The sequence below is a fragment of the Capsella rubella genome, unplaced genomic scaffold (assembly GCF_000375325.1).
Source record: "Capsella rubella cultivar Monte Gargano unplaced genomic scaffold, Caprub1_0 scaffold_3, whole genome shotgun sequence".
Lineage (NCBI taxonomy): Eukaryota > Viridiplantae > Streptophyta > Magnoliopsida > Brassicales > Brassicaceae > Capsella > Capsella rubella.
Window position 1 is genome coordinate 11,416,493 of NW_006238921.1, and position 71,762 is coordinate 11,488,254.

Below are 71,762 nucleotides of genomic sequence, written 5' to 3' on the forward strand. Positions count from 1 at the left end.
ACAAGACATTACATAAGTAGGCAGTGCTGCTGCTACCGATTTAATCATCACTTCCTTACCACCTTTTGACAAGAACTTTGCTGTCCAGCCATTTATCCTCGTTTGAAGTCTATCCTGAACAAACGCAAAAACTTTCGTTTTTGACCCTCCCAAGCTTTCTGGTAATCCCAAGTAGGATCCCATGCCACCCAAATTTGTGATCCCTAGAACTGCCATCAGTTCCGTTTTTAAACCATTATCAACCGTGTGCCCGAACTGAATTGAAGATTTTTGAAAATTGATTTGTTGGCCCGAAACCTTCTCATACAGCTTTAATATCCGTAGAATCACCTCACATTGGTCCTGTTTCGCCTGACAGAAAAACAAACTATCATCCGCAAATAACAGATGTGAAATAACAGATGTTGAAATCTTTTTTCTTATATAAAATAATTTTAAGCATTTTAGTCAAATTTATAATTAAGATAGATAATATATTTAATTAGTCAAAGCTCATATTAAATTCTAGTCAATCATAGAATATTGATATGTAATAATGAAAAAATGAGTTGTTGAAATTTGAGATTTTACTTAAGGACAAAAAACATATAAATAGAGCTTCTAATGAAAATCTATAAACTATTAAAAAGGATTCTTTTCCCTTAAAATTATTAATAGTGATAATAGTACAATGGATATCCTGAAAACATTTGTCACTATTTTCCTTGTAGTAATATTGACAATTTCGTTTTCTCACAACAACATTTTGGCAAAATCTGGTTAGTTTTTTCTTTTTGTCTATTTGTCTTTGTTCAATCGACCGAGAATTGTTGAAATATTTTTTCTGAAATAAAAAGAATATAAGTATTTTAGTTGTTAGTTTTTTTTATCTTACTTATATATATAAAACTTGGGTTTGTCTATTTTCAGTGGACCAGCAAATTTATCGTTGCATTGATCACTGTCCGCAATTTTATGGAAATAGGAAATGTTACATGGACTGTAGAAAACAATATTACGATGGAGGACAATGCGATTATATCATAAAAGGTCCAACAACACCACTATGTTGTTGCTACAATTATACCATTGCTTTATCCCCAAATTGAGTAATATACTATGCTTTGTTACCTACCTGTTTATGTCTTGACTTGTAGTCATCTATACCCTAATCATTATTGTTTCAAAATTGTAAACAAACTTTACTCAACCAGATTCAATTAGAAATAATAAATTAAAATCAATTTAAGAATTTTTTTTTTAAAATGTATGTTTCCTAAAGCTTGGTTCTACGATTGGATGTGTTTCTTAACTCATCTTGTTGCTCAGAAATGAGATAAACTCTTGTTTTATGATTCTAAATTTCCTAATAACTTGAATATCATAATCTCATAACAAAAAAAAACATAAGAGACAAGTTTGAGATGAAAATAGGAAAATTCATAGTAAAGGGTATTTAAGTGCAAATGATATGGGTTGAAGGGTGTTTCTAAATAATATAATTGATAGATTTGACCTAACATTCATTTAATATTGGGATAGACTTAACATTAGCATAAGCCCAAAATGGACAATTTAACAAATCAAACATTCATATAATTTTCAAACACAAATTTCTATTAAAAATCCCATATTAGCTCAAAACATTTAACACATCAACTCTAGTGTTTTTGCTATCTTCTTGACACTTTACCATCGATGATTACACTTTTATCATCCTTGTTTCTTCTATCTCAATTGCAAACGAGATCTTCATGGATTATGGTGATGATAAGAAGAGAACCAGAAAACCGTTCGGTTATTGGTTGCCGAACCGAATCGATCTAAAGACCAAAATCCCAAAATATTTTCACCGGTCAGTTCCCTTCATCCTACATTTCCGCACCAATATAAAAAAAAACTCGAGTTTTCCGCTTTGTTTTTTGCCAAATTGTCTAGGCCAAAACTTAAGCATCAGTTCTAACAACATTATTTCAAGAACTAAAAATCCTAACACATGCCATGACAAAAAAATATGAACACCAAATGAATGCCTAGATTATCCTCCTTCTCATCGTCATGATCCCACTGTCATACTTTGTCTTTAGTGAGGCAATCCTCTTATCAATTGAGTTATACACACAAGCGATAAGACAAACAAAAGCAAACCTTGCATCAAACAAACACATCAGTTGCCTGCTGAGGACTAGTGTCTGTTGACACTCGCACTCAACAACTCCAGCACACCTGTCAGTGTCGATTGGTACCCTCCCTTGGTGTTGATTATCACCCCCAACCATCCTCACGACAAAGGTCATTAAACACCCAGTCGCTCCAATCAATTCTCCTCGATGGATCTACTTTTCCAGCCTCCCCATACACGATTAAGACTCTCATAAGATCCAAACAAAGCCATTGTATCACAGAAACAACCACACAAGCAAATGAATCAAACCACACAATCATAGAAACACACAAACAAGGATCAAACCGCTAAGATAAGCCATCATCATGCACTCACCTATGAAATAATAGGATTATGACCAACCACGTCTGATAATCATACCACAACAACTTTTACCCATGAATCTAGCCTTATAATTCCACTTATAGGCTCAGATCTCTCAAGAACAACCACCAAACTCTTATGAGAACGACAAAGTGGCTGCTAAAACACACTAGGGCGTCGAGTTTTTCCTTTTAAACGAGCCATTGGGTTTAGCCAAATCAAGCCAAGCCAACTGCAGAATCAGAAATCAAACCGAACAACCCGAAAACTTTTCGTATCGAGCGACACCTACCATTTGTGATATGATAATGGACCAGCAACTTGAACCTTAAGAGAATGGAGTTAAGGAGCAGCTTAAACCCAAGGAGAATGGAGCTACATAAGAAGCAACATTGCACATTCCGATTGGCCCGATGATGAGGTCTAAGACAAAGCGACTAAACCAAGCTATCATCATGCTTCTACACAAGATTGAGGGAAATATTAATCATGAAGCTTATCCAACTAATTTGGTTGTGATTTAAATTGATTAAGCAACATCAATGGAGGTGTGGGACTTTCACTCTTTTTCCCTCCTCTTGGTTTTGTCCCAATGGGTTTTCCAATAGAGGTTTTTAATGAGACAAGTGCACACACTCTTTCACAAGCCCATTGTTGTGTCTTTGCCAATGAGCGACGTTTTTATGAAGGGGAAGAGTCATTTTTATTCAAACTCTAGCTAGTTTTAATTCTCTTGTCATTTTGAGTGTTTTTAATGTTGTTTCAAAACTTGGTGTCTTTGTTTCCAAAATAGCTTCTTTTCTTCTTTATATACTATTTGTAATCTCTTATGATAACTCATAAAAAAATTTTAAATCAAAATCTCTTTCCAAAATGTTTGATCTGAAGGGTGTGTAATATCTCTTCGTCTTGTGAGCGTTTGGTGTGTCATATCCAAGCCTAAGGAAGTTCGTTAGTTCAGTGGTCTTGCCGAAACCATTAAAAGTTACAATCGATCCACAAGACATTGACAGTCCGTTTTTATCATCATCATTCTCCTACGGATTCCTTCTATCACCATATCACCCTCATTTGTCTTGTTATTCACGAATCTTCTTTCGTTCATTCACAATCCATACAAAGGATCACCCTCATTTGTCTTGTTATTCACGGATCTTCCTTCGTTCATTCACAATCCATACAAAGGGATTGGATCTTTTAAACGAGGATCATATTACTTGGTGTAGATTGACACCCACACCAAACTTTTGATTAAGATTAATAAACTTAAAATAAAAATCAGTTTCTCAAAATAATTCATAGTGAAAGAAATAGTACAATGGATATCCCAAAAACGCTTATGATTATTTTTCTTGTAGTAATATTCCCAATTTTGTTTTCAAACAACAACATTTTGGCAAAAACTGGTTTTTTTTTTTTGTCTGTTCTATTTGTCTTTGTTCAGTTGAAGAGAATTTTTGAAATCTTTGTTCTTAAATAAAATAATTTAAAGTATTTTAGTTAAATTTATAATTAAGATACTAAAATATTTAGTCAAACCTCATATTCAATTCTAGTCAATCATAGTATATTGATTTATAATCATCAATAAAAGAGTTGATTAAATTTTGAGGTTTTACTTAGGGGGGTGTATTCAATCTTGTATTTTGTGTGATTTGAGTTTCATTAAGTTTTTATATGATTTTGATGGTTTTGGGTGACTTTAAGGGGGGTGTATTCAATCTAACATTTTAAGTGATTTGTGGAAAACCAACAAATACAATGTTATTGAATCATTAATTTTAAAAAATCTTATGAAATCCATTGTTATTGAAGTAGTGATTTGAAAATCTAATTTAAAATCTTCTGAAATCCAATGTTATTGAAATAGTGATTTGAAAATCTAGTTTAAAATCCACTGTTATTGGAAATGTTTTGAGGATTTGGTTTTTAAATTTTTAAAGGATTCTACAGGATTTTGGAGGATTCTTTTAGTTATAAATTCAGAAATCCAAATCTCATGGTTTTAGATGATATTTGAAAGGATTTTTAAAATAAATCATATCAATTTACTTAGGGGGGGTGTATTCAATCTTGTATTTTGTGTGATTTGAGTTTCATTTAGTTTTTATATGATTTTGATGGTTTTGGGTGACTTTAAGTAAGTTGATATGATTTATTTTAAAATCCTTTCAAATATCATCTAAAACCATGAGATTTGGATTTCTGAATTTATAACTAAAAGAATCCTCCAAAATCCTGTAGAATCCTTTAAAATTTTAAAAACCAAATCCTCAAAAACATTTCCAATAACAGTGGATTTTAAACTAGATTTTCAAATCACTAGTTCAATAACATTGGATTTCAGAAGATTTTAAATTAGATTTTCAAATCACTACTTCAATAACAATGGATTTCAGAAGATTTTTTGAAATTCATGATTCAATGATTTGTTGGTTTTCCACAAATCACTTAAAATGTTAGATTGAATACCCCCCCCCCCCCCTTAATGACCAAAAAACATATAAATAGACCTTTTGATGAGGATCTAGAAACTATTACAAAAAAAAAAAAAAAATTCTTTCTCAAAAGAAGCAATAGTGAAAATAGTACAATGAATATCTTTAAAAAATTTGTGGCTGTTGTCCTTTTAGTAATATTGACAATTTCGTTTTCTAACAACAACATTTTGGCAGAAACTGGTTAGTTTTATTTTCTATTAATTTTACCTGTCTTTATTCAATTGACCGAGAATTATTGAAATATGTTTTTCTGAAATAAAAGAAGTTAAGTATTCTAGTTGTTTTATCTTACATATATTTAAACTTTGGTCTGTCTACTTTCAGTGAACCAGAAACTTATCCTTGCATTGGGCATTGTCTAAAAGTTTACGGAAATATGAAATGTGATACGGACTGTAAAAAACAACATTATATTGGAGGTGGTTGTGATTATCTCAAAAGAGGTCCAAAAACGCCATTATGTTGTTGCTTCAAAGCTACATAACCGTTATCCCCAAATTGAGTATTGTATTATGCTATTTAACAGCAGTAATATATATACTACTTATTATTGTGTCAAAATTGTAAGCTCTTTAATAATAAACTAAAATCAATATAAATTTTTTAAAATAAATGTATGTTTCCTAAAGCTTGGTTCTACATTTGGATGAGTGTTTATTAACTCATCTTGTTGCTCAGAAATGTGATAAACTCTTGTTTTATGATTCTCATAAATTTCCTAATAACTTGAATATCAGAATCTCATAACAAAAAACAAAAAACAAAAGAAACAGGTTTGAGATGGAAATAGGAAGATTCATTGTAAAGGGTATTGAAGTGCGGAGGATATGGCTTGAAGAAACAGAGGATGCACATCTTCACCAGAGAACACCTCCGACTCCAACTTCTCCATGTGAGGCCATATCTGCGCGACATTGAGAAACAAAGTCAGATTCAATCTAAAAGATCTTACAACAACATCCAACTCTCTTAGCTATTTGTTTACCTCGTTTGCATATTGCCTTGTAAACGCCGTGAGATAGCCAAGTGTTGATAAGCACCACTGTTCTCTCTCACCGATTTCGCAACTCTTCTTTGGGTTTCCATTCTCAGTGTCCACCTCCATCGCAGATGAGTTGTCATCTTCCGCACCTATAGATTTTAGATCCTGCACTGATCTCACTTTTGTTGAATCTGGTAGCCGTTCCTTCAACACACCTAAGAAACTTTGGAACAGCAGGAGCAGTAGAACCTATGCACAATCCAAGTCATTTAACTTCTAGCAACAAAAGGAATAAGATCCTCTCATGCATTACAAATGACTCAAACTAATATAATACCTCGGTTTCAGAGAGAGCTCTGTTAAGAAGGGCTTCTTTTGCCTCGAGAGACTCTCGAAGAGATAACTCAGCCTCCCCTGTCTTTTCCACTGTTGATTTCAAACGCTTCATTTTCGCTGGATTGTCACCAAGAACGGGCTCACCCTCCACTAGGGAAAGTTTGCTTTCAGCAGCCTCCAACTCTACTCGTGCGTTTGCTGAAGCTTTCTCAGCTACCAAAACATTTTTCGTAATGTTTGTTATTTCTTTCCTTAAATCAGAGATACGATTATAAGTCTTGTTAAGAGCATTGCCAAGTATCTGCACGGAAAAAAAAAAACAAAAAATCAGAATATAACCAAACATGCTCTGCAGAAAGTACATTAAATATTTCTGTGGAGGGTCATAACAAATAAGTTAGAACTCAACTGACCTCCCACTGCTGATCAGACACATGAAATTGATCAACATTTTCAGGAGAGAACACCCATCTAACAATTGCCTGATTAGATACTAGTCTATAACCCATCATCCTATCAATTGCCACCGCCGTCATTTGTACATTGTCTTTCCAGTATGTACTCACTTGAGATAATAGCATCACCTGTTTATCACTATCAGGACAAAGTTTTGCAAATACTTGGCCATATCGCTCCAGGACAGTGACCAGATGAGTGAAACTTTTTGATCCGATGTCAAGTAAAGTTTGTACAACTACTGAAAGAGTGACTTCAAAACCATGAACTGGATGTATCATTTCGTCAATCCACACCATCATATCACGTGCAGTTTGTTTTTCTTTGACCTTCTTACTCAATTCGGCTGACAATTTCTGTTCTTCTGTTTTCTCTTTACCCTCTTCCAGGGAATACATAAAATTCTGACCAGCCTTTGCAGGAAGCAATTCTTCTAGGGCACTTGCATTCTCAATGCTCTGTTAGACACACATAGAGGAAACAAAATAGCCTGAGAAAGGATATCTGATACGTAAGTTTAGAATGATATTTCCATGTGGAATACGAACTAGAATAAAATAAACACCCCAAGGCTAAGCGAAAGGACAGGTGATGCTTAAGTTTAGCAGCGACTAATAGCCGGATAATATATTTTTTTCGAATTTACAAAATAATTAATATATCTTTTTCAAATGGTGAAAAGCGAAAGGATAGGTGATGCTGAAATACTAATACAGTACTAACTCCCTAGCCACCAAATATTCTGCCACAATAAGACCTTACTACATCCAGTTCGGCCAAACCATTGTAAATGTGGAACAGGGACCATCTTAACATGTTCTATATTGCATCACCACCAGATCCCGTAAAAAGGTCAAGGACAAAATTAACAGCATATATATAATCAATTAGTCATGACCAAAATAAAATTCATATTCGGCAGGTGATCTGTTACCTGCTTAATTTTATCCCAGTAAGACAATCGTACTTCTCTTTGCAAAACCTCCTGAACGAATACACGCTTAGGGGCCCATTTGGGAAGATCCAAAACATAAGCCCACTCTTCCCAAGGCCAGATGAATTGGAAGTTGGATCTGTTAAGTATGAAAGTATATAGACATGAGAGTAAACAAAATTCGTAATCAACTTCATGTGATGAAGAAGTGATTTCTCAAATTGATCAACAAATCAAGACTCAAAGACGAGCATATTGTGTTACGTAAATGGATCATCATTATTTAAATTAATGCCCACAGAGAATTCATATTTTATTTTTCTATAATTCAATCATGAACTTGACTAACAAAAGCTGATAAGCTAGGTAATCTCCTATCATATATGGAATATCCACAAATATGCGACCATACAGCACCTTTCCCAGCTCACAAAAGTCCAGAGGTAAGAAAACTGAAAGTATATACTTACAAGTGGTGTGAAAACCATAGGATAAGCCGCGTCCTGGATTCCATGTCTATGTCGGAGATTTTCTCAAATAGTGCACGAACAGCACCAGCAACAACAGCAGGAAAGGCACCCGGAAGAGCCTAAAATAATTAAATATTTGGAATCAGGTAGAAAAGATTATCACACAAGGGAGTTAAAACCATCAAATGATTAGAGTAATCCTTCAGTGCTACCTTACAAAGATCCATAACCACGAGTGTATAATAAAGAGTCTTGAATGGTGGCTGTGGTAGCAGCAGTATCTGAAAAACAGCAGACCTAATTGTCATATCTGAAAACCACAGCTCTACGAATAAATTTTCTGGAATTAAATGGCATAATCTGCCAGAAAAGGTATGCTTTCATATACAATGTGAATACTCGTTAGAGAGATAAATCCCAGAATTTCTACAAGAGAACATACCTGAGAAAATAGTGTCTCTGCCATAAGATACTCATACCGAAAAGGAACAGGAAGATTAGCCATGTAGGACGCACACTCCTTCCGACTAGCTTTGCAAAAAATTAAAATCTATTAGTGTATAGAATTTAAGAAGGCAAACAAAATTTTGTAACCAGACAAAAAAAAAAAAAAAAAGAAACTCATCCCTAGCTAAGATGTAGATTATACAAGTATGTGCTAGGTAACCCGCATCAGCGATCATATCATTCGAAGAGTAAGTCTTGAGCTTAGCTTTATACACCAAAGCTAAGGTTTGAAATTCAGAAAGCACATGACTAATTTGCAATGATTGGAGGGAAAGAAAAAACCAAGTTCTACACCAAAACCAGCATGCATGGAGGTCCAATGTGCAGAAAAATATAGAAGAAACATAAGAGACATCAAAAGTACTCAAGTTTTGTGAAAATACAAACCATCCATTTAAAAAGAAGAGCACATCCAGCAAATACTCCTCCACGACAAAGCGATCAATAGGTTGCACATCCTGCGAGTTTAATAGTTACAGGATTAGAAGAAACGATAAACAAAGAAAAGGAATACAAACCGACATCATATATCCCATATATCAATCTACAAATATAATAGGGTAGAGAAAAAATTTGGCTGACTACTGAAATCGAAGCAAGTCTAATAAACTTCTATCAGCATGATAAATGTCCTACTCAAATGAACATTGACATCACAAACCAGAATATTACCTCCATTTTATTAGCTGGGAATATATTTAACCTACGAATTCTCTGGGGATATCTTGTCAATGCATCATGCTTTTGCTTGCCACTGTATGCTCTCGAATGATCAGAAGGTGGACTCGGTTGTTCCATACATTTAATAGGCCGTAGCTCATGAAACTTTCCAGCAACAAGCTGAGCTTCGAATGAGAGATGAGGCCTAGGTACTAGCACATTGAAAATGCATGAAATTTTCATCAATAGTAATATACAACTTACATCACATGTCACATAACTAATCAATTTGTTAGGCGAAACAATATAGATATAAACAGTTTGTAGACGATTGCAGTTTTCTTGATACAAAAAGAACGGAAAAGTTGACAAAATATGCATACCACTATCAAGTTTCCATCCATTGGAAGCAAGAGACTGTATTCGATCCAATAGGTCCTCCACGAAATCCTAAAGAGACCACAATCGAGAAAATCAAATCGAGGCAAACTAAAAGTAAAACCCATGCATCTTATTTATACATCTGCCAAGACATCTACTGAGATAAAATCAAGGCTAACACAAAATGAAGGCAACAACATCCAGACGTAAATACTATAAACAAACCTTCTCTGCTAGGCTGCTTTCAAATTCTCCATTGTGGAAAACGTTTAGCCCAGAGGTGGAAGAATTCTTTCGGATGCTCAAATAAGCTTGTATACCAACTAACACTCTTTCAATCTCATCAGGAACTTGCTGAAAGCCAAAGGGAAATTCAGAGGCCATATATTAAAATAATAGTTTACAGCAATACATACAGAAGCCTACCAATGGTTGCACATCCAACAAGGATGAGATCATTTATAAAAATGGAAGCACATGTCCAGTATTCTAATAACCTTCATTGTGAATAACATATTTTCCTAAAACACAGTTACCAAGATATTTTCTGGAAGGTCTTTAATCCAAGAACAGTACCTCAGCGAGTTCTGATCCTCCCCACGGGAGGCTGGACAAGATACATATGACGTAAAAGTCAGCTTGTGGCTGCCATGATGGATTTCCTTTCTCTTCATCCACAGTGGTGGCAGCTGATGATAACAATGTTTCGAACACGACAATCAAAGAAGCGGGTTGAATAACCTTACTACACAACTGAAGAACCCAAGTAAATATGTTAGAAAAATTGACAAAACATCGCAAAATTTGCACATATACTGTTCTATATACTTCACAGTTTTATTTTTCAGACTCTTTTGTGTATTTAAAACATGAACTAACGTAGCAACGATGAAAAAGGATTAGTAACCATACCAGGGAAGTCATAAATCGAAGCAATATACGGATACTGTTGCAGTTGCCAGAATTTAAAGCATCCTGGCATGTTCAACCCAGAAAAAGCAGTCACATTAGAGGCAAAAGTAACTGAGAAAACTTATTTTATCAATTTATCCTTGCCCTTGATGTACAGATTAGATTATTCACCTGGAAATTAGCTTGAACACTTTCTACTATCCTCCGAACAAAATCTTCATTCTCCAAGTTCAACAAACCAATCTTAAACATGTACAAAGACATCCATCAAAGTTTGAAGTATGTAAATTGAACTAACATATAACAGGGAACAGGATATCTCAGTTCAGCTCAAATGCTGAACGCAAAACCCAAATGCCAAAGTATGTCTTCATGAATACTTACACAGAGACAAGAATTATTTAGCCATCTCAACAAAATCCAAGAGATACACAAAATATTCCAACACTATCCTAATTATTCAGAAGTTAGAAATGTTACCCTGTGTGTTCTCTTAGATATAATAGACACAAAATGATCCACCTTAAGGTCATTTTCATTATAACTTGTGTTTTTTCTAAAGTTAAAACCTTTGGTAATTGCTTCTGAGCTAATTATTCTTTGAAAAGGATCAGTTCACAGATATCATATAAGACTCAAATCAAAACCTCTACCTAAAACAACATCTAAATGCATTCCCAACATCCCCAAACATACCCAGAAAAGAAAAAGGAATGCTTTTTTTCAAACAAGGTTCATAAAAGACTTACCAAAGTCCCATACAGAGGAATCTTATGAGGCAATTGTTCAGCACATTGCAGTAGAAACTGTTAAAGAAGAAAACATATAAACATAAATGCAAAACCCAAGTTCTGAAATACCACAAAATCGAGCAAGGAAGTCAAACTTACAGGCAAAACTTGATCTCCAGAACGCTCGATTTCTCTTCTAATAACACCAAAACAAGTCTCCTGTGTAATTACCCAGAAAAAAAGAAGGAGAAGTTGAGTAAACAACAAAATTAGGGTTTAAGAGGCGAAGGTGAGAATGGAGAAGAGTACTGACGATATGGTCTTTGTAGTCGGAGGAAGTGCCGTACTCAGGACCCTTTTCGCCGATGCGAAGGAGAAGGGTTTTCCAATTGCTCATCTTTGGTACTTGTTTCTTCGTCTTCTTCTTCAGTTCCCCCTTTGTTTCTTTTGTGTATCACTCAGCTTTTGGTCACTGCCCTAGTTTCTTATGTCTCTCTCTGTCTCGTCAAACAAGCTGCTAGTTTTTTTTTTTTCTTTTTTTTTTTTTCCAACCAAGAGTTTACATTACAAAAAGAGAAAAATATTATGGTGTAGTTAAAAAATAATAATAATAATAAAGATACTAATTACAAAAAGTAACTATAAATTGGTAAAACAAACTAAATAATTCAAGTGTTAAAAAATAGTAATCAAGCTATTATTTTTTAAAATTAATTTAAGTAAAAAAAAGAAGAGAAACAATAAATATATCATGCAATTCACGGTATTTGTCTAAATTTAGAAAAATATAATAATTTTTGGAACTTGTAAATTTTTACCCTCTTTTTAAAAAAATGTTAGATTTTAATCGGCAGTTACCTATGCTAATGTACAAGATAATTTGAAAAATTGTTTAGAATTTGGTATATCACTGCACCACAAACGCAATCACGATTGAAGCGACTTTGTAAATATTTCAAGCCTTCTCTTCTCTTTCTATGTGAAACTCTCAATAATTGTAATGTATTGCAAGACTTATCTATTGTATTAGGATTCAATAACTTACTTACTGAATCACCACAAGGCAGAAGTGGTGGTTTAGCTATTATGTGGTGTGATAATATTTCTGTAACTAAGATGTATCAAGACAATCGTTTGGTTGATGTACATATGCAATATTAACCCGTAATGCTCCTTGGATGTTAATGGGTGATTTTAATGAAATTCTTTCTAACTCGGAAAAACAAGGAGGATCACTTAGAGATGACTGGAGTTTTTGTAATTTACGTCATATGGTTTCATCGTGTGGAATAAAAGACTTGCGTTCAAAAGGTGATAAGTTTAGCTGGGTAGGAGAATGATACCATCACACAATAAAATGTTGTTTAGATCGAGTCATGGTAAATTCAGAATGGGCAGCTTCTTTTCCCAATGCTGAAGCTGCCCATTCTGAAGCAGAGTTTTTGGACTTCAATGGCTCTGACCATAAGCATGTTCTTACCACAACAAATATCACAAATCCTGCTTATAAAAAACCATTACGTTTTGATAAATGTCTTCTTGGTTTAGCAGATTTCAAACAAGCAGTTGCTGAGAGTTGGAATTATTGCAAGACAAGCTCTTTTTATTCAATTTCAGACCAAATAACTAAATGTTGTAGAGCCATGTCTCGATCTAAACATCACTCTAACATCAACTCAGCAAAACGCATCGATCATCTCAGTTTCTTCTCAATAGAGCTATGGAGAGCATGATCAAATCGCAGCGTAGATTAATTCCAAATCTACGACGACAATTAACTAAAGCTTACTTAGATGAGGAATACTACTGGAAGTTAAAGAGCCGCAATACTTGGTTACATGTCGGTGATAGAAACACTAGTTTCTTCCAAGCCAGCACTAAAATTCGTTATCCAAAAAATTATATCACAAGCATTAAGGATGATGAAGATAATATTTACAGAGGAGATACAAAAATAGGTGTTCGTGCTCAGCATTTTTTCAACAAAATTTTCTTCACTTCTAGTCATCGGGTTTCTCCGATTGATTTTGGTGATTTTAAGGCTACGGTTACTCCTGCCATCCATGAAGACATGACAAAGGAGTCTAGTAATTTTGGGATTTATAAAGCGGTGTGTACAATAGGTGATGATAAGGCCCCTGGACATGATAGTTTGACTGCAAGATTTTATAAAAGCTGCTGGGACATCATTGGTGAGGACATTGTAAAAGAGGTTAGAGAGTTTTTTGAAACTGCTTTCATGAAACCAAATATTAACCACACAAATATCTGTCTGATCCCAAATATTGATATTCCTACAACCCTCTCTGACTTCAGACCTATTGCTTTATGCAATGTTCTTTATAAGATAATTTCTAAATGACTAGTCTCAAGACTCAAAAATCATTTAAGTTTGATAGTATCTGATTCACAAGCGGCTTTCATCCTATGGCGTTTGATCACTGATAACATTCTCATTGCCCATGAAGTAATGCATTCTTTGAAATCTAGGAAAAAAGTATCTCAAAGCTATATGGCAGTTAAAACAGATGTTAGTAAAGCTTATGATAGAGTTGAGTGGGAATTCTTGGAAACAACTATGAAACTTTTTGGTTTTTCTAACACTTGGATAAACTGGATAATGGCTATGGTTAAATCAGTCAGATATTCAGTCCTAGTTAATGGATCTCCTCAAGGCCACATTGGTCTGGAACGAGGTATTCGTCAGGGGGATCCTCTTTACCCTTATTTATTCATCCCGTGTACAGATATTTTAAGTCACCTCATCACATCTAGAGCGTCAACTGGTGACTTACCATGCATTTGAATCGGAAATAGAGTTCCATCTATTACTCACTTATAGTTTGCAGATGATTCATTATTTTTTTGTCAAGCAAACAGTCATAATTGTCGAGCTCTAAAAGAAATTTTCGAAGTGTATGAGTATTACTCGGGTCAGATGATTAATACAAGTGTCGAACAGCCTTTAAATATGCGCATCCGAGGAAGGAGCCTATTCTTGCCCTAGGCCACGTGTGTGGTCGAGCGACTTACAACACAAAGTACTAAAAGACAAACTTAATAACGTTCGGAAATTTAAAAGAAAGAAGGATAGGATTCACGCGTCTTGAGTAAACGCGGGAATGCGCTAGGATTTACTGCCTCGTTAAAACCCCCTTCGGTAAAACCCATTGGGATAAAAACCGAGGTGGGAAAAAGAGTATAGTCGCTCGCTAACGACTTAAACGTCTTCACCCGATGGTGATGGTGAAGACCGTCCACAACGGCCCCTCGTCTTGGCTTGATGAATCTTCGAAGGCTAGCTTGATCGAGGCTGGATCATGGACGTACTCTTGAAGGAAAATGTTGAATTGATCTTGGGTGTTCTTCTCTATGCGCCAGCTCCTTCTCGTCGCTCCTTGGTTGATGATTGGTACCTTGGGTCGAGTCATGGAACAAGTCTGTCGAGTGTTGTCGAGCGATCCGTCGGAAACGTCGACCCGTCCGTGATTTCGTCTTGGTCGCCGTCCGGGTGTCTCTTCCGTCCGTCCGGTGCTGTCGCCGCTCGAGGTCACATCACTATATTTTGGAAAGAGTAAAACATCGGACAACTAACTGGAGTTCAAAGACGCTATCACCTGCTGGCAAAGAAATCATGCTAAAATTAGTGGCTAGGGCAATGCATGTTGATATAATGTCATGTTTTAAAATTCCTCAAGGAGTAGTTTCTCAGATCGAATATATGCTTAGGAGGTTATGGTGGGAAAAAGGTAATAATCATAATCGAGGAATTCCATGGATCGCTTGGAAGAAACTACAAAAATCGAAGAAGGAAGGAGGACTAGGGTTCAAAGATCTTACGATGTTCAATGACTCCTTACTTGCTAAACAAGCATGGCGACTACTAAGATTCCCAGATTCTTTATTTGCTTAAGTTATGAAGGCCCGTTACTATAAAGATGATCATATTCTCAATGCTACATCTAAACCATATCAATCTTTTGGATGGCAATCTATTCTCTGTGGTTTGAAAATCATTAAATCAGGTTATCAATACAATTTGGGAACATGTGAAACCATTCGCCTAAATCACGATAACTTAATTCCAACTCATCCTCCGACCCTAGTGTGTTGCATCAGATCAGACATTTTTTTAAAAATTTCAGATCTGATCTCGACTTGGGGTACATAAAAATGTTTGAACAATCAACTAATATTAGATTTAGTGCATCCAGATGATCAAACTCGGTTATCTATTATTTACATTCCTCAGTCATTCTCTTATGATAAGATAATATGGCCATATTCAACGTCGGAGAATACAATGTCAGATCAAGTTATTGGTTTATCACTCATCATCCAGATAATGTTCATAATCAAGTTATTACCCCCCATGGTTCGATCCTTTTAAAGACAAAGATATGGAAGCTGCCAATAATGCCAAAATTGAAACATTTTTTGTGGCGCCTCCTTTCTCGGGCTTTAGCTACTAATGTTAGACTTTATACTCGGGGAATGCATTTAGATCCTAATTTTCTTCATTGTGGACTTGAATTGAAGATATACATCATGTTTTTTTCGGCTGCTATTATGCTTCTCTAACCTGGCAAGATTCGACTACTCCTCTAGCTTCTTTGTACAATTCTTCCAATACTACAAAGGATCATATTCTGATATTTTGCTTCTACAACATGAGATAGGAATATCACCGGAAAATAAACTCTTTCCTATTTGGTTATTGTGGCATCTTTGAAAATCAAGAGACGATTTAACCTTTAACCAAACTCGATTTTCTTATGCTCATATAATTATGAAAGCTAAAGTTGATGTATCTGAATGGATTGTGGCTACAATGCTTGCACAACCTTCTATTGTGTTCTCTCGCACTGACTTTGTCACTATCCATGACCTGGTGTAGGCTAGTTTTCCCATTCGTTAAATGTAGTTGATGCGGCTTTTGATCCTTACACTTATAGATCTTCCTGTGGATGGATAATTCGAGACAATGAAGGTAATTCAAAGTATTGGGGATCTTCCTTACTCCCAAATTCGCTTACTCCCTTAAAGGCCGAGGCAAAAAAACTTCTAGCTGCAATGCAACAAGTATGGATGAAAGGCTACCGTCAAATATACTTCAAAAGTGATTGCTCTGATCTTATTGATACACTTAATGACAAACTTCACAATTTTTCGGTCGCAGAGATTATTCTAGACATTAATTATTGGACTAGTTATTTTACTGAAGTTTTCTTTATATTTGCAAAAAGTTATTCTAACGAAACTGCCCATTAATTAGCAAAATTTGGTTGTCTAAATAAAAATTATTTTTGTAATGGTTGTTTGTCCACCAAAATGGCTGCAGCATCAATTGTACCTTGCCAGTATTAATTTTTAATAAAATTCTATCTTCTTAATATTAAAAGAGGAGTACAAAATTGAAAATTGAAAACTTTGGTAAAAAATTTCCGAATTTAGCCTTTAATTTAACATGAAGGAGAGCCTTTTCTAAAATCAACAAGGGTTAATTAGTCAACACAACTTTGTTGACAAAAATTATAATAGAATCCGCGTGTTTAAAATGTACCCACCCGTGTAGCTATTGGATCATATACTTCAGAGTATTGCAAGGTGGGCAAACATGAAACAAACGATCCACTGTGTGTGGACTCCTGTATCAATAAAAAGCCCAAATCAATATATTTTATTAAGTCCAGCACAAAATACTTTAAGTCCAATTAAGTCATACAAACGCTTTCCTTTTACGTTAGTTTTCAAGATTCCTGGTATATATTCAAAACATTTAATTACCAATCCGAAATCATATCATTAACGTACGTAATCACTAATTTTTAGCAATCAAATTGTAATTTAATCAATATACTAATTATTCGCAAATCACTAATTTTGCATACTAATTATTTTCCAAATGTTTTAATACACGATAAATATTACTCTACAATTCTATTCCATCGCATCATCAAACCAATTACTTCATTTTTCATATTCTTCTTAGTTCATTAGAGACGTGATACCCTACAAGACAAATGAAGGTCCTGCGAAAGCTGAAAATAAGACACAACAAGTTTTGGTGAGATGATGAGTCTATAGAAATAATAGACTGATTTTCTTTTCAAATACTAACAATTTTTTTTATAGGTACAATCATATGTCATGACCATGGTAAAATCATTATGTGTAAACCTTTGTAACTTATCAATTCCCGAAAGCAATCAGAAACAGGATTTTCATTTCCATTTATCCAAGAAGACCATTTCAAGAGTCTTTGAGATGATTGAGGTAAAGTTATTCTTAACCCCGTGATAATATAAAATCAAAAGTCATTTAAAAGATATTGTAAATGTATTTTCAGTTTATTTTACTAGCTCAAGATATTTAATTAACGCAAGAATATGTATCAATCTGAATTTCATTTAGTATAAAAATTATAATAATTTATTACTAATCTTTATAGCTAAAAGAAAACAGTTTTTACATGGAACCACAGAGAAAAAACCTTCTCATAGAAGGTAAACAACAATCAAAGAAGGCAACGAGAAAATCAAGAATCAGATTTGAAACTATTATTCTGTTTTCTAAAAAGTCCAACATGTGATGAAGATTTAAGGGCTTACAAAGAAGTTGTCTACAAGGCATACAAGAAAGCATGTTCGACAAGAAGTTTATTAGACGAATGATATGGTACTTTTTTTACAAAAAAACTCTAAAAATCTCATGTCAAAATTCCATTTTTTATTTTTTTTGTATTTTCTCAATTATGTTTGACAAATATCAATTATAACGTTTGTTTCATCTACTAATAATAGTATGAGGCTAAGTACCAGCTAGCATTCCACAGATTGCGAGAGGTATTTGACTGCGGCTGAATAGAGTATTCCTTCTACGATTTCGACCAAACCAAGAGAGCTACTAGCTAAACTTCATAAAGTTAAGACTTATTACTTCAAAAAATTTAGTGAAATATGAAAATTCATTGTATTAAAATATAGCTTTGTTGAGAACTACCCAGACCTAACCATTGCGTTTTTTAGCTCCTTACATCATGAAGTTTGTCTCCATCTTCGTAACTAAGAAATATATTAGTATACAAATACAAAAGCTTTATGTTCTTCGTCCTCTTTTTAATTTAATCTGATTACAAAAAGAATTGAATTATTCCAAGTAACTCTATAAGAAACAAGATCGATTTGTATGCATTAAAGTTAGAAATAGAGCTTACCAATTTTCAGATTCGTTCAACTGAAGTTAAAATTCTGGAAAAATGAATTACCATTTTATCTGTTACGAACTAAAACAGAAATTGATTTTTTTTGTTAATATTCTTACACATTTCTATGATGGAAAAACTGAGATACGAAGATGTTATCACTAACTATGAAAGTGGAGAGAGATCTCAGATATTTGACTGCTATGGGAGAGAATCACAAAGTGAAATAAGGTTTCAGAAGCTCCAACTAGACGAAGTTGTAATCATTGTGGCCATGAATATATTTGTTACAAAGAGTTGTGAATTGTTGAGAATTCAGTGTTTAGAAAATTAGAAAACTATACCTCATCAAAATCTAAGAGAATTAGCAATACTTGAACCGAAAATACTTCAAAATTGATTAGTGGGTTTAACATCTTTATTGGTTGGACTTGAACCGCATAATTTAAGTATTGATTAGTGGGCTTACAAATTAGAGATGTCAAATTATGTGGTTCGAGTCCAACCAATTATGTTATAGGGCACACTAAAGATGTTACCCCCACAAATAAGATACATTGCGGGTATGTCTTTCTATAATTGTTTTCGAGACCGCGGTGTACCGCAGGCACACTAAAGATGTTAAACTCTCTAATCAGTTTTGAATTTGAACACAAAACATCATACAAATATATATATATATATATATATATATATATATATATATAAGATTGACTACTTAATTAATAACTAATAACTATATATATCCAATAAAACAAAACAAATAAAACAATAGAATTTCCGAAAAAATTTGGTAAAAAAAAGATCCGCGGTGTACCCCGGGTTCAAACCTAGTTTCGTTGAAAAGAAAAAGAAAAAGAAAACGAACAAATTGGGATTATGTCCATCCCCCTACTTTTTTTGGTTTTTTTTTTTTTTGTTTTTCCCCCTAGTGTAAATATTGACACTGTGTCCTAATATTCGTTTGACTAAATTACGGGAAAATAAAGGAAATAAGAATCTTTTAATTATTTTTTTTCCGTCAACGATTATATTTAATTTTTATTTAATGAAGAAAGGAAAAAAAACAGAAAATAAATAAATAATAGAGACTGCAATATTCATTACTCAATCATCAAAATCAAAAACCCCACACGGAGAGTCTTCTTCATCAGTGAGCTGTGTGTAAAATTCTTCTTCTCCATTCCTAGATCGGTACTACGTTCTTCAGATTCCGATAACGATGGGGATGGCTAATAAGCTCCGGCTGAGTTCTTCCCTCAGCCGAATTCTCCACCGGAGGATACTTTATTCCTCCGTCAGATCTTTCACCACATCCGAAGGTCACCGTCCCACCATCGTCCATAAACAAGGTCTCGATATCCTCCATGATCCTTGGTTCAACAAGGTACTTTTTGTGAGCTTTAATCTCCATTTTATCTTTCACTTTGTTGTGATTTTGAGTGTGAACACGAACCTGGATCTGGTTTAGGGAACTGCGTTTACGATGACGGAGAGAAACCGTCTTGATCTTAGAGGACTTCTTCCACCTAATGTTATGGATTCTGAGCAGCAAATTCAGCGTTTTAGTGAGTTTTTTACTTGAGTTTCTTAGTGAACATATATGTGTCTTCTTACTCACCGACATGATTGATTTTTGATTAAACAGTGACTGACCTTAAGAGGTTAGAGGAGCAAGCAAGAGATGGACCTTCTGATCCTAATGCTTTGGCTAAGTGGCGTATCCTTAATCGTTTACATGACCGAAATGAGACTATGTACTATAAGGTGAACAACACACTTCGTTTTTGTTCTATTTGCTGTTAGAATCCGTGTAATCTGAAGAGGCTATTTACTTGAAATTTGTACGTTGTTGTAGGTTTTGATAAATAATATTGAGGAGTATGCGCCAATAGTCTACACTCCTACTGTTGGTCTTGTCTGCCAGAACTACAGTGGATTGTTTAGGAGGCCAAGAGGAATGTATTTTAGTGCTGAAGATCGTGGTGAAATGATGTCTATGGTTTACAACTGGCCAGCTGAACAGGTCCTTGATATATATGACACTGTGCTTAAGATATCTCAACTGTGTTTGGCTGACTAATCCAACCTATTCTATCGTCGTTCGCTTATTGTATTTAAAGATACTGGTATATCTTTTAGTGAACATTAGTTTCCTGATGTAACGTTTTTATATACATTTAGGTTGATATGATTGTTGTTACCGATGGAAGCCGGATTTTGGGTCTCGGAGATCTTGGTGTTCATGGAATTGGAATTGCTGTAGGGAAGCTTGATTTATACGTTGCTGCAGCTGGAATAAATCCTCAACGGGTACTTGCAGCATCTAATATTTTCTTATTCTTTCCCATCTCTATTTTTCTATATTATTATTTGATACAATACTTGTCTGCAAATGCTGGTTTAGGTACTACCTGTCATGATTGATGTTGGAACAAACAATGAAAAACTACTCAAGGACCCCATGTGTAAGATTCATTTGCACCTCTTACCTTTTTAAAGTCAATTATCATAAGATATTACTCTGATAGGTTAATAACGTGTTTCTTCTTTCCGACTACATATAATATAACTGTTTCCTGATGTTTGCGATTTTAGTATGCTGAAGCATGTTTATTATCTGCCTTTAACATACGGAAGTAGATAATGCGTATTTGAGATTTGTGCATGAATACATACATACCTGTCGTGTAATCGTTCTCTCTATTTTGTTTTGACAGATTTGGGTCTGCAGCAACGTCGTTTGGAAGATGATGAATATATAGCTATTATTGATGAATTTATGGAGGCAGTGTATACCCGGTGGCCACATGTTATTGTGCAGGTAACCAATGTTTTATAGACATTTGGTATATCAAATGTTTCTTATTGAGAAACGTTTTTGTTTTTCTACCTACAGTTTGAGGATTTCCAGAGCAAGTGGGCTTTCAAATTATTGCAGAGGTATAGATATACCAATCGAATGTTCAATGATGATGTCCAGGTAATGAGTCTTCTGCCTTAGAATGATTATTGTGAAGGTGAAATGCCATTTTTTTATTCTGAAATTATTTATATTAGGTCAATGTATCAGTTAAGTTTGCCTGGCATTTGCCCGGGCACTACTATGTTTGAAATAATTAGGCACTACAGTTTTATCATATATCATGTGCTCTAACCATCATCTTATAGTACAATAGTTATTCTTAATCTTTTCCAGACGACCAGATCCATTAAACAGACTATAGGAAATCTAAATGCTTACAGTATAATCTTATTTTTCATGCTGACTAATATGTTTTCATCATCTGGCTTAGGGGACCGCAGGGGTTGCGATTGCTGGTCTTCTTGGAGCAGTTAGAGCGCAGGGGAGGCCTATGATTGATTTTCCAAAGATGAAGATCGTTGTTGCTGGTGCTGGAAGGTAAGCCCTTCTCTGATGCTACTTTCTAGTCTTTTTGGGTCCTAGTTTACCAGAGATGTATTGGTAAAAAACTGGTCTTAGTATTATTAGTTCTGACTATTGATTGTTTAAAGAGATTTAACAGATGGAAACTTTTAGCTGCATAACTGCATAAGTTAGCTAAGGATAGTAATATCAGAATATTGAGCTTCCTTTAAAAATCTTTGATTTTTGCAGTGCGGGAATCGGTGTTCTAAATGCTGCAAGGAAGACAATGGCACGGATGTTGGGAAATACTGAAACTGCATTTGATAGTGCACAAAGTCAATTTTGGGTGGTTGATGCTCAGGTATATTTGTATATAGTGGTGTGACTGATTTTCGGTGTATGGAGCTGATAAGACGTTTTCCCTTTGGTTTCCTTTGACTGCTTGTCAAATCACTTCACTACCCGTTTTGTTTTGGCATGTGTGTTGGACCTTTTCGTCCAATAACTGAAGGATCTGAAGTTGTTAACTCTTTTTGTTGCACTTAAATCAGGGTCTTATCACTGAAGGACGAGAAAATATTGATCCAGAGGCTCAGCCTTTTGCTAGGAAGACTAAAGAAATGGATCGTCAGGGATTAAAAGAAGGAGCAACACTTGCGGAAGTGGTCTGTGATTCTTTATTCTAATATGTTCATCAAGTATACTATATCAAATTTGGCAATGAGTCTGGTGTTTGATAAAACTTCTCCCTTAAAAAGTTATTCTACTTAATACTAGTAATAAACTAACTGTTTTCTGTTTCATCTGTGGCTAGGTTCGTGAAGTTAAACCTGATGTACTTCTTGGTCTATCTGCAGTTGGAGGGTTATTCTCAAAAGAGGTAAGGAAAGCTGCCAAACGGCTAAACATATATGCGTCTTGCTTGCATGATTCTGACATATAGCAGTTGATATATTGAAACTCATTGTTGGGATATTGTGTTTAAGGTTTTAGAAGCCATGAAAGGTTCAACCTCAACAAGACCTGCTATTTTTGCAATGTCAAACCCCACAAAAAATGGTACTTTGTCCCCTTCGTTTACAGATGTGGTTTGCAGTTATTTGAGATTCTAGTCAGAATTGATGTAATAGTTACTTGTGCTTAAATTACAGCTGAATGCACGCCTCAAGATGCATTTTCTATATTAGGCGAGAATATGATTTTTGCGAGTGGAAGCCCATTCAAGAATGTGGAATTTGGTATGTACCACTGCATCATTTGTCGTACACAATTTTTTATATGGGAAGAAAATACTTACTGCTCCTATATTTTCAGTTATGTAAGCACTAGATATTTGTTCACTCTTAAGGCTTTTAATTTGATATAGTAGTACCTTATTTGTGGCAGGAAATGGTCAAGTAGGACATTGCAACCAGGGAAACAACATGTACCTATTCCCAGGGTTAGTTTTCGTGGGAAAGAATTGCATACGCTCTTGACTTGATGCATTAATAATGATCCTGAAGATAATTATTTTTTTTATCCTGTAATTTTTATGTAGTATTGGACTTGGTACTCTTCTATCTGGTGCTCCCATCGTCTCGGATGGGATGCTGCAGGCCGCAGCTGAGTGGTAAGCTATTTTTCTTACCTAGTGCATTTATATCACTGATTTTAACTTCATCTAAGCTAAGTGAGTGCCATGATATATATAACTATGGACCAAATTCAAATTTATAAAGAATGCTTGAATATTATCGATCATATGTTTGACTGATGTCATGGACTATATAACATACCTACTACACCCACGAGACAGCAACCAAAGTACTGTTGAGGTTTCATACAGTAGTTGATGTAGATCGTGTTATAAGGAGACCTTGAAATCAATCAAGTCTCATGTTTGATGAATGTTGAATCATGACACTGTTCTGCTAAACAACTGCAGTCTAGCAGCATACATGAGCGAAGAAGAAGTGCTACAGGGGATTATATATCCTCCAATATCAAGGTAACACAATAAAAAGTACATTCTTAGTGTTGCATAAGAGAAAGGTTTCGATAGAGATGTTAAATCTGGCGTGTGGAAATAAAAATCGCAGGATACGAGACATAACAAAAAGAATAGCAGCTGCGGTGATTACGGAAGCTATCGAGGAGGATTTGGTCGGTGGATATAGAGAAATGGATGCTCGTGAGCTCCAAAAGCTTAACGAGGTAATCTCATGACCAGCTATAGTATAATTGGAAACAATGGGCAAAATAACCGAACCCAAAAATTCGATCCAAACCCGATTCAAAAAATCCGATCCGAACCCGAACCCGAAAGCTAGAAATACCCGAACGGGGCTATATATCTAAACTCGAAAACCCAAACCCGATCCAAACCAAAACCCGAACTGATATCCAAATACACTGATAATATAAATATATAGTAATAATCTATTAATAATGTCAAAAAAGTTCAGTTTTTTTGGTATATTTTAGATTTTTTAAGTTAGATACTCTATTCTAAGTAAATTTTTGTAAAAAATTATACAAGTTTTGAGATTTTTTTTGTAGTTTAGACATATTTGGATCCTCAAATTTTGAGTTTTGAGAATTTTGGATAATTCGAATCCGAACCCGAAATACCTGATCCACACCCGTACTGAACCCAAAATCTAAAAATACCCGAACGGGTTCTATATCTCTAAACCTAAAAATCCAAAATATTCGAACTGAACCCGAACGCCCAGGCCTACTGCTTAGGATGTATATGAGCTTGGTTATAAAGACCAACCAAAAAACTAAACCGAAATGTTTGGTTATGTTGACGAGGTTCTTGTGTGTGTTCGCAGGAGGAGCTGATGGAGTACGTGGAAAACAACATGTGGAATCCAGAGTATCCGACTTTGGTCTACAAAGATGACTAAATCTGGTTCCCCAAAATGAATAAGTCTACTTTTATCTTATTTATATGTAAAAATTCATAATGCCTTTGCTTCATATAATCATAATATCCAAGCAGATTCATAGTTGCTGCTCTCTCTTGTTTTTATGTAAAGAAAAAAAAAATGTTGATTATTTGGTTGCTTCTTACCCAATCAGATTCATAGTTTCCCACTTTCTGTTATTTATATGTAAAATATAAAAAAGAAAAATTGGGTTGCTCCAATCTGATTCATAGCAGCAACATATTACTTACAGATCCCTTACGTGTATGATTTGTATCGAATATTATTGGTATTGCATCATGTTCCGAGATATAAGATACTATTAGAAGTGAGAAATTAAGGTTGTGCATTCGGTATTCCGGTAGGGTTTGGGTAATAACCGGTCGGTTTGGATGTTTTGGGTATAAGAAATTTTTATCCATTTAAAACCTGAGAAGTTTTGTTCGGATATCTGTTCGGATCTTCTTGTTTCATGGTCGGTTCAGTTCTACATTTTTGGAACCAAATTATTTCTTGGAAATCCGTTTGGTTCAGGTCAAATGGACCAGTTTGTATCCGAAATGTAGCAAAATTCCCAAAAATAAATATATAAAAAACCTTAAACCAGTTCAAACTTCAATCAAACACAAAAATCGATCCTAAGCAGCTGCAAAAATGATGAAAGGTGAAGCCGGGTTAGGGAACTTAGGATTTTAGGTTTATATAGTTTTGGATAATTGGGTATCCATTCGGTTCTTGTGTAATATTCGAACCTAAACCGATATTCACGGATAGAGGAGGACATTATCAATCGGTTATTTAGAAAATAACCGTATCCGAAGTTATTTTTGGGTCGGTAATGGTTCGGATTTTTGGTTCCGGTTTTTATGCCCAGGGCTACGAGGAACAATGAACGATGAACCAAAACACTATTCTCTTTAGCTATAACATTTTGGTAACTTTCAAACAGTAAGGTGATAGGTTTCACTTTCTTAGGACTATCAACATGGAATGAGATTCTACTTTTAGAAACCATGAGTTAAACCCACTTGTCTTATTTAGTCTTGCTACATATTCCTATTGTGCGATTCAGTTTCATCACAATCCGAAAAATATATGTATGAAGAATTAGTAATCATTCTGTTACACGAAAAATATCAAGATGTGTACGTATCTAATGTGTCTGTCTGTATATAGCAACAAATTAATATAAGCATCAAGATTGTACTCACAAAAAGGTCAAGAAAGCATATAATTTATAGAAAGAAAAAAAAAATTAAAACAAAAGTCTCTCACCAATGAATGGAATCAATATTATCATGCTGCTGAGGGAACTGTTTCTGTAATGGTTTAGGAGAGAAAGCAATATTTGGAAATGGTTGATGATCAGCCGGTAAGAATGGAGAATGATGATGATGAGAGATGTAACTAGTACATGACATGTTATTGTTGTTTTGGTCTTGTTCTTGGAACTGGTTATAATTATGATGATTCTGTTGTTGAATCTGTTGTTGTTGCTGTTGTCTTTGTTGTTGTTGTTGTTGTTGTTTTGGGCTGTTAACTTTTTCTCCTTCGGTGTCTCTATATTTGCATAGGTAAACCTTTAATGGAGCAACGTAGTCTTCGAAACCAAGAGTTGTAATGGCCCAAATGATGTCATCTCCATTGATGGTCTTCCTCTTCTCTCTTTGACACTTATCAGAAGCTTCACCAGTGACAAAACTTATGAACTCCGAGACGCATTCTTGAACGGTTTCTTTAGCGTCTTTTGAGATCTTACCATTACCTGGAAGAACCTTTTTCATGATCCTTCCGACATTAGCTATGGGAAGGAACCGATCTTGTTCTTTGTTGTTGTTGTTGTTGTTGTTATTGTTGTTGTTGGTCTTTGAAGAAGGGCTTCCTGGATTTGTTTCAGCTATTTCAGGAGATCCATGATCCTCTTCTGGGCTCTCTTCAGTCATGTCTCTCTCTCTATTTGTTATTATGATTGATGTTAGCATGTGATCAATCTGATTTTATGGGTAAGCTTAGTGCATGAAACTAGGCAACTTGTCTATTTATAGATACCTTGCCAACCAAATTTGGAACTCCATGTGACTCGCTCTTTTTTTTTTTTTTTTTAGATGATTTGCCAAACAATAATGAAGAGTATGAAAATAGCAATCATGTGATATACTATATTGTCATCAAATAATGTTTTTAATTTTTTTTTTCCTCTTCTTTTTTTTTTCTCTTTATATACTTTATAATTGTTGTAGAAAAAAAAATCCATGTTATGTTACTCTTTCGGTTTCAATTTTGTTTTAGATTTTTTTTCTTTAATTTTAAGCGATGTTTTTAATTTTCTATGCTAAAATTAAATGTATTTTTCTTTGACCAATCATATTTTATTTATATTTTCGTAATGTTTGAATTCTTTTTATGTAGTAGTATTTTATGTAAAAAAGATAAATTAAACAAAATTACAGTATGTATTTTATTAGTTTGTGTGAGAAAACCTTATCAATCCTTTAAACTGAGCCATATGGAGTATTAGTTATGTTGATGTCTAATCCATCATGTCTCCACAATTTTATCGAATGAGGTTTTAGTTTATGCCTTTATGGTATAGCACGTTAACAAAATTAATCACTAACACTGGCCAAAAGTGAAATTATTACCGGAATGTGACACATCTAAAAAATTTGATAAAAATTAAAATTACAAAAATGAAAATATTCAGAATTTTTTACTTATAATTCTTGGTTATGTCGGTTTGAATTTATCAAAGAGATTAGGGTTTAATATTATAATTAAACGAGATTATATATGTCAATTTTAGTTTATAAAGAAGGATTAAAGTTTAGTTTTTAAAACAAAACATGTTATATGGTTGCCTGGATTTATAAATAAGGATTATGGTTTAAATTTACAATTAACCAAGGTTTTATGTATATTTATGTTTATAAATAAGGAGTATAGTTTAGATTACACAATTTATTCAAGGTTATTAGTCTTTTTCAATTTATAAAAGAGAATTTAGATTTAGATGGTACAATTAAACGAGATTATGAGTTTAACAAAATAAATGTGTTTATAAAATGTTTTACTTTTTTAATATGTATAATTTTTTAATTTATAATTTATAATTTATATTTAAATGTAATATGTCATAGTGCAATCTCTTTGGCTAAAACAAGAGGGGTGAATAAAAGGAAACTAAAAATAGACATTATTAACTTTAAATAAGGATAACCGAAGTCAATATAATTTGTAGTATAATAGTTTCTAAAATATATTTTTCTTTTCAAATATGTAATTTTGTATACTTTCATATTTCAAATATGTAATTTTTTTTCAAATATGTAATTTTGTATACTTTCATGTTTTAGCAACAAATTAGTGACTAAATATTTGCGGAATATTTAGATTTTTGAGAATATACAAAGTTTATGTGGTTACATTTTTTTCTGAGCCATAAATATGTTTCTTCATCGGTTTTTTTATATAGAGATTTAAGAGAAAAAAATTTGTTTAAATTAGCAAATAATCACTTTATTTTTTGAGAAATTGATACCAATAACCTTTTTATGATACCCTCTTTTAAAAATACCCTATTTTTGCCTTTTTCATTTTTGCCCTCTCTTAAATTTTAATTGCCATTTTACCCCTAGCTGAAAGAATATTCTTTCCCAAAGGAAGGAATATTCCTTCCAAAAAATTTCCCCCCAAAAATTTTCCGCCAAAAACTTTACCGCCAAATTTTTTAAAGCGTCTTTTAAATTTAAAATGGTAGAAAACATCGATTTCCTACGGTCAGTTGCGTGAAAAATGGTGGGAAACAGCCGTTTCTTACGATATTCCTACGATTAAAATGGTAGGAAATCGCCCGTAGGAAATCGAAGGTGGCAAGATATTGGTAGGAAATTTCCTACCAAAAACGCGCCGAAGGAACTTTTGTAGGTATTTTCGTAGGAAAGACGAAGGGTATTTCTGACCGTTTTCCTTCCACTATTGCGTAGGAAACGTTTTCCTTCTAATTTCCTTCAAAAAAGCTTCCTTCTATTTTCCTACGAAAACTCTATTAATTCCAATTTCCTACGAATTATTTCACTCTAATTTCCTACCAATTTTCTTTCAAAAGATAATAAAATAAATTAATTTATTTTCTTACATTAATCAAAATAATTTCGTTAATTGAAATTTAAATTATTAAATAACCAGTAATTATTAATCCGAATACTTAATAAAATTATTATTATTTCACCATCCTAAAGAAGAGGAAAAAGCTTAATTATAACCTCAATAATCAAAACAAAGACTAAAAAAGGCACAATGAAAATTGAAGATATCCACAAAACGATTCAATTAAGTATCTTGGGTTTGCAGCGTTTAGCAGCGTATGAAATGCGATCATTACGAATAACATCTTCCAATATCTCATCAGACTCATTTCGTTCCTCCAAATTTTCAATATGAAATTTCAAATCTTCATCAGAAACTACTCTGGATATCCTGCAAAACGTATATAGAGAGGAACGACGGCTAGTGATGGTTTCTTTTGGCAGATTCATCCAATTTTGAGACGAATCGGAGAAATCTTTGTCGTTCTGCTTTGCTTGTTTCACGAAAAGAGAGAGAGAAAGGAAGAAAGAAAATTGAGAGAATTGCATTTTTCTCTTATATATTTTTAATAACACCCAATCGACACCTGCCACTTCGACGTTTCTTACCAACAAATCTGTATCTTAAGCAAGATACGTACTTTAGTTAATAATGTTAATTTTGGATTTAATTAAAACAAAATTTAACTTAAGAACTGCCTAAAATACCATCGATAAGGATGGTCTAAGGAAAAGATTGTTTATCTCATGCTCTTTGTACTCTTTCTCAAATAATACATCATTTACACATATGTATATGTGTACACATATATCTATTTATTGGCGTTATTAATGCTAGATATTATACAAGAAGCAAGCAAGATAGTAATGAAAGCCATCAACATTGGCTACCCTTAATGGTCACATAATATGTTCACCAAAGAGATGTACGTTACTTAATTGTAATGTTTTTGTTTATTCTCTGATGGTGATTGTCCTTGATCTTTGTGATTTTTCGATGTTGGATGCAGAAACAATGGTTGTTGTATTAAATTATTTATAATATATCGTATGCATTGCCAACAATTCAGTTATCTTTCATGGTGCATAACTGCTATCTCATGCTATCATTTTACTTAAAAAATAAAGTGGGAGGGAAAATCATTTTCAACTAGGGGAAACTAGAGAATATTAATTTACCAATGGAATCTTGATATCCTCCCATCATTGCTAAAGAGTATTTAAAGAAAAACAAGAGATGAGAAAAAGCTATCTCATAATGATAAATATAACAAAGCAAGAACAACCCAGTGTTATTCAAAAAATACTTTTGGACTTCAAACGGTAGTTATTAATTTGGGAGATATAAATCTTATATACACAGTTAAAAGAAAATTAAATATATATATTCTCATGAGTAAAATATTCCTATTTTGGGTAGGGGCAAATAGTAGTCTTTACTTGTCCATGGTGTTCGGGCCTCTCTTGAAGCATAATCCATATATATGTGTTCGGTATTTGGGTTTTGTCTCCATTCTATTATTCTCCATAATTTATCTCTTGGCGGCAAACGATTTCAAGCTGAAAGAGCTTGCCAACAGAGATGATTACATCGAACTTCCCGTTGGAGCTCTGCCCGATCTCCGCCACATGCCGGTCTGGATTCTGTGGGGAATACGAACGCTAGTGGTTTATTTCATATTTAGTTTTTTTGTCACCCTATTTTTAATCATATTTTCGCTTTCTTAATTTTAATTACAAAAATACCATCAATCATAAAATTCCTTTTTAGATTGACAATGCAAGTGATAATCTTTATAAATGGATCGATAACACTGTTATCAAAAATCGATAACTCTATTCATTATAAGATATATGAAAACACTTTGTGACTTTAATGTATAACTATTTGTTTAGCATGGTAAATTATATAGTATCGTGATATGTTAACATATTTATATCAATACAACATTAAGTTTTTAATTCGGATTTTGATAATATTGTTGTTCATAAATGCAGAGATAAGAACATATTATGAATTAGATGATTATTTAGTAGATTAGCACGATAACAATATATATATATATATATATATTAATAAATTTATAAATATATCTTGTTAAATCATATTTTATCACGATAACTTTATAATTTATGTGATAAATTTATGTTTATTGTGGTAACTCAATTATTGGAATATAAAAATATATAAAAGAAATGATATAGCATGACGCACATATTCAAACGTCAATAATGTTTGTGAGCATGACGCTCGTGACGTTTTTGGAGCTGACAGAACCAGCAGTCAGCATAGCAAATCCAGCTTGCATATTAAAAGTGAAAAAGGCAGAGAAGAGAAGGTAAGACGTATTGATGGCTAATGCTATCTCATAAAATTTGGAGCAAATGAAAGTGGAAAGATCTATCATATTTACTGAATGAAATGAAGAAGATATTATTTTTCTTGTTAGCACCTGAAAAACGCTATATTAAGCAATCATAATGTTTTAAAAAGTGTTATGTCATCGACTGCGATAGTAGGCTTGATACAATAGTAATTATTTTTTTGTTATTGTTTTGTCTATTACCACGAAAATATATTGTTATATTATATATATCTAGATCTAGGTTTTTGCCTTGGGAAAAATGAAAATCGATTTTACATTTCTTTTTCTTATTGCCTTTACATTTTTAATTTTTTGGTCCCGCTTAAAATTTTCAATAGCGGTATGGTATTAAATTTTTTGGCCCGCATGAAAATTTTGTCACGCTTAAAGAATTGCTAGTGTTTATAAACTACCAAATGCTATTTTTAATTCACAATTCATTCACATATAGCATATCTTGTTATGCTATCAATACTCAAATTTCTTAAAGTATTGAACAAGATTCAGTAGTCATGATGAAGATGAAGAACAAATTTTTTTTTCCTTTAAACGGCAAGAGAATGGTTTATCTTTTGCTCTTCTGTAGCTTTTAAAGTTAGCATGTGTAGTAGCTCAGGCATATTAATAATGTGTTTAATGAATATTGGATTTTTTAATTTTGGAGGAACCCAAAAACCAACGTTGTACTTATATTTTACTTATGAGGAGACATCATGCATACTTTTCACAAAGACATAAACAAAATTGTTAAGGGGCTACTATAATTTGAATATTGGCTTACACTTGTCATAGAAAATGAAAAATTATTTAGTTTTATTAAATGTTGTACTTTGAGTTTTGCATTTTGACTTGTTCTTTCTTGTATATATATTAAATAGATTTGTTCCCTCGTATTGAAATAAAAAGTTGGCTTGTTCCTTTTTACATGAACAACACTAAAAGAGAACAATATATTCATGCAGAATAAAATCATTGGTAATCCCTAAAAAACATTAATAATAACTGGTCGGAAATAAAAACTGTAAGGATGCCCACTTTTTGAAGGATTTCGAAGGGTGAAAAGTTTCCCATAAATTTTTAAATATATAATACTTCCAAGAGATGAATTTTGGGTGATTTACCTAAAAGTAACTTAACTTTTAAGAACATGGGCAGCAGCGTCCTGATGCTCCGTCCCACACCATTATTGGAAAAAATAAATAAAAAACAAACAAAACAATGTGGGACGTTTCTAATATTGCGACGTCCTTTGCCCTCTTTCTTCACTATTCGCGGGGCCCACTGACACATGGCGGCCCGCGATTGTTTTGATTATTTTTTCTTAAAATCTAAAAAAAAATTCATGGGACAAAAAAAAGTCTCAGCCAATGCGCATTGTCTTAGTTATAATATAGTAAAAGAGTAACTATATAAGCAAAGGAAGTATTTTCTACTGTTTGATATAAAAATGACGAAAATAGCCTAATAAACTGATATCCAATATTTTGGAGTTTGGTTTAATTTTCCCAACTAATTGTTTTTTAACCTTAGTAGTTACAATTCTGTAAGTTTTTTTTTCTCCACTTTCTCACTCTCTCCTTCTCTCATTTTTCCTTTGCTTTGTATTTTTATCATTTTAATTAGTTAATATCAAACTATTATCAATTTTTTTGGACAACAGGCTGTAATTATTTTTGTCTTACATTTTAAAATCCATTTTGCTATATTTTAGGTAAATTTATGATATTTAGTATTGCTCATTGGGAAGTATTAGACAAGGCTTAATAATATTCATTTCAATTTGCCCTAGCCGCTCCCTCTGGTACAAACTCCGAGGTCTCCTCCTCCTGTGGCGTCGAGTCTGGTAGGCGTCGCTGGGTCGTGTTTCATCCATCTGCTTGTCTTCCTCTGTCTTCTAAGCTTGGCCTGGTCCTCTTTTAGTCTCATCGGAGTTTCACCAAGATCCCAAATCTCACCTCCGGTCATGCTTTAGCTTCATCGTCTCTTCCCCCTCCCTTCTCAATCGGTTATGTAACCCCCATCATCTCTTCGCTCCTCGGATTCATATCCCCTCACCAAGTGTGTTACTTGGTTGCAGTTGGACGGGAGCTCTGTTTTGACGCCAAAGCCGATGAAGACAATGACGAAGAACGATTTAAAAAAGGCGTACCAATCTTCCCCTTTGGCACCTCTAGTTTGTGTACCTGGAAAACTCAAACCCAACCAGCCGCCGTGTTTGCAAATGAATATATACATCACAAACCAAACCTTATTGTTATCACAGTCCTTGAAAGCACTAGTTGTTTCCAGCCAATATCTTGAAAGGTCAAGGTTTGCTTTTAACCCTCTTAACCCCATTTCTCGAACCCTGGCAAATAGCTTAGTTTGGTTAGCCTATGATACTTGTATGGTTTGAAGCTGTTTATATCTTCTAAAACTTTATCGAACCCAACACCTCTAGTCCCTTTTGTTCCTATTTTGGTTGGCCGCATACTCCATGATAGCAAAACAAAAGGCTCTCTATGCTGGTTAGATATTTAATTTTGTCAAGGTCAGTAGAATACTAGTATCAAATACTTCTCAAAACCGAGAATCCCAATCACCTCCACTGGCTTAATGATTCGAACCTAGGATATGCTTTATTGTTTCACTGTAAATCCGGCTACAAGCTTTGTGTGGAATTCCTTAACTTCCATGGTCAATGGCTTCATGTGAGGGAGGACCCACCTGCTCTGTTACAATATTACACATATCTTTGCGATTTTCGGTTATAAGTTCACCGAAAGAGTTGAGTCTTGAGCCTAATTGTTAAGAGTATATTCCTCTTATATATTTGTTTCCATATCTTGTATATTATCGTATATCTTTCTTTTTGTTTCTTAGAGATACAATCGTATATTCTTAGCGTAGCTATCACATTAATTGGGAGATCTTGTAGATACGTCTCGTCCCTATAAAATGTATTGGTTTGGACGTGTGAATGAATCGAATCATTCAGATCTTTGAACCTTGTTTTACATGGTATCAGAGCTTTAAATCGGAAAAAACTCTAAACTAAGATGTCTAGTTCACTCCTGGACATGAAGAAGACTGGCTTACCGGCGGCGTATCAACTTGCGACGACGGATAATCCATGTGTAGTGATTGCACAAGTGCAGTTCAACGGTGATAATTTTGATGAATGGGACAAGCAGTGCGGACAGTGCTGCGAGTGAAGAAGAAGTTTGGCTTTGTTGATGGGAGTGTGAAGGAACCAGCCAAAGAAGCGGCTGAGTATGAAGATTGGATCTCAGCCAAGTCGATGGTGACTCTCTGGATCCTGAATACGGTCGATCCGAAAGTCAGGAGGACTTTGGCCATTAAGGAAGACCCGATGGAGCTGTGGAAGGAGATCAAGGATTGTTTTTCTGAGGGGAATGGTCCGCGAATCCAGGAGATTAAGGCGGAGTTGATGTTGTGTTGTCAAGGCACCATGGCTGTTATTGAGTACTTTGGGAAATTGCAAGTACTCTGGGAGAATATGACCAACAATGAGACTCCACTGACGTGTACGTGCGACGGTTGCAGCTGTAACCTTAAAGTCAAATTGGAGAAGAAACGAGAAGATGATCGCATTCATCATTTTCTTCTAGGGCTTGATGTTACGATCTATGGTGGCTTGAGAACGACAATCATCGGTTAAGATCCGCTTCCTGGGATGAACCAAGTTTACTCGAAGGTGAAATTGGTGGAACGTGTGAACATAGTGATGCGAGGAAGGGAGCAACAAGCCTCGCAAGTGGCATTCTTGGCACTGAGAAGTGATGTATCAGTCGGGAATACTAATAAGTCCAAACTTGTGTGCTCGTCCTGTACGCGGACTGGTCATACGGCGGAGACGTGCTTCCAAGTCATCGGTTATCCAGAATGGTGGGGTGACAGATCTAGACGTGGAGGCCGCGGTGGTCGTGAAGCTGGTCGGGGTCGTGGCAGCATTCCTCGTGCTAATGCTGTTGTTGCTCAACCTTTGCATGATGTGAGTGTAGAGGCTGAGAGAAGCGGGTACACGGGTCTGACTAATGAGCAATGGAGCACCTTGATCAAGTTTTTTGATGAGAAGCAAGGGACATCAACTCGATTGAATGGTATGTCTCTCTCTCTTGATTGGGTACTTGACACCAGAGCATCTGGTCACATGACTGGTTATGCTGATATCTTAACCAATCGAAAGTATATGTTACCTTGTGCTATTGGCTTGCCTAATGGGAAACAGAGCTTGTCAAGAGAAAAAGGCACAGTGGTCTTTGATGATGATTTTTCTCTTACAAATGTTCTGTTTGTACCGGATTTGAAATGCAACTTAATCTCCGTATCTCAGCTTGTTGCTGATTTAGATGTGGTTATGCAAATTGCTAATAAAGGTTGTGTGGTTTAGGACCGATTAAAGAGGACCCTGACTGGGATGGGAGAACTTAGAGATGGCATGTATTTCTTTCGTCGCTTACCAAGTTTTACAGCTTTGCATTTGAATAAAGACGGAGCCAAAGAGGTGTGTCATCAACAGCTAGGACATCCGTCAAATGGTGTTTTTGATTTGCTTCCTTTTGTTGGTCGTATGAGTAGCGATTTCTCAGTTTGTGACACTTGTGTGAAAGCCAAGCATTGTCGTGATTCTTTTCAATCGAATAATAAAAGCGACGCAAGTTTTGATATGATTCATTGTGATTTGTGGGGGCCTTATTGAAAACCATGCTTGTGCAACTCTTATTACTTTCTCACAATTGTTGATGATCACTCTTGAGGAGTGTGGGTGTTTCTTCTTTGTCATAAAACACAAGTAAAACAGCTGTTGAGAAATTTTATGGCTATGGTTGAATGACAGTTTGCGGTAATAATGGAACTGACTTCACTTGTCTTACTTCATAATTCACTAAACAAGGAATCCAACATCAGTTTTCTTGCGTTGGAACACCGCAACAGAATGGCAGGGTGGGGAGGAAGCATCGTCACATCCTAGACGTAGCCAGACCGTTGTTGTTTCAATCATCTTTGCCAGTTCTCTTTTGGGGGAATAGCATTCTTACCGCCGCATACTTAATCAATCGTACACCGTCGCGGTTCTTGAATGGTAAAACCCTTTATGAATTGATTTATGGAACAGCTACTACTTATGATAATCTACGTGTTTTTGGGTGTTTGGCGTTTTCTCATAATCAACGTAGGGGAGGTGACAAGTTTGAGGCACGAAGTAGACGCTGTTTATTTGTTGGATAACCTTATGATAAGAAGGGCTAGAGCATGTTGATTTCGAAACACATGAAGTTTTTGTTTCCGTGATGTGGTATTTGTTGAGAACACATTTCCACTTATTCATGAAACGCTCTCTGGTTCTTCTCCCCTTGTTGATGATAGCCCTTTGGATTTTGGGTTACAACTTGACACGACAATGGCAGAAATTACAACACCGGTTTCTGAGGAAAACAGTGTTGTGCCTATGGATACTTCTGCCGTCACCGAGATGATTCCTCCCAACGTGGACCAACCAGAAGCTTCTGCTGCGGCACCGTCGTTATCCGGATCCACCGTCGCAGCGGCGGCGACTATCACCACTGAAGTCTCGTCTACTCATCCGATGGTTACACGGAGTAAATCGGGTATTCACAAACCAAAATAACGTATGTGTCTACATACACGAGATGACAAGGATGATATGAACTCTGACAAACTAGAGGACAAATCGCGGAGTAGTGTTCTCCGAGCAGTCCTCAATACTACTATTGATCCTGGAGAAGAAGTTGAGGTCTGTTTTGATGACGATATGTATGATGGGTGTTTCTATCCCATCACTCACTACGTTAATAGCTCACGGTTCTCGCCTGCTCATCGCGCCTTCCTTTCTGCCATTAGTGATGCTTCTTAACCAACAACTTTCCGAGATGCTGTTGCTTATGAAATATAGAGAACTGCGATGGAAAAGAAATTGGTGCCTTGGAGCTAAACGAGACATGGGATATTGTTGAGTTACCTCCTGGTAAGACAGCCATAGGTTGCAAATGGATTTATAAAATCAAATACCGAGCTGATGGAACAGTGGAACGATACAAGGCTCGCTTAGTTGTGCTTGGGAACCGACAGAAAGAATGTGTAGATTACAAAGAGACATTTTCACCGGTAATTAAAATGTCTACGGTTCGGTTATTCTTAGATGTTGCAGCAGCTAAGAATTGGGAGTTGCATCAAATGGACGTCCATAATGCTTTCTAACATGGTGATTTAGAGGAAGAGGTCTATATGCATCTTCCCCCGGGTTTCCGTGGTCCGAACAAGAACTTGGTGTGTCGTTTGAAGAAGTCATTGTACAGGTTAAAATAGGCTCCGTGATGTTGGTTTGCTAAGTTGCGCACTTCTTTAATTGAGTACGGATTTAAGCAATCGTATTCTGATTACTCCTTGTTTTGCAAGAGACACAACGGCACCGAATTATACGTACTTGTGTACGTTGACGACCTCATCATTGGAGGTAATAATACTAACTGATTTCTGATTTTAAGATTTATCTTAGTGATTGCTTTCATATGAAAGACCTAGGCCACTTGAAGTATTTCCTGGGTATTGAAGTTGCAAGAAAAGGTGATGGTATTTTCTTATGTCAAAGGAAATACACGCTTGATATAATAACAGAAGAAGGACTTCTTGGTTCAAAACCTGCTATGACTCCTATTGAACAACAACATACGCTTGCTTTGGCGTCTGGTCCTATACTCGATGATCCGGAGTGCTATCGGCGTTTGGTTGGACGTTTGGTTTACTTGCTCGCCACTCGTCCTGATCTAACGTACTCGGTTCACATACTCTCTCAGTTCATGAAAGAACCAAGACAAGAACATTGGGAGAGTGCCTTGCGTGTCGTTCGTTACTTGAAAGGCACACCAGGGCAAGGAATTTTGTTGAAGTCTGATTCTGATTTACAGCTCAGAGGATGGTGCGATGCTGACTATGCGGGCTGTCATTTAACTCGTCGCTCATTGGGTTCTTGGTTTGTTACGCTTGGATCTTCGCCCATCTCATGGAAGAGTAAAAAGCAAAATGTCGTCTCTCGGTCCTCAGCAAAGTCTGAGTATCGTGCCATGTCGCTTACAGTTGGTGAATTGCAATGGTTACGTGATGTTCTTATTGATTTGGGTGTCTCTCACCCTCGTCCCATGGAGTTACACTATGACAACCAAGCTGCATTATACATCGCTGCCAATCCCATTTTTCATGAACGGACGAAACATATTGAGAAAGATTGTCACATTGTTCGTGATGCTCTTCAAGACAAGCTCATTGTTACGCAGAAGGTCGACACATCGAAACAGTTAGCCGATATATTCACTAAAGTGGTGGGCCGACGTGAGTTTGATTACTTAGTCGACAAGTTGGGCATCTACAATCCATATGCTCCAACTTGAGGGGGGGGGGTGTTAAGAGTATATTCCTCTTACATATTTGTTTCCGTATCTTGTATATTACCGTATATCTTTCTTTCTGTTTCTAAGAGATACGATCATATATTATTAGCGTAGCTATCACGTTGATTGGGAGATCTTGTAGATACGTCTCCTCCCTATATAATGTATTGGTTTGGACGTGTAAATGAATCGAATCATTCAGATCTTTGAACCTTGTTTTACACTAATAGTTTGAAGAACCCAAAACTTTTGTTCTTGAACTTTCTCTTGTTGGCGAGAAAACTACCATGTGCCTCCCTTGTGGAGCACTCTTCTAAACGCTCATATGCATGTATTGCGAGAGCCGTCTAAGATCATTGTTTGGTCGAGGAATTTGTGAAGCCCCGTCTTCATGGTCAATTCCGCTTTGGTCCCAAAGGATTTTCAAGCATTGCAAACGTCTTCAAGTCAAGCATTCCCTTGGAAAAATTATGGAACCACGATCCTTATTTCCTTTGTATTTTCTTAGTTTCTTTTTGTATGAACTTCCCTATTTTGAGGTTTTAAGTTAATGAAAGCGTTGTTTGACCACAAAACAAATATATATATATATTGTCCTTGGTCATGCTCTCGCCTTTGAAATGAATGAATAACAACGGAAACAAGGAAGAACAAGCAAGGATCCTAACACCACACAACACAGATTTCACTTCCTCTAGCCTAGAACCACCAAGAATAGCCACCAAACACCACCAAAAAGCCTCACATAACCCTCATAAAACTTTAGAAACTTTGAGAACCCTTCACTCTCTCTGGAAATGTTAAAAAGCGGCTGAAAAGAACAAACCTCAACTTCTCCTCCTTTTAAAACACGACCTAGGGTTAACCAACCCAACCCCAATTAATTTCGCAATTAAAATCAAACCGGTCTAACCAAAAAATGTTTGTGTCGATCAATACCATTCCTTGGTGTCGATCGACACCACCAATTTCCGAACACGGATGTTACATGTATAATGACTGAGTGTGTAAGTAAAAAATGCAGAAGAAGAAAATTCTAATGATTAGAATGGTGGAGAGAGTGTGTGACTATTTAGTTGAGTGACAGTTTAGTTAATAGTGCAACTTTATTAGGTTGAGTGACAGTTTAGTTAAAAGTTTATTGTCTCAAGGAAATACATAAGAGATAATCATGTCTCGTGATACAAGACTTCCTAAACTAGATCTCCAACTTTTGATTAAAGGAATTTCAAATATAAAAAATATTTAATTATACCTCAATACACAAATGGTTGATTTCTTCAGGAGGTAAATAGATTGAGGACGATATCTTGAGACAATTGCATAAGCCATTCCATCTTCCGGGGCTTAATCCTCTCTATCTGTTTTTTGATACCCAGATCTTGAATTTTTCCAATACTTTTGTTTGTAGTTTTCAAAAGATCTAACCAATCTGCTACGACTCCTTTGACTGCGACCATCTACATTCAAAAAAAAAAAACTACTTATCAAATCTGAAAAACTTATAAAATTTTATAAATTAAAAAAAATTATTGAAAATTTACCTTTTCCTCTCATGCTTTTTAAAGGCTACAGAATTTTGGTTGTTGGTCTCTACTCTCTTTTCACCACGTTCGCTCGTCCGATTTTTTTAGTTTTAAAAAGATATTTTTCTAAAGAGGAAACATCATACATAGATTTTACAAATACATAAAAAAAAAATCATTAGGGAGTTACAATATTTGAGTTTTGTCTTAAACTTGGCATAGAAAATGACAAATTATTTAGTTTATCAATTCTCGTACTTCCAATTTAGGGATGAACATATTTTAAGCGATTAGATTAACAGAATGTTAGAGTCTTTACCTTTATAAAAAATATTTGTGAGATAATTAGAGTCTTTACCAATATTTTGTTTCGACAGTTGATGCCCCCATGATAGTTAATTAGTATATTGGTAAAGTGATACGATTTGATTGTGAATACTAATTAGTGAAGTCTTTGTTCCTTGTACTAATGAATATTTAAATTAACTATGATATTTTACCATAAAACAAATTGATTAAACAATATAATTGATTATGTGAAGTGATAAAGGCATTGTTCATGTGTTACATACCTCTACAACAATAATTTTCGAGCTAAGTAATTAAAGTAACATAAAAATAATTTACATACCATGGAATGTAACTTTTTCCCCCTAAAACAATTCAATGATTGTAATAATCAAGGGTACCGTTATTTGATACTCATATGTTGATACTATCTCCAAAGCTTCTAATACATTTTTATATGTTTATTTTATTTTAGGTTGCAAGTTTTTTCTCAACAAATCATATATATAAAAGTAATGTTTCACTCTCTCTTTATTGGTCCATTTAATATTTAATTTTAATCAAAACAAAAAAAAAAGACATTTAATCATATACATTTATTCATACTTTAAATCCACACTTTACTACATCACTTTTATCTTATAAGTAGCCATTCTCACATTCTCCTCTACCATATCTCATTTCTTCATTATTTTATTTGTTTTTAAAAAAATTTCTTTCATGGGGTGAAAACTCAATTAAGATGTCATTGTATGTGTTTGATTAAATATTTGGTTTAGACTTTTCTTTTCAATTTTATTTATTTATTTTTGTTTTTATGTATTTATTCATTGTTTATTTATATGATAAATGTAACACATATGTATAATACTATTTTATGGTTATAAGAAAATGATTTTATTGATGGGATTCAAAAATATTGATTTCTGACCATCGCATCATAAGAAAATTAAGCTAAAAAAACCATCTTCATTCTTTTACATTGTATGTTTGTTTCTTTCTCACATATTCATGTATATTTATTTTATTTTCAAAAGTATGTAATTTTTTAACAAAATAAAATTTGTTATATAATTATCAAACCAATTTGTAAGACATTCTTTTAAGAATAATGATCCTTATATTTAGTTTATGATTCAACATTTAATAATATAAAGAACATTATAGTTTTTGTTAACTTTGAATTTTATACTTGATTTCCTATCTAAAAAACAATTAATTTTCTATCTATTATATATACTACAAGGATGAAAAAATATAATTAAACATAAAGATATAACTTAAATTAAGAGGAATATAAAAAGAAATTAAAAGTAAAATTATTCTTTGGGAATTTTTAAGGTTTCACTCTCTCCTTATTGGTACATTCAGCATTTATTTTTTAATTATAATATTTACTTTAATTCATACTTGAAATCCCCACTTTACTATTAAATTGTAACTGAAATTATATAACTTTTGAATTGACTATTTGTTTCCTCCATTCAATTTCAATTAACACACTATAAATTACAATTATAACTCTTCTAATTTAATTATTTTAGAATTGTAACTTACATCATTTTTTATCCTATAAATACCTATTCTTACATCCTCCTCCACCATATATGATACCCTCAATATTTTCTTTGTTCTATTTTTTAATGTTCTTACATGGGTTGAAAGCTCAATTAAGATATCATTGTAAGAACTTGATTATATATTTGGTTTAAACTTTTGTCTTCAATTATATTTCTTCTTTGTTTTATGTACTTTTTCATTTTTTCATTGTTTTTTATACTATTAAATGTATAATACATATATAATAATATTTTATGGCTATAAGATAATTATTTTATTGATGTGATTCAAAAATATTGATTTCCGACCATCGCACCATAATAAATCAAGCTAAAGAAACCATCTTCATTCTTTTACTTTAGATGCTTGTTTCTTTCTCATATATTCATGTATATTATTTTATTTTCAAAAGTATGTAATTATTTTAACAAAATGATTTTTTTTTATAATTATCAAACTAATTTGTAAGACATTGAAGTAAATAAAATTTTATATACAAACAAAGGTAATTTGTGTGTATATTTATAAGCTTACATACATATTTGGATAAATTTCAGCATTTTAGTGATTTTTTTATAAAGTTTGAAAAGGGGGTAAATTTAAAAAGTGGTATTTGAAAAGGGGTATTTTTTAAATTCTCCCAATATCATTTCTATTTTTATCATTAACAATATTATTTTTTATCAAAAAATACTCAAAAATACTAAAGAAAATTACTATCAAATTGAACAATTAAGCAACGAATAAATTTAAGAGATATGGATGTATGCTTCTATTATATGATTTAAATAAATAAAGTCTAAAAATGTTATAAGCATTGAAAATTATTTATTCTATTTTTTATAACTAATAAATAAATTAAACTTTATTAACTTAATACACAACAACCCGCGCATATGCGCGGGACATTACCTAGTAATATATATATAGGGTTACCTTATATATTCTTCTTTTCTAACCGGTTTTGTCAATCCGGTAATATCACATTGGTTGTGGTCAAATGATGGATGGGCTAGTCCCACGCGTACCAACAACAATAATTTATTAGGCTCTGGTACCATTGATTTTGCTGGTTCTGGTGGTTCACATGGCTGGTGGATAAACTTGTTTATGGGGATCTTTAATTCTAGGTCCAATAATCGGCAGTTTCAATCACCGATGAAACCGCTCCTCAAAAATTCATGGTCACAACATAACCCTTGTTGTGCTTGGTACTTTGATGCTGTGGTTGGGATGGTACAAGTTCATTACTGGTTATTTTAAAAACATTTTAAATTTTTTACTACATATCTTCACATGGCTGGTAGGATAACTGGTTTTTGGTAATCTCTAATTCTAGGTCCAAGAATCGATAGGTTTGATCACCGAGAAAACCGCTTCTAAAAAAAACGTGGTCACATCATAACCCTTGTCGTGCTTGTTACTTTGACGTTATGGTTGGGATGGTATAAGTTCACTACTGGTTATTTCTTAAACATTTTAAATTTCTTACATCATGTCTCCTTCTTACTATGGTCAACGGAGTGCCATTGGGAGGACCATTAACAAAACGACTCTATATGGATGAACCGCAACATTAGCCACTATGTTCACTAGGCGACTTCTAGTTGGCCATTGGAATGTTACGCATGTGTGCACCGGTTTACTAGGCGGCCTTGTGGATATATCATCCGGATGCGCGGTTGGGGCATCATAGATTTTGATCAGTCTTGACTTGGTCGCTATTAAATTTCAATTTGATGACCCGCTTCAAGCTTCTCAAGTGCACTTTGGTTGTGGGATGTGAGGGTTACTATTCACAAGATTGTTTGCTAGAAAACAATACATAATCGAAGTTTATGGTGGCAAAAATGGAAAGCCATTCTGTTTGTTGATGGGTGGGAGAGTGAAACTACTTGGTGCACAAATTATTCAGATTATTGCAATCTTTCCTTGGGTAACAATAACAATATGATATTTTTTTATGGATTACATAAGATTAATTTATGGCCCATGTTGGCAATGTTCCTTTAACTGCTTTCCACAAGAACAATTTGATTTTCGGGGATACATGAAGATGCTAGACATCAGCCTTCCATTTAAAATCCGGCATAAGGTTTGGTTGAAGCTCTAGGTCTTGAGCGTCACAGGCAATATCATAGCCAGATTTATATATTTAAGCTCTATTAAAATTTTAATTATACTAATATTTAAATTCTAAAGAAAGTTTTTTAAAAGGTATTATGAAAAAAGAATGTGCTAAAGTGTCATTGAGAAATTACTCCATAATTATATTATACAATATCCAATTTTTAATAAAAAAATAGATTTTGCTAATACATTACACAAAGAAATAGTGATTATTTATTAGAGTTTATTGCACTTACATTCACTTTTGACAAACATATTGCTCATTTAGTAACTTTGGAAACTTAGGGAGATATTGGAAAAATATAGTTCTATTATAACCTAATAAAGTTGTTATATTAACCAAAGTGCCACTCAACTAAATAGTCACCAATCTTAATTCTCTTTCATCGTTTTGTCATACTCCACCATTATTCTTCTGCTTTTCCATTTTTTTTTCCATCTATGGTCTTCCTCTTCTATTTATGTTCCATCTCCAGTTTTTCTTGATTCTTGTATAACAAATCATGTTTCCTCAGTCTGAATTGGAATATGGACTCCCTTTTTCAATAGCTCACTACACATCCATCTGCCTTTGTCCATATTTTGTGTATTTGTTTACTATGATGAATTCATATCCATCTCGCATTGTCCATAATTTGAAGCTAACCTTGAATATAACGTACTAATGGCCCTGATGGACACTATCTTTTGGACGATGCACATTTCTCTTTGAACATTGGACATCTTTGTATCTCACTTCCGGTCTTTCTCACCTCTTTTCGATATCGCCGCTTTGTCATCATCGTCTCAATATTGCCGCTTTGTTATCATTGTCTCGACATCACCGCTTTGTCATCACCATCTCGTCATCGTCGTCTCGACATCCCCGTTTTGTTATCACCGTCTCGACATCGCTGCCTCGTCATCGCCGTCTCGACATCGTCGTCTCAACATCGCCACTTCAGCATAGTAAATACTAGATATTCCTCACTCCCAATTTCCAGTTATTAAGTAAAATAAAGAAACGTAACTAACAAAAACTCCAAAATCTGGTTTCTTTTTGATAGACACTTAATAGTGCTATTTTTGTCACTTTTATGGACAAACAGTTAACAAATCTTGCCGTGCTTATATAATTACCTTTTGTGTATATCATAATCCGAAAGTGACCTTTTGTGTAAATGACCCTATTTATTATCCATAGAAACATCATCAATGTGATAATCTATTAAATAAAAATTGTTTTGACCATCATCACCCTATTCAACACGTTTATATATACATACACTCATCCACACATAACCAATCCACGTTATACATATAACAATCAAGACATCACTAATTGTTCAGTCATACAACATTCACACATAACCAGTCCACGTTTATTCATACAACCATCAACACATAACCAATGCACTTGATACTAGAATTTTTCTATCAATTATCCTAGAGTATTATCATGTCATTGCAATACAATAGGTGTCAAACTAATCAGGTCTGATGCTAACAATCAAGATGTTATCATAAATGATTAAGTCAAGCAAAACATGAAACGGTTTTGTTTGTTTTATAACATCGTAGGGGAACATGTTGAACATGCAATTAAACTAAAGCTGCAAAACATAGACTATCATGTATAACCTAAAATGTAATGACTATCAATATTGGTGACAAAACGAAACAGAACATGTAAATTGCAAGTGAATAAAACAGAAAGCACAAATGGATAGAAGATCATGAGGATGAGGTTATTGATGTAGGTGGAGCATGCTAATCTACTTATGATGTTTAACAAACGACAAACATACTAATCCCTAGACAATAAACATCAAATATTAGTCAATCCAATCACTTGGCAGAGACTATCATGTTTACGGCACTTCCTAATCTCAAATCTCTTTAATGAAACATGCAGTAAACAAGCATGAAGAAACAATCCATTAATGTCAATAAAATTTTGAGACATCTAATCTCTTAGGCTAAGCAAGTATATCTATGGTATTAGTTGTTCAAACATTTCATCAAACATTTGGTAGGTGCTGAAATGTCAGGGATCTAATTCCACTTGATCAGAGAAGAATTAGCCATCAATACTCTAGTCTAGAAAGGAAACAAACGAAACTAACTTAAGCACCCTAAAAGACTAACACTCTTCACCTAACTGATCCCATCCTCAAGTGAGTACCTCTAATGTTTGGGAAAACCCTAATACATCAAACGAAAAAAAGAAAAGAAGCGGTTCAGGAATCGTCATGACCCTGTTGATCAAGTCAGCACCTCAATTAACATGTTGCATCGAACTTGTAACCCCGACCGCCATCTCTCCAGTAGGCCCCATGTTCACCACCAGCCCACAGGGCCACCTCTCTTAATGGGCCTCACATCCTCTCACTAGGCCCATGAGCCCATTAATATCCGACGGTCGGTTTGCTACGTCCGAGAGGCTTAAAAACTTGTTTACCGACCCTACATATCACCACATGATATTTCCCTGTGTTTTTGCCTCACTCACACAGTTCCAACAACCACTAGCCATAATGTCACCCAAAGTTTGACTACTCCAGCATAAGCACCCTAAACTGTGGAGTTCTCTCAGGGGGTGACACATCGTGTTGCGCAACGAGGACGTTGCGATCTATTAGTGGGAGAGAATTGTGAGACCCTGGTTTGCGGAGAGGTTTAAATGAATTGATTTGGCCACCTTTTTCACCAAGGGTCCTGAGAGAACTCCACAATTGAGCGTGCTTATGCTAGAGTAGTCAAAGGATGGGTGACCTTCCGGGAAGTGGTTGTCGGAACTGTGTGACTGAGGCCAAAACACCGAGAAAGATCATGTGGCGTTTTGTAGTGGTCAGTAAACAAGTATTTAAGCCTCATGGACGTAGCAAACCAACCGTCGGATATTGATGGGCTCACGGGCCTAGTGAGAGAACGTGAAGCCTATTAAGAAAGGTGGGCCCGTGGACTGGTGGTGAACATGGGGCCCACTAGAAAGATGACGGTCGGGGCATTACATGACCGCTAATATAAACAAGGTCTTGTTTATTTTGATAACAATTTTATTATCAACTAACCTTCATTTTATAGTACATGTATCGGCATCAGCACCTTCGAGTCATGTATAACAACTCTTGTTGCCAACCTAAGCAAATCACACAATCATTCAGACGTCGATAATACTAATTATATTGAATAACAATGAAATTATACGTTAACCATTTGTTTTCCTTCTAAAGCTCTCTTCTCGTCACCTACATCATCATCACTTCCCTGCACAAATCACTTAATATAACATAATTGCACAAGACCTATTTAGAAAATAAAAGAAATGGTATCACATAATTGCAAAAGGGGGTATGCGGTGTAATATATGATAATCACATTGTTATCGACATCATCCTTGATAATCCTTCCCTCCATATCAGCAAGTTTAGTGTCTAACAAACGAGATAGTGTGCTACGGTTAATTGTACCTGATAACCCTGACGGAATCACATTCGCTGGAGGCTGGACAACAATGTAATTAAAGAACAATGTAGATCTGAGACAACAGCCCATAAAACTAATATTCTCTTAAAAAGTTGCAACTGTTCATTTATTAGATGATGGATGCAACTATTCAGTTTCAAAAATCATTTATTTTATTATTGGGAGATAGAGACCGGAGATTGACCGAGATATACGATCGAGATGTCAACCCCAAAATATGGAAATCGAGAAGATATTATTGTAGAAGATTATTGATAAATGTTAATATTGAGTTTAGGAAGTATAACATTATCACAATATATATTATTTACATTTATGTTTATCCTAAAATTCTATATAAGAGATTGTAAGTTGTAACATTATTTTATTAGAGTCTAATATAATTCTTCTTTTAAACACTTTTGTGTTTTTTACTCTCATCAATTTATCATGGTATCAGTGAAACTGTTTCACTTCTAAGGTTTCCTCCAAACTTATCATGGTATCAAAGCCTTGATCATGTTCTGATGGGCCGGGTTAGAGTTCTCGTTTGCTTCCGCTTCTATAATTTTCTTTTTTTTTTGATTTTTTTTTTATTTTTTTCCCTATTCATTCATTAAAAAAAATACTTCTCTTATTTTCTTTCTTTCTACCAAAAACACGAAAAAAAATACGAGGTTGTTCGTGTTCAACTTGGCCGTGTAGGAAAGCCAACCACGTTGATGTTGTGGAGACTACACCGACGAAAGTGACTCATGTTTGTGGTTTGGGTTTTTTATTGGCTAGCTTGCTAGTTGGTGACGATCGTTTATGAGCCAATGATGGTTCTAATACTTATTATGATGGTCATAAGAGGTTGACCATGACTCCAACGATGCAGTGGAGATATGGAGACGATGATAACGACGGGTACGATGCTAATCCGGTGGTGATGGATTTAAATTTTGACTATGGTTTCACAAGTTTCTTCATGAACAAGAAATTCGAAGAACAACCAACACTTGTGGTTTAAATCGATAGGAAATACATAACTACCAGAGATGTATTTTTAACTTATTTGACTCTACGACTGAGTCAAATTGGTTCATTTTTTGATAAAGTTAATAATATTTCTATTTTATCTAAATATTAACAAAATTAGAATCGACACGTGTCAATATCCTATCGTTTATAATTAACACATGTCACGATTTTGTTAGTGGCTAACTTTGAAAATCAAGCTTTATATAATAAGATATATATGTATATATATATATATATGATTTATTGTAAAATCCTTTCAAATCTCACTTGAAACCATGAGATTTGAATTTCTGTTTTTATAACTAAGAAAAAAAAAACTTCTTAAATCTTCTCAAATCTATTAAAAATCAAATCCACAATTTTTTTTTGAATTAATAACCGTGAATTTTAAGTTGGATTTTTAAAAACACTGGATTTCGAATAACCTTTGGTTTACATCTCAAATTAAAATTAACGAAAACGACCTGACAAGTTTCGGAAAAAAAGGAGCATCAAATTGACGTCTTAAACTGAAATTACTGGGGAAAAAATCTTTGAGATTTCAATACTAAAACTGAAATTACAAATTAAAATTAATGAAAACGAGTTTGACCTAATTTAACTATTTCATTAACTATTTTATTAAGAGAGACAAGGTCCACATGACCGAGGCTCTTCTTTGTCAGCTGTGGACACAGTTTAGAGTTTTGTCATAAAAGTTGTTAAAATTGTTTCCCATTGTGTCGTTGTAAACAATGGAGGCTGAAACTGAGAGTCGAGATATTGCTGTGTCTCAACATGTTATCACAGAGAAGGGAAACAACCACCGTTTGAAGATTGAGGTGAGAAAGCAGATACGGCTCTCTGCACCACTGATTGGTGTCAGCATACTACAATACTCTCTCCAAGTCATCTCAGTCATGTTTGTTGGCCATCTTGGCTCACTCCCTCTCTCAGCCGCATCCATCGCCACCTCTTTCGCTTCTGTCTCTGGTTTTACGTTTCTGGTCAGTAGCCTAATCTAATCTCTTTATACTATAGCCAAAGAATCACAAAATCCTGAAATATTTGGGCATATTCCACAGATGGGAACGGCAGGTGCGTTGGAAACACTTTGTGGTCAGTCATATGGGGCGAGGCAGTTTGGAAATTTAGGCATACTAATGCAGAGAGCCATGTGTGTTCTATTGGTTCTCTCTGTGCCTCTATCAATTATATGGGCTAACACAGAGCACATTCTTGTATTAGCACACCAAGACAAGTCCATCGCGAGGCTTGCAGGATCGTATGCACAATACATGATCCCTAGCATCTTTGCGTATGGACTTCTTCAATGTCTTAACAGGTTTTTGCAAGCGCAGAACAATGTGTTCCCTGTGTTTGTGAGCTCTGGGATTACAGCTGGACTTCATGTGTTTCTTTGTTGGGTTTTGGTATTGAAGACTGGTTTAGGATACAAAGGAGCTGCTCTAGCTATTTCAATCTCGTATTGGACTAATGTTGTTCTCTTGTCCTGTTATGTCAAGTTCTCTCCTTCTTGCTCTCACACTTGGACTGGATTCTCTAAGGAAGCTCTGAGCGATATTTATACTTTTGTGAAGCTTGGTTTTCCTTCTGCAGTTATGGTCTGGTGAGTGTCTTTTCAAAATTTAGTTCTCATTCTTTATTTGGTATCATGATCATGATTCAGTCATATATGTATATGGACAGTTTTGAGATGTGGTCTTTCGAGCTTTTGGTTCTATTGTCAGGACTGCTCCCTAATCCAGTTTTGGAGACTTCAGTGCTTTCAATTTGGTAAGATGGATTGATTAAGTCTCATCATTGTCACTCTTATTACTTTGTTTTACTTAATATAAGGTTCTGTCATTTTTACAGTCTAAATACTTCTTTAACTGTCTGGATGATCCCTGTTGGCCTTGGTGGTACTGCAAGGTAAGCACACAAACCAAAAACGACCTAATATTAAATGTTTATAACTGCACAAAGTAACTTACCTCTGTTATCTCTCACTTTGCAGCACAAGGGTCTCTAACGAGCTTGGAGCAGGGAATCCGGAAGTGGCTAAGCTGGCTGTGCGTGTGGTTGTAGCCATTGTCATCGCTGAGGGTCTTGTGATCGGATCAGTTTTGTTGCTAGTGCGGCATAACTTGGGATATGCTTTCAGCAGCGACCCAAAAGTCATCAAATATGTAGCGTCAATGATACCAATTGTTGTTGCAGGCAACTTCCTCGATGGCTTTCAATGCGTTCTATCAGGTTCTTAACAAAAACTGTAGTTACTTTGCTTTGGTCTGTTGTACAAATCTTTATATCAGTACACTTGGTTGTAGGGGTTGCTAGAGGATGTGGATGGCAAAAGATTGGAGCGTGTGTGAATCTTGGTTCATATTATCTTGTTGGAGTTCCCTTGGGTTTGCTTCTTGGTTTCCATTTACATCTCGGTGGTAGGGTAAACAGTTCTTGTATTCTCTTATTGCTTTTGTATAGTCTATGTCTATGTATGAGTTCAAGTGCAACACAAGAGTTAAGAAGGTAGTTATAGAGAGTACTTCATCCATGACCATGTCAAGACAACAATATAGTTTATCAATGACAGACATAGTAATATTGGGTAGTGATATATCGTTTCTTCAGGGGCTTTGGCTGGGAATTGTAACTGCACTAGTTGTTCAAGTGATATCTCTTTCCATCATCACCATACTTACCAATTGGGATAAAGAGGTTAGACAGAACAACCTGTTACGATTTACTTTGGATTTCAAATCCATCACCATACTAATATTTTCTTACTAAATATCTTCTTTTTTGGTAGGCCAAGAAAGCATTAGCCAGGGTTGGGACTTCAGATCAGGCTGATGGAGAACCAAAGTGATCTTTGTCTCTAAATAGTTCACGTTGGTCTAAACAAGTGATTCAAATAAGCGTATTGTTTGTGGAGTGAATTGTTTTTGGTTACTAACCTATTTTTGTATTGATTTTTTTTTTTGTTAAAACGATGTATAGGAAGTAGGGATAATTATTACATTTGAAAAAAGATTATATTATATTTGATACATAAGGACCCTAAAACATATTATAAATAAACCTCAAAACTCATATTAACATAAATGTCCAAACAAACGAGAATTAAATCTGGTGAAAATGGTGTCTTTCCCAACCGACCAATTTTTTTTATATATTTTGGAAGAAAATACAAATAGATAGTGAAGTATTATTCTCTTTCTCTTTTTTTTTGATTACGTTTTAACTCGCGGCATGATGATTTTTTTATGGGAAAAATTCAAAAATACCTTTTTCCAATACTATTTGTTAAAAATAATCATATTTCAATTTTTATCTAAAAGTCATTCAAATTTTGAATTTTATCAAAAAAAATATGTGTAAGCTTATATATATAGACAAAAAATTATCTTTGTATGTGTATAAAATTATATATTTTATAAATACAGTATAAATACCTTTTAAAAATCTTATAAAAACTTTGTAAACCTTTTTAAAATCTTATAAAAGCCTTATAAATGCCGTTTAGTTTTCTTAAAAACTTTATAAATATTTGGATTGAGTCTCACAATAGTAATGATGATCTAGATGTACCTTATAAACTCTATAAAAGTTTATAATTTTTCATATTTGAAAAGGGGTATTTTTGAAAATGGATAGAAAATTGGGGTATTTTTAACAAGATATACACCAAAAGGGGCATTTCTCAAAACTTCTCTATTTATGACTAAAATATGTATATTTCAAATTATATTTGTTATTTGTTTCTTTTGTTTATTGTTTTTTTTTTTTGGTAATTTGCGGGAGCTTCGCTCCCATTTTTTGTTTATTGTTTAAGATTATATAACTGTGCTATGATTGTTAATTCCATGACTTAACCCGTGGAATATTACATGAATTTTTTTTCATATATTCGTAATTTAATCAACTTAATTAAACGTGTCTAATAATTTAAATAGTGAAATGATGATAGCATAACATCTTTCATTTAACTCATTTAATTTTAGTCTGAAATGTTTTGTGTGTAGACAACTTGTAAGGAAAATATAATCAAATTTATGTAAACTCAAACCCGCTCAAACATATTTATAATAAATATAATAATTTTTTAACTTTTTAATGATAAATTAATAATAATACTTTAACTTTTTAAAGATTATAACTATTTAGAGAACTTTTGAGAAAATATCCCTTTTGTAATGTTTTAAAAGGTTTTAAATCGTTTGGGTGATTCGATACAAATATTTTGTAATGTTTTAAAAGGTTTTCAATCGTTTTTACAAGTTTTATAAGGTTTTTAAAAGGGTTTATAAGGTTTTTTAAAAGATTTTTATAAGTTATTTTTACGGTATTTATGAAAGATATAAAATTTTATACACATACAAAGGTAATCTATGTGTATATTTATAAGCTTTTTTTTTTTGGTAAATTGTGTATATTTATAAGCTTACACACATATTTGGATAGATTTCAACATTTTTAGTGGTTTTTTTATCAAGTTTGAAAAAGGGTATTTTTAAAAAGTGGTATTTGAAAAGGGTATTTTTGAAATTCCCATAAATATTAATTATATTTATAAAATTTTATAAGCTTAAATATTTCTAATATTTAAACCATTTACAACAATATATATGCATATTTTACTCTATTTAATTAATTAAGACTCATATACAAAATGCAAAAGTTTTTCATATAAAATTTTGAAGATAATAATTTTTTCAAAATAAATTTATGTAGTGTGTAAAAAATGTATATATTAAAAAAATAGAAAAATAAATAAGTGTTGGTATATAAGATATCTCTTTATTTAAAGGAATAAATTTAAAGAAATTTTAGAAAGCACACCACAACAAATATATTCTCTCAAGTATTGACAGATAGACTCCGCATAAAATAACCACCAAAGTCATCAAAAAACTATCAAGCCTAAAAATAATTAAAATACCCCTATAACTAGGCAGTTAGTTTTCAGTTTCATTACCAAATCAATGCATCTATATCTCTTTGGTTAATACAAAAAATATAATTAAATAGAGAAATTCTTACTTAACCTTTTTGTGATACACTCTTGCAAAACTACCTTTTTTGCCATTTTCATTTTTCCCCTCTCTAAAATTTTAATGACCATTTTACCCCTATTTGAAAGAATATGCTTTCTCAAATGAAGGAATATTCCTTCCAAAAAAATTTCCCCAAAAGTTATCCCGCCAAAAAATTTCCGACAAAAAATTTCTCGCCAAAACTTTTTCCGCCAAAATTAAAGTTTTACAAAATTTTCCCGCCAAATTTTTTTAAAGGGTTTACAAGAATTTTTAAAGGCTCTTTTAAAGGATTTACAAGAGTTTTTAAATGGTTTTTTAAATATTTGTAATGGTTTTTAAAGGGTTTTAGAATCTTAAAAAGGGGTCTGAATGGTTTTTAAAAGTTTTACAATGATTTTTAAAAGTTTTTATAAGTTTATAACAGTTTTAAAAGGAATTACAAGGATTTTTAAAAGATTTTCATATGGTTTTTAAAAATTTACAAGGATTTTTAAAGGTTTTTTAAAAGGATTTACAAGTGTTTTTAAAATAATTTACAAGTGTTTTAAAAGGCATTTACAAGGATTTAAAAATGGTTTTAAAAGGATTTACAAGGATTTATAAATAGTTTTAAAGATTTACAAGGGGTTTAAAAGGGTTTTAGAAGTTTAAAAATGTTTTTAATGGGTTTACAAAGGTTTTTAAAGGTATTACAAGGACTTTAAAATAGTTTTTTAAGGATTTACAAGGGTTTTTAAAGGGTTTTAGAAGCTTACAAAAGTTTTTACTAAAGGATTAATCACGGTTATAAGGGGTTTAAAGGAATTTACAAGTGTTTATAAATATTATAAAATGATTTAGAAAGGTTTTAAAAGGTTTACTAACGTTTTGAAAGATTTACAAGGGTTTTTAAAGTATTTTTAAGGGTTTAAAAAATATTTACAAGGTTTTTTAAAAGGTTTTTTTAAGGAATTGCGGAAAATTATGGCGGAAAATTTTTGGAAAGGAATATTTTTCGAAAGGAATATTTTTTGTTGGAAAGAATATTATTTTCTTCATCATGTGTTATACTAAAGGATGATACTTTAGTCATTTTGTACATTGTAGAGAGTATTTTTGAAAAGGATGCGGAGAGAGAGTATTTTTGAAAAAGGACACCGAGAGAGGGTATTTATAGAAAATGGTATCATAAAAATGTTAGTTATGCAAATCCCCAAATTAAATATTAGTTTTATTTGGGTGTAGATTTTTTTTCAATGGATTTTTATAAAATAAGCCTCCCAAAATATGGCTAGATCTTGTTTTATTGCATAAAAATCTAGAGCATCCTCACTAACCATAGGGAATAAAGAACGTAGAGCAGGCACAGGGACAAATTGATACTCTACATAATCGGGAAGGTAGATCAGATCGAGCCACTGGTCTGCTTTTAGGGTCCCAAAGGCAGCAAAGATTTTGATTAATTGATCAATATCACTGTTTTCCTGCAATGGAATAAGTAAGCTAGAGAAATGAACACCATGCGAACTGGATCACAACAAAAAGAAAATGGAGTTCCACCTGAAAAAATGGTCTGCGTAATAGAAGTTCAGCAAAAGTGTATCCAGCAGCCCAATGAAACATATATTTATTGTGTCACTCACGAGACAAGTCAGGTCAATTTCCTCAGTAAATGTAGTATTTGAGGTATCAAACCAATAAATATATGTTTCATTGGGCTGCTGGATACACTTTTGCTGAACTTCTATTGATAGTTTGATTTTTGGTAAATGTAGTGATTATGTATATTGATAGTTTGATTTTTGGAATAATATCCAAGGTTTAATCCAAGGCGCATAACTTGTCGTTGAATTAGATTGATATGGAATTAATTTAGTTATAGCGAAAATGGAAAATGTTTTATATATATTGACTAATTAATTTCAATTAGGCTAAATATTAGCAATTGGTAGTACGATTTGGCACTGATTAGGTAAGTGTGACCAGTCACCTGTAATTAACAACGTCCCTGATTTTTCTACTATCATACTAACAATTGTATTTAATCTGTAATATTTTTGAAGATAATTAACGTAATAGCATGTAATATGGAGATATTAATGGGCTTATTTTTCCAGCTTGGGCAGGACTTAGATATTGGACCTTATATACCTGGCGATCAAATAATATTTCAATCCTTTCATAATCTAATAAACTAATTATTGGTTTTGATAACAGGTCGAACACAGGTTATTTCTACTTCAGTGAATCAACGGGTGAACGCGCGGGTGTAATGAATTCGGGTCGGATAATTTCAATATTTGTCAAATAATTCCCGAAAATGCCCCTCTCAATTTTAATAAGTTTTTTTTTTCAAACTAATCAAGGGTAATTTTTGGAATTGAAACAAATTTTAAGCTATGATTAAATGTGTACTTCTATTTTAATTATATAAAAGTTTATAATTTTTCATATTTGAAAAGGGTATTTTTGAAAATGGATAGAAAAGAGGATTATTTTTAAAAAAGGGTACACCAAAAGAAGTATTTCTCAAAAATTCTCTAATCTATATTAACATTTTTGAAGTACCTTTTGGAAAGTAACATTTTATTTTGTATTATTTGCAATCATAAATCCTTGCCATCTCCTTATTAACCATATAAAAGTTTATAATTTTTCATATTTGAAAATGGGTATTTTTTAAAATGGATAGAAAAGAGGAGTATTTTTTAAAAAAGGGTACACCAAAAGAAGTATTTCTCAAAACTTCTCTAATCTATATTAACATTTTTGAAGTACCTTTTGGAAAGTAACCTTTTATTTTGTATTATTTGCAATCATAAATCCTTGCCATCTCCTTATTAACCATATAAAAGTTTATAATTTTTCATATTTGAAAATGGGTATTTTTTAAAATGGATAGAAAAGAGGAGTATTTTTAAAAAAGGTACATCAAAAGGAGTATTTCTCAAAAATTCTCTAATCTATATTAACATTTTTGAAGTACCTTTTGGGAATTAACCTTTTATTTTGTATTATTTGCAATCATAAATCCTTGCCATCTCCTTATTAACCATATAAAAGTTTATAATTTTTCATATTTGAAAATGGGTATTTTTGAAAATGGATAGAAAAGATGAGTATTTTTTAAAAAGGGTACACCAAAAGGAGTATTTCTCAAAATTTCTCTAATCTATATTAACATTTTTGAAGTACCTTTTGGAAAGTAACCTTTTATTTTGTATTATTTGCAATCATAAATCCTTTGAACATTGCTAATTGATTGCTAAAATTTACAAAATTGCCTATCAATTTGTTAGTTGAGAGGCTTTTTTAAAAAATTAAGAAGGTAATTTTAGTCATAATGACAAATTGAAATAAGGTACATCGAGATCATCATTACTACTGGGATACTAAATCCAACTATTTATAAGGTTTTAAAAGGTTTTAAACAGCATTTATAATGTTTTTATAAGGTTTTTAAAAGGTTTATATAGTTTTTATAAGGTTTTTAAATGGTTTTTAAAAGATATTTATACGGTATTTATGAAATATATATATAAATTTACACACATATAAAGATAATTTGTATTTATAAATATAAGTTTACACATATGTTTTTGATAAATTTCAAATTTTATAGTGACTTTTTGATAAAACTAGAAAGAGAGGTATTTTAAAAAGTGGTATTGGAAAATGGGTATTTTTGAAATTCCCCCATTCCCCTAGTAATTGTAAATAACTAATTGTTTGTGCATTAGTGCTCTTACAACAATTAAATAGTATAGGTGTAATAAATGTAGGCTATAGTATTTATTTGTAAAAAGTGTTGAAAAAAAACTATATCCCTACTATAGTAAAAGAGAAGTACACAAGGGATTCGGGTCGGGTTTTTCAAAAAATTTCGGGTTAAATTTTCAATCGGATACTTGCCAAATTTTTTGTTAAATATTTTTCAAATATTTCAATAATATACACCAGATTCCTATCATTTAGGAAACTATATTAATGCTAAATAAAAATATGTCTTATAAGGAAAATTTCTTTATGAATATAAAGATGAGAGATCTCAATATTTTAAAAATAGTCTAATTATTATATTAATTTCTTATATGAAAAAACAAAAAAAAATTATAATTTTTTATAAGTTTAAATATTTGATATATAGAAAAATATAATATAAAATATTTGGTATAACAATTATAAAAATGCATCTAAAATACATAAATAATGGTAATATAATCAATAAAAATGTTAATTAGTTTAAATTAGTTAAATTTTTCGAAAAATAAAATTTGAATATATATGGCTATAAAAACGAAAGATTTTATTAAAGATTTTATAAAAAACGAAAGATTTTATATATATTAAATCTTTATTATTATTTTTATATTTCCTAATCTTTTAAATGAAAATTTTTAATCAGAATAAAAAAATAGTATATGAAAATAGGTTTCAAAATTATTCCAATCTTTATCAATTTGAATTACCTATAAAAAAAGAATAATATTTTATCAATAGCATAACTAATGCAAAATTATAGAGATCCATATATATCTAGAAATGGTTATATTTGAATTTTGAAAAAAAAAAGAAATTTGACAATCATTAATATATTTCAATGACTAATACGAAATATTTTGGATACAAAAAAAAATAATTAAAATTTTAGGATAATTATTATAATTAACTAAAAATACTTTAATAACAATATTTTATCTTTGTAATTATTAATCATCGAATCACTACTAATACAAAATCAGTCATAAAAAATATATTTCATAAGTTAGTTTAAATAAATTACCTTAAATTCTGAATTTTCCTTAAAATGTTCTAAATATTTTAATATGTGAATAACAAGAATATTATGGTCTCTTATTCAATATGAAGTATATTAATATTTTTATTTTATTTTTATAGGATACAAGTATATACAAATCTTTCAAACTCATATGTTCTTGTGTGATACATGTATATACATGATTTTCATGATTTTTCAATATCATATATTTTCATGATTTTTTTTAAAATACACGGGTTTTTGCTGATTGGTTCGTCACCACGCACATTGTGAGTATACAATTTGTTTAATAAACATTTTTTTATTTAGTTTATAAAATATTATATTTAATTTCCGAAAACACACTTTTCTCAAATAATTGAAACCAAATATACATCTCGAAATAATAATTGTTGATACTAAAATGAACGAAATAATAACACATACGACAAAACACGTTAAACTAAAATAAACCTGAAAATATTCTTTCGTGCTGTAGCGCGGATCTGAACCTAGCATACGTGACAAAGTACACATCCACGATAGTACATATTCTCATACTTGCCAAATTCAACACCAACAATCCATTTTAACAGTTAAAAGTTTACGTAATTCGGAAAAAAATAAAAACCGACACTTTTCCTACGCGCTGTAACGCGGGTCCGGATCTAGTTAGATCAATAAGGTTGTTGTCATCATTTACTAATGAACTTGATCCAACAGTTTCATATTCAATTTGACGTGGCTTATTAAGTTTTTAGGTATATTTCAAGCAAAATGTTTGTCCCGCCGTAAATTTTTATTTCTACATGATACAATAGAATAATTTGCATTTATTGGTTTATCATCTCATCATCCGATTGTGTACAATAAGATTTACAAAAATTTGAAGACATTATGGGTCTTTGGGCCTTACGGACCAAAAAAACAAATGCCAGATTGATATATCAAAAACTTAAATTGGTCAGCCCATACAAAATAACAGATCTTTTAGTTGGCCAGCCCTTACGGAAACAATATTAAATGTGGGCAGATAGTTTTCATGTGGCCTCGAACGCCGGTTATGTGTGAAACAAATAATCCTGGACTCCTGCCCGGGTTACGTTATAACGGGTCGGAGCATTTGCAATTTTGCCCAGAAATGACTAAAAATGATCTCCCTAATTCATAAAACTATTTTTCCTTGCAACTAATTAAGGGTAATTGAAGGAATTGTAAATATTTTTAAGTCATGATTATATATGTATTTCTCTTTTAATAGTAGTAAGATAACATTAAAAACTTGCCAAAAAAAAAAACAAACAGAAAAGCCTATATATATAAACGATACGATGGCTTCACAAAAAAAAAAAAAAACCCTAAAGACCAGGAAATCAGAGTTTTGTAGTTATTATAATTTTCTTTGTTAATTTTTTAACATTATTTTTTGGCATTTTGGTTTGAGAGATATACAGAGACGAAGAAAAAAAAATGGAAGATGTTGTTGTTGTATAGTGCTCGGCACAAAGGGGGAAGTCAAAGATATTAAGTCAAGGTCGGGCTAAAAGGTTCGTCTTTACAAATCAGAGATCGGCAATTACAAGAAAGAAAGGTTATTAATCTGTTCGACAATATGAGTTATTAAAGGCGAGCTCTGCGGAGTACTTCTGTCCTCTCGAGTGTACGTGATGTCTTGTCACATCAATTCTCTTTCCTTTTATAGGAGAATGATGTGACAAGACACCGTCATTGGCGCGTGGCTTAATGGGCCGGTCGTCATGGGCCGGTCGTCGTGGACCGATCGCTTGAGGCCCAAATGCTCGTTTCTTGTCGCCTTCCGCGGGTTAACGCCACATCATTCACTCTCCTCCGGGCCGGGCAGGTAAATAGTGGAAAGGGGCTCACGAATTGAGGCCCATATCCAACATTTGTCCCCCCCTTTAGTCCATTAATCGGGGTTTAATGGGCTTCTAAGTTCGACCTTTACGTCCCCCCCTTTTCGATTCGGCGCGACTCTTTGATGGTGACAATTCGATATGCCACGCGGCGTTTGCTTAGTGGCCCGCGGTTGCTTTGGAGCTGCCTTCGAGACGCGGGGAAGTCGGCGGGTCGCGTCCTTTGCGTGCCCCGAGACGCAATGATGACGAGTCGTCATGATTGCCTCGACTCCAAAGCGACAGTTGACGCGACTTTGCCTTCCTATAAATACCCTAATTCCAAACTCGGGCCTTCACTTTTCTTCTCATCCGAAATCAGGTATTTTTTACTGCTCTCTTTCCCCTTATCTTTTTAGCTCGTCCTCGTCATTAGTGGTTGTATCGTTTAGTTTTTGTATATGTCAATGTCGGGTTCTTGTGAACAATATTTGGCCGATCATACATCGTCAAGCTCTGCAAACGATGATCGTTGTTCGCCGTCGGATTCGAGTAGCTCGGATGCGGCTTCGTCGGCGTCTTCTCGTCTTACACCGACGACGGGCACTCCGGTCGGCGGCCATGAGGAGGTCGTCTTATCTGAAGACGACGATGTCGTTGAGGTGGATCCCTACGACGCTGGGAGGACGGTTTGTGAGCCTATCGATCTGGCCGACCTGATCGAATTCTGCGGGATCGACTTTCCGGTTCATTTCCGCATCCCCGGGACGAGCGAAAGGGCCTTCTCGTGTCCCGATGGATGGATATGCCTTTATACGACGCTTTTTTCTAAGGCCGGGATGAAGTTCCCACTCCCGGCGTTTTTGATGGACTTCTGCCGCAGACGCGATATTGCGTTGTCGCAGCTCTCCGTCTCTTCTCTGCGTAACGTGGTCGGCCTTCAGGACATTGCTCGGCGATGTGGGGTTACCCTTACGGCTCCCCTGATGGAGGAGATGATGGGGATGTCCAGGATCGCCAACAAGCCCGGCCTTCACTATCTGAATGTTGCGTCCGGATGTAAGCTGGTTATGAATCTCCCTAACAAAATTCACCACTGGGAGAACAAGTATTTTTATGCCGAGGTCGACCCGTTTGTTGTCGAGGACGTAGCGATCGCGTGTCGGACCACGTGGAATTTAGCCCACGGTAGCTCTTTTGGGTAGTTTCTGATCGGTGCGTTTGATTTTGGTCTCGGATTTTTGACCCTATTCTTTTTCTCTCTTTGATTTCAGAGCCGATCGTCAAATTTCTCAATCCGCCGGTTCCGAACTTCTTCGATACGAGGGAATTGTTGAGGAGGCAGGCGGCACTTGACTTCACGACTGTACCGGTGTTGAAGGAGAGGAAGAAAGGGAAAAAGGGAAAGAATCCGAGAGGTCAGGCTCGTCCCCTATATTATTTTTCTTGGTTCCTCAGAACGTTTTCTCATCCTGTTTCGGTCATTCCGAGCTGATGACTGACTTGGTGCAGGCCGTGGAGGTATGGTTAAGATGTCAGTACCGAGTTACTTGGCCCGGACGAACAAGGGTCGCAGTGGTGGTGGGCACGAAGCTCGTCAGTTTCAGCAGGCGCTTGAGCTGAGTCGGAGAGAGTACGCTCCGCGTCATTCTGGCCATGAGAGGCAGAGCTCGGGAAGCAAACACCCGGCTAGCCGTCCCCCACCAGACCACGGTGGTCGGCGCGGAAAAGACCTCGCGATTTGCGCGGCTGCGGCGCAGAGGAGAAGAGAGGAATCGTCGTTCAAAACGCCTGCTCCTGGGGGGGACGACTCTCGAAAGCGTCGCAATTCGCCGATCCGTGAGAGCGGCGCTGCTCAGAAAAAGGCTCGTCCCAACTCCCTTGATCCCGCTGACAAGGGCAAGGGAGTTGAGACGCCGTCCGCGGCTATTCACCTGCCGTCCAACTTGGAGACCCCGCTTCTCTCGGAAAAGCAGGCGTGAGGCGACCTTCTCCGCGATATGGCCAAGATTCCTGAGACTCTAATGGCGGGCGATTTGATTGAGTCTGACTTGGTGAACGAGTGGGCTCGCGATCAGCTTCGAGTAAGTTGTTTCTGTCGAGGTGTACGGGGTCTTCTCCCCCTTTCTTTAGAGTTTTGCTTTGCTGATAACATTTTGTCTGTAGGCGAACTGTTCGGCCTGGGGTATAATCGAGAAATACGACCGCAAATACCGGAATACTAAGGCCGACAACGAGACCAATTCGATCGGCCTAAAGGAGCAAATGAGGGCGGCGAATCGGTCCAGGGCTAAGCTTGAGGAAGTACAAAAGGAGAAGGAGTTGCTCACCGTTGAGAACAAAGAGCTTCGCCACAAGCTGGAAGACGCAAAGGTCGCCGAGGACGAGCACGAGGCCAAGATGAAACTTGCTGTGGATGCCAAGGCTCGTTCGGTTGCTCGCGAGATGGAGGACAAGTACCGAGCTCGCTCCGACCGAATTCGGCAGTACATCTATGATTCTCGCTTCTCACTCCAGGCCATGATGATGAAGGCGCAGGCCGAGGGTTGTATGCAATTGGCCGAGACTTTGCTCGAAAGTGGCGTCCCGATTCCTGATGAGACTTTAGCTTCCTTAAAGAGTGGGGAGAGAAGGTGGGACACGGTTGTCGATCGGCTGGAGATTGAACCTTTGGTTAACGATGGATACGTCGTTTCGCCCCCTCCTTCGCAAAGGCCGGTTCGTGCTGTTCTGCCGTACGACGTCGTCTTCGATGTTAAGGAGTACGAGTCGTTCATGGATCCTGAGGAGTTGGAGATCGAGGGAGAGGAGGTCGCGCCGGTCGAAGGTGAACGTGGAGCTGACGGTCTTGTCGGGAACGAGCGAGAGGTTGATCCTGACTCCAACGTCGAGGTGACGCAGCCGAACGAGGGGGAGAAGGTGACGAACGACCGGGATGACGAGTTCGTCGATATCGAGAATCTTGAGCCTGAGACTGAGACTGAGACCTCAGCAGTGATCCTTGCTCGCCAGGAAGAGGCTTCGACATTGGATGTTGCTGCCGAGAGGTCTGTTGCTCGCCAGGAAGAGGCTTCCGACGCCGAGGTTACTGCGCCTGATGATGTTCCAGCTGCATCCGATGCTCCTGCTGTCGAGACTGTGGAATAGGCCGAGTGAACTTTTGGACTTAGTTTTTTTTTTTTGTTGTTTTGTTGTTCGAGACTTGATGTTGATATGCTCGGTATTTAGTCCGGCATATTTGATGTTTGCCTGTGGCCGTGTGCTCGGTATTTAGTCCGGCACACTTGCCTGAATTATTAGAAACTTTGACCTGCAACTTTGAAAGAAATCAAACTTTATGCCGGCCGTCGTTGAGGTCGGCGCACTTTCTTACTTAGCTATATTTCGTTATGCTTTATTCTAACAGCGGGACGTCTCCCGACTTAGTTTGTTAGGCTATACGATCAGCCTAGTCGGTGCGAGAAGGTGGGTGTTTCCGGGGGAGGTGTTGTTGACTGTCCGCTGCGTAGTGAGTAGTTGGGACGTGACTGCCTTTAATGCCACTCTTGGGAACCGCGGAGTATTCTGCTATAAGAGGAGTGGCAGGTCCATTGTCCAGCCATAACAATTCCTGCTTTGTCTTTGTGTTTGTCGGGTGAATTTTTATGCGAGGCCGTCGACCGCGAGACGATGCGTCGGCACGGCGGGAGGTCATCGTTTCTTTCCGCCGAGCGGACGATGAAAGAGATGGTGGGGGTAGGTGTTATGCGTGTCATAGCAGAGCGGTGGTGTACGCTTTTGTTGCCTATGCGCGGCGGTTTGATCTGCGCGACCGGAGATTATTCGCCGATTGCGGGTCGGTCGTTGCCGAAGTCGAGGAGACTCGTTTGTGTCGAAGTCGATATCGAGGTGTCGGAATGTTCGAGATCATGCATACCCTGGCAAGGGGTGCTCAAACATTAGGTTGCTTGGTCGAACGATTGACTATAAAAAGATCCGCCGGGAAACTAGAAGTGGTGACGAGTACGCTTCCTCTTCTTGCCGGCAGAGGTTTCGATCTGTTGCCAGTTGTAGGTCGCCGGGCTGGTGTGTGCGGGAGGAGGTCGTCAGGTCTAGGGGGCGTTGGCGGGAGCTCGGTTGGGCTTTTTGGTTAGTCGGCCTTTCGGCCGTGGGGGGCGGAGCTCCGAATGCTATGAAATGTTCTGCTGGTGGGACGGCTGCAGGCTGTCTTGCCAGACGGACCACTCTCTTCGTTGCTCGGCCTCCTTTCTCTATCGCTTGGCCGAATGATTATCGGCCTATGTATTACTGTCTTTTATGCCGAACGGTTGTTCGTCTGTGTATTACTGTCTTTTAGGCCGAACGGTTGTTCGTCTGTGTATTACTGTCTTAGTTGAGTCGACCTCTTTTGTAACGTTTTGTTCGAAGGATGAAATAAAGTGCGTTGTTACCCAACCGAATTGTTTGCGTGGATCGAGGTGAATTAATTATGGTTGTTGCCTCGATTTCCACTCCCCCCTTTTTTTTATAAGTAGCACGGGTTAGAGATCCCACTTGCACTTGCTACGTCTTTGTCTGCTTTGCTCTCTTGTACTTGTAGGTTTTTGAAGAGTGTGTGTTCATGTCTGGTCCGTCGAGCCCCGTGACGCCGAGCGTTGGTTGTCGTATCGACGGCGACGCTTATGAAGTTGACGCCGAGTATTGGGAATGGTTTCAAGGTTATGCCGAGGAGGTGCAGCCCGAGTTTTACCTCAAACGCATCCGCCGCTTGGTCGCACACATCGTTGCTCTTCAGGAGCGACGGTTTCCCTTGCATGAACTCGAGATGAGTTTGGGCGTGCAGGGTTACGTCGAACATGTCTTCCCACACGAGGGGGCTGCGGTGTTGCGTTTGAAGGGGGAGATTTCGGACGTCGTTGCTGCGAAGAAAGCTGTTGTTGATGCGATTGAAGTCCCTCCTCTCGATCCTGCCGACCTGATTCATTTTCGGGAGGAGGGCGATCCTGATCGGCTGGAAGGGGTGTAGAGTTATCGTGACCGTGTCACTCGACTGATTCGGTTTGTGCTCGCTTTTCGTGAGGCGGAGGGAGTTTTTCGCAGCAGGAGCCAGTGGATCGGCATCGACTCCTTTTTGAAGGAGAATGTGGTTTTGGGGCGAGTGCAGATTTCGCCGTGAAGACTTGAAGAGGCGGCGAAGACGAGGGCGTATTGGGTTCGAGCTGAGGCCGAGCTTGCCCTGCCTTTTCTCGCGGATGGGGATTTGGTTCCTCCTCCCGAGGCCATTCCTTGAGAGTGGTCATGCATGTGGCGAAAAGGGCGCGGCCGAGTAGTTTCTTTCTTGCTTAGCTTTTATCTTTGTTTTTTTTTTGCGTGGTCGTAGAAATAAGTTTGTAATCGGCGTTTCGCCCCCTCCCCTTTTTTTATATTAATAAAGAAGGTTTCCTCCTCCCTTTTTTTTTTATACAAACAGCTGTGCCTTTTGACGGGCTGCCTACGTACCTCTTTCGAGGATCAAGCCGACCGTAGTTCACATTACATAAATATATAACGAGCTGGCGGTTTTTGCCGACCAGGCTTAACATTTTTTTTTTAATAGTAATATCTCTTTAGGTTGTTTGCGTTCCACGACCTGGGAATCTCCTCGCCGGACATAGTAAGGATTTCGTAGACACCGGGTCGGACGACCTTTGAAATCTGATAGGGGCCTTCCCACTTGGCGCCCAATTTGCCTGCGTTAATTTCCTTAGTATTTTCGTAAACTTTTCGCAGCACAAGGTCGCCTGTTGAAAATGTCCGCAAGTGCACCCCTTTGTTGTAATGACGTGCTGCCGCGCTTTGATAGTTCTGAATGCGGCGTAGTGCGCGGTCACGCAGTTCTTCGACCTCGTCCAAACTGTTCAGCATCATGACATCGTTCAGGGCGGGGTTTTCGACGAGCTTTGTTTGGCGAATACTGCCGATGCTGACCTCGGCAGGTGCGACTGCCTCCATTCCATATGCGAGCGAGAATGGTGTTTCGCCGTTTGCGCGGCGTGGTGTGGTTCGATGCGACCACAAGACGCCGTCCATCTCGTCGGCCCAAAGGCCCTTCTTTTCTTCGAGGCGCTTCTTAAGTCCGTCGATGATCGTTTTGTTTGTTGCTTCGGCCTGGCCGTTGCCCTGTGGGTACCGAGGCGTCGACTTACTTAGGCGGATGCGCCAGCTTGCGCAGAAGTCGTCGAACTTTTTCGAGATAAACTGTGAGCCATTGTCGGTAACGATCTCGTATGGGAGGCCGTGGCGGCAGATTATAAACTTCCAGACAAACCTTTGAACTTCGTTTGCTTGAATTCTGTTATAGGCTTCAGCCTCGACCCATTTGGTGAAGTAGTCCGTCATGACGAGCAGGAAACGTTTGTTTCGCGATGTGGGCAGGGGGCCGACGATGTCCATCGCCCAGCGCATGAATGGGTACGGTGCCGTGGCGGTCGTGAGAAGCTCGGCCGGAGCATGGATAATGGAAGCGTGTCTTTGGCATTTTTCGCATTTGACCGCGAACTTCTCGCAATCGGCGACCATGGTCGGCCAGTATAGTCCATGCTTTTTTATTTTTAGTGCTAGAGCATGGCCGCCCGAGTGATTGCCTCCTGCACCTTCGTGCGTTTCCTGCATTGCCAAATCTGCCTCAGTACTTGCTACGCATCTTAGGAGGATTCCTGCCGAGCTCCATCGGTATAACTTCTCTGTGACGATCGCGTATTGTGCGGCCCGTGCCTTGAGACGCCGAGCATGCCATTTATCTACTGGTGCCGTACCGTTGGTGATATATTCGACTATTTCGACGCGCCAATCTGAGGGCGGCGTTATTGCGGCGGCTGTGGGAATTTCTGCGGGAGCCGAGGTGGGGATGGTCGCGACTTGTGCCTTTTTGCTGATACTGCTTGTCTGAATACTCTCGACAGCTATAACTCGTCGGAGGTCGGGGTCAGAAGTCGATGCGAGTACGGCGAGGGCATCTGCTGGTGCGTTTGCGCTTCTCGGGATTTTGTCAATGGCGAAGAAATCGAAGTTGGAGGCGAGCTCTCGTACGATCTTGAGGTAGGCGTCCATTCTTTCGTTCTTAGCCTCGTAGTCGCCGTTATACTGGTTGGCGACGAGCTGTGAATCGCAGTAGGCTTGGAGTTGATTGATTCCTAACTCGACGGCCAAACGCATGCCGGCTAGCAGGGCCTCGTACTCAGACTCATTGTTTGACGCTGCGAAATTTAGTCGGAAGGATTGCTCGATTATCTCCCCTGCCGGGGATGTAAGTCTGATGCCGATCCCGGAGCCATGCTGCGAGCAGGCACCGTCGGCGTGCAGGGTCCACTTTTCGTCAGGCTTAGCTGCCGTGGTAAGGCCGGGCGGAAACTCGACGAGAAAGTCGGCTAGAACTTGCGACTTCATGCTTGTCCGTCCGACGTATTCCATGTCGTACTCGCTCAATTCCACTGCACACTTGGCCATCCGGCCTGATTGTCCCGGGCTGTGTAAAATTTGGCAGAGAGGTTGGTTTGTGAGCACGGTGACGGAATGTGACTGGAAGTAGGGCCGAAGTTTCCGTGCCGAGATGACTACTGCGAACGCGATTTTTTCCAGCATTGGGTAGCGCAACTCGGCCCCGTCGAGCGTCTTGCTAACGTAGAAAATAGGGCGCTGTTCACCACGGTCGTCCCGAACGAGCACGCCGCTGACTGCCGAGCTGGACACCGCAATGTACAGGTATAGCTTCTCGCCTTTCTCGGGTTTGGACAGGATGGGGGGAGTCGTTAAGTAAATTTTGAGCTCGGCGAAGGCTTGCTCATATTCGGCTGTCCAACAGAAATCCCTACTCGCAGAGCGGAGCAGTTGGTAGAACGATAGGCTCTTATCAGTCGATCGCGAAATGAATCTGTTTAGTTCGGCTATGCGGCCGGTCAGCCGCTGCACCTCGCGCTTGTTGCGGGGCGATGGCATGTCGAGCAACGCCTTAATTTGTTTGGGATTAGCCTCTATTCCTCGCTTTGTTACGATATACCCCAAAATCTCCCCGCTTGTTACGCCGAATAAGCATTTGTCAGGGTTCAACTTCATGTTGTATTGGTTCAGGGTATCGAAACACTTTTTTAGGTGCGGGACGTGGTCTTCTGCTGTCTCCGACTTGACGAGCATATCGTCGATGTATACCTCCATAGTTCTCCCTAACTGTTCGGCAAACATCTTGTTGACAAGGCGTTGGTATGTGGCTCCCGCGTTTTTGAGCCCGAATGGCATCACCTTGTAGCAGTACGTCCCTTGGTCGGTGATGAAGGCTGTTTTTTCACGGTCGTCTTTATGCATCAGCACTTGATTATACCCGGAGAAGGCATCCATAAAAGATAACAAAGCATTGCCAGCCGTTGCTTCGACCAAGCGTTCAATGCTCGGCAGCGGGTAGCTGTCCTTGGGGCAAGCTTTGTTTAAGTCTGTAAAATCAATGCACACACGGGCCTTCCCATTCTTTTTCTTGACGACGACAGGGTTTGCCAGCCACTCTGGGTACTTGACCTCAATGATTGACCCTGCGGCCAACAGCTTTTTGACCTCGTCGTTGACGGCCTTGGAACGTTCGGGGCCGAGCTTTCGTCGCTTCTGCTTGACCGGCTTATACGTTGGATCCACGTTGAGCTCGTGGCTTGTAATTTCTGGGCTGATCCCTACCATGTCGTCGAACGACCAGGCGAAGGTGGCGTTGTTTTCTTTGAGGAAGTCGACCAGCTGAGTCCTGATATGCGGGTCCAGATCGGCACCGATACCTACGCACCTGGTTGGGTTGCTGTCGTCGATATTGACTTTGTCTATCAGCTCGTGGCGCGGGATCTCTTCTGTGCTGACCGGCGGGGCCGGTCGTGCCGCTTCCTTTAGCTGCTATAAATCGATTGCCTTGCGCAGTTTGCATTCAATGACAAAACAGTTTCTGGCATCGACCTGGTTTCCTTTGATGACATAGATCCCCTTGGGCGTCGGCATCTTGACGCAGTGGTGGTAAGTGGACGGGACAGCTTGCATGTCGTGTAGCCATGGCGTACCTAAGATGACATTGTAGACGGCGGGCTTCTCGACGACCATGAATTTATGCAGGGATACTTGTCCGTCGACATAAATCGGCAGCTTGATAGTACCGGCCGACATTAAGTAGTTGCCGTCGAAGCCGGTCAGCGGGCGTACTGATGGTTTAATCTCAGAATCTGTGACTCCCATTTTGTCGAGCACTTCGCGAAATATGACGTTTACTGAACTGCCAGTGTCAATCAGAATTCGGGTGACTTCGCTGTCGCCTATCTGAAGCTCGATGACAAGAGGGTCGTTGTGCGGGAAGCTGACGCCGAGCGCGTCTTCGGAAGTGAACATGATGGGCGGGATGTATGGGGCCGGTTTGGTTGGCCACACTGCGGCCGTGCCGGCCTTGACGTAATCTTTAATTGACCGCACGGAATCGCGGCAGGCGCTGAGGCCGCCCATGATTACGTTCTCTAGGCTCGTTTCCGCCTGAGGATCCGGGTAGTCGTCACGCTCGTAATCCTTGCTATGTATCATATAGATCCTCCGTCTGGCTGGAGGCGGTGGCAGCTGCTCGTCTTCCTGGTTAGCTACCCGAGCGGCGTCCTGACCATCCGGTGCAGGACGCGCATTATTGCCGTTAACCGGGCCTGGGCGGTCGTCTCCTTGTGGTCCGAGGCGACTCTGGATGTTTCCTCGACCGCGCCCGCGACCGCGCTGACCGGTACCGCGACCGCGCTGGCCGCCGCTCTTGTATTGTCGGAGAGTCACTTCGATATCGCCTTTGAGGTACTTGTTTAGCAGCAGGCTTTGAATGTGACGACAGGACGCTGTTGAGTGTCCCGTCACCTCATGCAACTCGCAATATAGGCTGTGATCCTGTTCGACTTGCGGAGGGCGGGGAGGAGGTGGCTGCGGGAGTGGGGAACTCGGTCCCGATTCCGGATCCGCTTCGGTCAACATGTACGAAGAGGGAGGCCTTTTCCGGGCGTCTGCGACATAGCTTTTGTCGTAGTGCTGGCGGGGCTCGACGTATTCATCCTTGTTCTTCGGGATCTGTTGTTTGGGCGGCATATATTTTTGGGAGAGCACGTTCTGCTCTTCCTCCATTTCTACATAGCGGGTCGCCCGGTGCAGGGCGTCTTCCAGCGTGTCGTATTGGTTCAGAGTGAGGTCTTCTCGGAATCGGCACTTAAACCAGAGTGCGCTCCTCAGGGCCGACAGCGAGACTTTGTTGGGTGCGTTCACCTGGAAGGCAACTTTTTTGAACCTTTCGATGAATCCCCTGAGAGGTTCGTCGCCCCCGGAATGGCCAAGATCGAGTACTGCTTCAAGAAAGCGAGTGAGAGCTGCTTAAAATTGTCGATCGAATTGGCCGGCAGATTCGAGAACCATCCCAGCGCGTCTCCGCTTAACAGCTCCGTGAATAGTTGGCATTTGCCAGCGTCCGACTGGGCCGGCGTGAGGTTGCATCGATGGATGGCGATCTCAAACGAGGTGAGGTGATGCGTTGGGTCCGAGTCACCTTTAAAGTGGGCACAGTTAATCTTGGTGTCCTTTGGGATCACCACATTGCGGACGCGTGCCGTGAATGGCGTGTTTTATGACTGCCCCAGCATGCGATCTACGTCGGGCGCCGAACTTGTTGTTCGGTGCATGCGAGTCGACACCTCCTTGATTTTGCCGCGCAGCTCGGCAAGCTCGTCATTGCCTTGAGTTGGATTGGCGGGCGCGGCTTCCTCGGCGACCGCCGCATCTGGTGATCCTGCCTGGCTCTGCATGGCGGCACATACTTCGGACAGGGCTGCGAATCGCTCGCTCGTTTTCCGCTCTTGTTCATCCATTTTAGCGAGGATGCTGCGCATCAGGGCGCCGATACCGGGATTGCTCGTCCCTTCTCCATCCTCGGTTGCTGTAGCGCTCGGCGGATTGCCTTGTCCTGGCTGGAAACGATCGGGTGTGTCGGCTACAAATTCTCCACTTCCGGCTTCCATTCTTGTGTCTTGCAGATGTGCGATATCAAAGACGAATTGCTTCTAGCTCGGCCCCACGGTGGGCGCCAAATGTTGTATAGTCCTCGGCACAAAGGGGGAAGTCAAAGATATTAAGTCAAGGTCGGGCTAAAAGGTTCGTCTTTACAAATCGGAGATCGGCAATTACAAAAAAGAAAGGTTATTAATCTGTTCGACAATATGAGTTATTAAAGCCGAGCTCTGCGGAGTACTTCTGTCCTCTCGAGTGTACGTGATGTCTTGTCACATCAATTCTCTTTCCTTTTATAGGAGAATGATGTGACAAGACACCGTCATTGGCGCGTGGCTTAATGGGCCGGTCGTCATGGGCCGGTCGTCGTGGACCGATCGCTTGAGGCCCGAATGCTCGTTTCTTGTCGCCTTCCGCGGGTTAACGCCACGTCATTCACTCTCCTCCGGGCCGGGCAGGTAAATAGTGGAAAGGGGCTCACGAATTGAG

General features: G+C 36.6%; 6 protein-coding genes across 7 annotated transcripts in view; 4 read left to right on the forward strand and 2 right to left on the reverse strand.

Annotated features, from left to right (window-relative positions):
• The first annotated feature begins 1,733 nt into the window (after positions 1 to 1,733).
• On the forward strand, positions 1,734 to 5,734 carry LOC111831530 (putative defensin-like protein 62). Its single transcript, XM_023786150.1, has 2 exons — positions 1,734 to 1,834; positions 5,293 to 5,734. Exons 1-2 carry the CDS (start codon positions 1,734 to 1,736, stop codon positions 5,450 to 5,452), a joined length of 261 nt encoding a protein of 86 aa, XP_023641918.1. The 3' UTR covers positions 5,453 to 5,734.
• Positions 5,650 to 11,846, reverse strand: LOC17891841 (nuclear cap-binding protein subunit 1). Its single transcript, XM_006296910.2, has 18 exons — positions 11,651 to 11,846; positions 11,497 to 11,556; positions 11,356 to 11,412; positions 10,778 to 10,849; positions 10,607 to 10,669; positions 10,271 to 10,447; positions 9,920 to 10,048; positions 9,697 to 9,763; positions 9,326 to 9,525; positions 9,041 to 9,111; positions 8,589 to 8,673; positions 8,359 to 8,427; positions 8,147 to 8,265; positions 7,677 to 7,815; positions 6,700 to 7,200; positions 6,288 to 6,587; positions 5,954 to 6,199; positions 5,650 to 5,872 (listed from the first exon to the last, which is right to left on the reverse strand). The coding sequence occupies exons 1-18, from the start codon at positions 11,732 to 11,734 to the stop codon at positions 5,765 to 5,767; spliced, it is 2,547 nt and encodes an 848-aa protein (XP_006296972.1). The 5' UTR covers positions 11,735 to 11,846; the 3' UTR covers positions 5,650 to 5,764.
• Positions 11,847 to 19,656: 7,810 nt separating this feature from the next.
• LOC17890615 (NAD-dependent malic enzyme 1, mitochondrial) lies at positions 19,657 to 25,005 on the forward strand. Its single transcript, XM_023786379.1, has 19 exons — positions 19,657 to 19,928; positions 20,013 to 20,109; positions 20,190 to 20,308; positions 20,400 to 20,567; positions 20,726 to 20,854; positions 20,949 to 21,009; positions 21,262 to 21,365; positions 21,441 to 21,524; positions 21,838 to 21,944; positions 22,161 to 22,272; positions 22,463 to 22,576; positions 22,726 to 22,791; positions 22,898 to 22,970; positions 23,063 to 23,149; positions 23,298 to 23,352; positions 23,452 to 23,523; positions 23,839 to 23,901; positions 23,993 to 24,107; positions 24,731 to 25,005. The coding sequence occupies exons 1-19, from the start codon at positions 19,764 to 19,766 to the stop codon at positions 24,803 to 24,805; spliced, it is 1,866 nt and encodes a 621-aa protein (XP_023642147.1). The 5' UTR covers positions 19,657 to 19,763; the 3' UTR covers positions 24,806 to 25,005.
• A 1,092-nt stretch (positions 25,006 to 26,097) lies between these two features.
• On the reverse strand, positions 26,098 to 26,769 carry LOC17891058 (nuclear transcription factor Y subunit B-7). The gene has a single exon (XM_006296741.1). The coding sequence runs from the start codon at positions 26,767 to 26,769 to the stop codon at positions 26,098 to 26,100; it is 672 nt and encodes a 223-aa protein (XP_006296803.1).
• A 22,548-nt stretch (positions 26,770 to 49,317) lies between these two features.
• On the forward strand, positions 49,318 to 51,695 carry LOC17891621 (protein DETOXIFICATION 17). Of its 2 annotated transcripts, none has more exons than XM_006297496.2 (8): positions 49,318 to 49,646; positions 49,725 to 50,269; positions 50,350 to 50,436; positions 50,518 to 50,574; positions 50,660 to 50,898; positions 50,973 to 51,091; positions 51,277 to 51,363; positions 51,455 to 51,695. In XM_006297496.2, exons 1-8 carry the CDS (start codon positions 49,395 to 49,397, stop codon positions 51,512 to 51,514), a joined length of 1,446 nt encoding a protein of 481 aa, XP_006297558.1. In that variant the 5' UTR covers positions 49,318 to 49,394; the 3' UTR covers positions 51,515 to 51,695. The 2 variants fall into 2 exon arrangements, with proteins under 2 accessions (XP_006297558.1, XP_023641181.1); XM_023785413.1 differs by having other exon boundaries at positions 50,973 to 51,086.
• A 19,932-nt stretch (positions 51,696 to 71,627) lies between these two features.
• Positions 71,628 to 71,762, forward strand: part of LOC17890995 (protein DETOXIFICATION 17) — an 11,171-nt gene continuing 11,036 nt past the window's right edge. The window contains 1 exon segment of the mRNA XM_023786151.1: positions 71,628 to 71,703. Coding sequence (XP_023641919.1) covers positions 71,628 to 71,703 — 76 coding nt within the window.

Excerpts from the sequence above, each read along its gene's own strand:
- LOC17890615 (XM_023786379.1), top strand. The coding sequence starts at position 19,764 with ATGGGGATGGCTAATAAGCTCCGGCTGAGTTCTTCCCTCAGCCGAATT. Across the intron at positions 21,010-21,261 it reads ACTACTCAAGGACCCCATGT|ATTTGGGTCTGCAGCAACGT; the intron begins GTAAGATTCATT and ends TTGTTTTGACAG. Across the intron at positions 21,366-21,440 it reads GGCCACATGTTATTGTGCAG|TTTGAGGATTTCCAGAGCAA; the intron begins GTAACCAATGTT and ends TTCTACCTACAG.
- LOC111831530 (XM_023786150.1), top strand. The coding sequence starts at position 1,734 with ATGGATTATGGTGATGATAAGAAGAGAACCAGAAAACCGTTCGGTTAT. Across the intron at positions 1,835-5,292 it reads ATCCCAAAATATTTTCACCG|TGAACCAGAAACTTATCCTT; the intron begins GTCAGTTCCCTT and ends GTCTACTTTCAG.
- LOC17891841 (XM_006296910.2), bottom strand. The coding sequence starts at position 11,734 with ATGAGCAATTGGAAAACCCTTCTCCTTCGCATCGGCGAAAAGGGTCCT. Across the intron at positions 11,557-11,650 it reads CCGACTACAAAGACCATATC|GAGACTTGTTTTGGTGTTAT; the intron begins GTCAGTACTCTT and ends GTAATTACACAG. Across the intron at positions 8,674-9,040 it reads CTCTTCTTTTTAAATGGATG|TCGGAAGGAGTGTGCGTCCT; the intron begins GTTTGTATTTTC and ends TTGCAAAGCTAG.
- LOC17891058 (XM_006296741.1), bottom strand. The coding sequence starts at position 26,769 with ATGACTGAAGAGAGCCCAGAAGAGGATCATGGATCTCCTGAAATAGCT.
- LOC17891621 (XM_006297496.2), top strand. The coding sequence starts at position 49,395 with ATGGAGGCTGAAACTGAGAGTCGAGATATTGCTGTGTCTCAACATGTT. Across the intron at positions 50,437-50,517 it reads ACTTCAGTGCTTTCAATTTG|TCTAAATACTTCTTTAACTG; the intron begins GTAAGATGGATT and ends TCATTTTTACAG. Across the intron at positions 50,899-50,972 it reads CTTTCAATGCGTTCTATCAG|GGGTTGCTAGAGGATGTGGA; the intron begins GTTCTTAACAAA and ends ACTTGGTTGTAG.